Raw genomic sequence first — 72,089 nt, 5'->3', positions numbered from 1 at the left:
AGTTTCACTTGATGGAAAGGGGTAACAGTGTGAATATCACCAAGTATATTGCCCTATGTCCACGGTTACCATGATACGATTTGATATTCTTTCTCTCAACATACCGACAGTAGTTTGTCTGCCGGACTGTAACAGAGGCCATTGTCTTCCTTAAATAGTACACGGCTGTCCGCGGTACGTGCCGAGGAAGCGATTGGACACTTTTTGACCGTAAACGCCCGAGGCAGGATGGTTTTATGATGTTTGTTGACCATTTTACTTTGTCATAAGTGCGATAGTCCGTCCGTTACCGTTCGTTTAATTGGCAAAAAATTGCTCTGCCAAAAAATAGCAACTTGAATCGTGACAAGATTCGTTATCATCGTATCAACCTCTAACTGTCCACTGTTGAACATAAGCCTCCCCCTTTTTTGCCAGTAGTCGCCACGTTTGGCAAGCGGATTGGCAACAGCAGTTAGACTTTGGAAATATTTTAAGAGGGATGCTGCTGTCCATCCCTCGCTAAAATTACTATTCAGTTGAATAAAACGCGCCGATGAATGGTTTAGATGTTGACACATTATTTATGGGATGAAAGTGGATCTCCGCAAGCGCTATCGAAGTATACACGGGTGGGATATCAGAGAAGAAATAAGTAAAGACGAAGCTAGATCAGCTGGCCCATCGTGACGAATTTAACAGAAATTCATCACGATGGTTTCATGGCTACCGCGCGGAGGTCGACCTGTTAGAGTATATTGTTATCAGCTAGTCCCCGCTAGTATAAATTCCATACAAGTAGACACGTTAGATTTCAAATTGTGTCTACAAATAGATTTAACAGTTTCGGAAGGTTGTTAGAAGTGGAATATTGCAAGGAACTCGTTAGTGTCACTTTACGAGATTTTATTTAACTTGCTTAGTTCGTATGATCGTCCTTCCGTGCGTCCGTTCGTCTGTCCTTCCGGTTAATTCGTAATCCATTATTAAGCACTTCCTGGCATCAATACATAGTAATACGGTCCATCAAGTGTAGATTCGATGATGCTTAATGAAATGCAGGCGAATTATGCATTCATTACAGAAAATTCATAAAACTACTCTATTGGGGGGGGGGGGGGGGTTAGTTATGGTATCTAGCTGCCCTTATCTGGACGACCTCCTCGCTGATCTGACTGCATCTTCACCAATCATCCCTCATCGATCCCCAAGCGCCAGTGCATATCATACCTGTATACATAGCGCTGGTGAGGTTACTATTTCATTTTCATCCTATTAAAATACCAACTACTCCATTTTACATTATAGTCGTGAATAAATTTTTTTATTAAATTTCTCTCAGAGTTTGTATTATATTATCATCTATGCAGACAGCTAGTTCGCGTCAAGTGATTATCGTCGACACGTCATGACTCTTGACCTTTGGGAGATGAATATCTATTCTGAAGTATCTATTTCAGATATAGTCTTTAGGTCTCATAGATGGAGGATTTTAGTAGATTATGCACCGCATATTACTTATTTATTCTTATTTTATAAAGAATGAAACGCACCAATAAACGATCATTTTGGATTTAGAACGAGAAAGGTTTTGCTCTGTTGACAGGAATTTGTGGTAGAAGAGGACATATTACGCCGACACCAAATAAAATGGGGAAAGACAAGGCAATGATGATCATGACGATGATTGTGCTCCGTAAAAAAATTACAGCTGCAATATTCACAAAATTAATATAGAATTAACATGAGTGTATTATTTATTGCTGAAAGGACTGTCAAAGTAGAGACAAAACCTATTTTAGCTGTCGAACTGTTTTGTGTCTTTCTTTTGTGCTAAATTTTCAATTTGAAAGAAAGTGAAAAAACTGTGGTATAGTTAAACTATGTAGAAGATTTAAGTTTTTACGAATAAAGAGCATTGTTGATGTAGTTGTGTATAAAAAAAAAATTTAAATTAATTGAGAGCCTCCTTATTTTGCAAGCTGTTTAAAATCCGATTTGGCAAAAAGGCAAATATACGCCAGAACAGTGTGCCAGATTCCGCAATTTTGGATAAAAACTGTTATGTTGGTTAAATGTCGAAAAAATGTAATTTGGGTATTTAGTGATTTTGGCTTTTTAGTGTTTTGTTTATTTTTTCGTCGCTTTATGGTTATATGGTAAAACATCATGATAATGCAGAAAAGATTGTGATTGTCTAAAAAGAAAAGAAATTGTATAAAATTTGAAAAAAAGTATTGGACGTTTGGAGTGAAATAGTAAATAATAATATCGCATTTATCAACGCTCCGTCCGAAACACATGTAGAAATATATGTGCAATGCTGTGACGACAACGAATGCCACTTTGCGAGTAAAATTTTCCTTGTTTGGTTGGCACAAGTGTGCTCGTTTGCCGGTGACGTCCACTTAATTTTTATACAAATTATGCTGGGGCTATTGTTTTTAGTTTACAGTACAGTGGTTGTGTTGGCAGATTCCGATATTGTAGTTTTAGTAAAGGTTAACTGTAAGAGATATATCTATCATCAGAGGGAGACTTTGTACAAAATTCGTTTGCTTGGGCACCTCTGTCCCATTCGTGTTTCTACCGTGAAGCAGTTGTGTTTGCATGGCTGTGTTTCGGTTTAAAGGGTGAAATATGGAAGTTAATTTACAGGGTACAGAGGAATAACACCTGAGTCCTCAGGAATGGCAATGGGGGGTATCATGGGCGAAACAGTATACTCTGTTATGTCCATGGCACTGCTCATGTCTATAGGCGACGGTTACCACTTTTCATCAGGTGGGTCGTCAGCTTGTTTGTCATTCTAAGTTGCATAAAATGTCTGTGAATGGATAAATTCTATTATATTAAATATTTTAATGTGCCCAATGTAAATTATATACAATAATGATTTTACAGTACAATACAATTTAGCTATATTTATTTATATATAGAATTGTATTTGTTAAAAATAAATCGCTTGGTTAGGGATAAGAGGAAATGAATTTGCATTCATCTCCTATCAGTGGAGATGAATAAAATTACAGTATTGCCCACTGGGAAGACGTAGGTAGGAACAAGTGGAATTTGTCTTTTTTGTAATAACATACAAAAATTATAGACTGTTTGATACAATATTAATAAATTTATATTCTTTATTGCACTTGTAAATTACAATGTTAATGCATTTATAAATATTGTGAGCAAGGGTGGACTTATCTCTGACAGAGATCTCCTCCAGTCAACCCAATGCAGTTAGAAAACATGTTGTTAGCGGGCAGCTGAAGTGCTACAACTATTAATATTTAGTGTACATAAACAAATGTACAGTTAAATAAAATATTAAGATACATAATAAAATATTACATAAATACATATACTATAAATAAATATAATATCTACCTACTATAAATATTACATACAAAAATCCTTCTCTAAATTGACTCAACCTAGAATCGAACCCCGTGCCTCGCTACTCTAACGAAGCAACGCCGCACTACAATTTATCAACATCCTGTCACATTGCGGATGTCACTGTGTACACAATATCATTACATCTACCTTCCTGTTCCACACTTCGTATTTATTGCTTTCTAGTTGGTGCTCTTATCACTTTTTAGGGCAAGTGACAAATATTAGCTATAAATCTATAATGTTATTATGAAAGAATAATTCAAGATTTTGTTCCACAGATAGATCGATATTAATTTGTGATTAAAACAGTTCTTTTTATTTTATTCATTTATTTATCATTCACATGAAACATGATATATAAGGTGTTACATATAAAAAACATATGTGTACATGTTTCGCCATACATAGTCATGTGAATGTTAGGTCTTTAATACTATATTTATTTACTTTATTATGTTATGTCAATATGTTAGAGGGAGACTGTACAAAAGTCGATTGCGTGGGTACTTCTGTCCCATTCGTGTTTCAACCGTAAATTAGTTGTGTTTGCATGGCTGTGTTTCGGTTTGAGGGGTGGGATATGGCGTGAATTTACTGGGTACGGTGGAATAACACCTGAGTCCTCTGAAATGGCAACGTATGAGGGATATCATGGGCGAAACAGTATACTCTGTTATGTCCATGGTACTGCTCATGTCTATAGGCGACGGTTACCACTTTCCATCAGGTGGGCCGTTAGCTTGTTTGCCATTCTAAGTTGTATAAAAAAAAATGTCGGTGTTAATTTAATCATTTGCTCCATAATTTTCATCAACGTTTTAAAAATAGCAATACATACAATATTCGATACATCAGTCAGTGTATTGTATCATGTATCATATATGTATTTATTGTAACATTAAATTTGTTACATTATATGGGATATTGTTAATGAACCAATACTGTCTTTTAACGGATGATAATGGAATGGTAACCTCGTCTGCGCTATCGGTATACGCTGGCGGGGCACCATTGAAGGATGATTAGATGAAAAGGCAGGTAGGTCATTTAGTCCATCGTGAGGAATTCGACGATACTCAAGATGGTTTCCAGAAGGAACCGCTTGGAGGTCGACCTGATAGGATAAATTGATAACCAATACTGTATTAACGCCATAATATTGTATTGGTATAATTAATGTTAATTAAGTTAAAAAGTTAATGAAGGCACAAAAATATTAATATCTCAAATTAATTTATTTATTCGTCAAATATTTATGTACACTTTTGAAGTAACCATTTATTAAACTTTATGTTTAAAGTTTTATTGGCAAGTTCTCGAATCTGTTTTGGTGTTTTATATATATTTAATTACTTATGTACTGAACTAATAGTAGCGTAAATGTATCCTTTCAGATAAAAACTGAATTTTCCATAAAGTTATAAAGTAACAAACAAAAAAAATAATCGAATTTTAAACCTCCTTTTTTAAAGTTGGTTGAAAAAGCTATTTACGTTACAAGTGCACTTAAAATGAAACCTAGATATGATGATAAATCAGCACCACTATAATATTTACATGCAAAAAATATACATTAGCCATTTTATTTATATGTATTTGAATCGCCCCATTCCTTTTAAGTATTTTACAAAGTAGTGAAATGTATGAATGAAATAGGTGCATATGTGTGCGGTCGCTACGTTCAGAACGTGTTTTTTTTTCTTTTCGTTTTTTTTTTTCAGTGCGTATGTTAGTGTATCTTCTTAAAAAGATGTTGGAATTTAATGAAATTTTTAAAATGACAGAGCGCTTATATTTTATTGTAGCATGGCCGTATGTATATCGTACCATTTTACCATCACGTTATAGTAGGAGGCCAAAATGTATGCAATTCTATATAGTTACTATTATGTTTCTGTCAAGACATCGCTTAATTAACCACGATCTTCTATACTTTGCGGGAGTAAGGGAGCCTTAGGGCGGATTCCTTTGCCCCTGCTTCAACTCCGGGGGCGACTACTCCCGGGTTTATAGCTCTTCTCTATTGGACGAGGAGTGGTCTTCTGATACCGTTTACAGGGGGGAAAGGAATTGTTAGTAATGGAGACTGAGAATCCCATTGCTAACAATATACCCAACCAGGTCGACCTCCTCGCGGTTCTCCCTGAAAACTATCATGGTTAATTCCTGATGAATTCATCATGACGGGCTAACTGGCCTGTTTTCATTCTCGTCTATCACCCTTCACTGGTGCTTCGCCAGCGTATCCCGTTAGCGCAGGCGGGGTTACCATACCGTTTTCACCTATCAAAAAAAAAAACATACCGTTTACAATGTCTATTTCGTAGTACTTGAGTATAGGTGGCGCTTTGTGATATGTTTATAAATATTGATTAGTATAGTGATAAGTGGTTTGATCCAAGAATGAACATGCAATAAATTTGACTCTTATTATTAAAAAAAAAAAAAAAAAAAAAAAACAAAAATAAAGATGAAAATGTATTTACCAATGAAGACTTGATTCATTTCTATTCTTAGATTCTGCACGTGTTTTTTATCTAAACAAAATATTATATTTTTTTTATACAACTTAGAATGGCAAACAAGCAAACGGCCCACCCGATGTAAAGTGGTAACCGTCGCCTATAGACACGAGCAGTACCATGGACATAACAGAGTATACTGTTTCGCCCATGATACCCCCCAAGCGTTGCCATTCCTGAGGACTCAGGTGTTATTCCTCTGTACCCTGTAAATTCTCGCCATATCCCACCCTTCAAACCGAAACACAGCCATGCAAACACAACTGCTTCACGGTAGAAACATGAATGGGACAGAGGTACCCAAGCACTTTGTACAAAGTCTCCCTCTGGTATATATATTATGTATGTATGTGGTATGTATATATATTAGGTATAACATAATATAGTTCCCGGTATGATGCGCCGATATTCACAGTTATCTAGGCACTCCAGTGCCTCGGAGCGAGTGCCAAGAAACTCCGATATATTGTAGTGAAGACGTAAATTTGATAGGCGCCAAGAAAAAGCTTTTATAATCTGTTTTTTTTTTTATTCTATATTTGTCACAATTAGTAAACAAATTTAGTCATCGGTATGTCTTTGTTTAAATTTAGTTATTTAAAAATAAAGTGGACAGTAAGGTAAATAATAATATGTAAATGATAGTATCTAACTCATTTGCATCCTTTAAGAGTATTTTCTTTTCACGTTTTGCAATATGAGTATTAGTAGTAACATTTTTGGTATGTCTTGTTATCGTTTAAAATAACTAAAAATAAATAATAACAAATAAATTAAGAAGGTTTTCGTATTTTATGATATACAATAACTTAAGATTGTCTCCCACAGAAAAACTGACTACAATTGTGACAAAAAGTTATTTTCATTTAAAAAAAGAATTTTCCAAAACGGTTTATAACTGACGGAGTTATGAGGTATAACAAACATACAAAAAAAAACCAACCAAATTGAGAACCTATGTTTTGAAGTCGGTAGAAAATATAAAATTTGCCATGACATCGTGTCACGAACCATCACCTATGTAAGATATAATCGAAACTCGCTCATTTATTTTTCAAGTTGTTTTTAAAAATGTTATAATATTTATGATTGCTGCATATTCAAATATTTCAACCTGTTGTAAATAGCAGGATGCAGTAATAAAACATATATGTATTTGTGATATAATAAGTTTAGTGAAAAAATACAAGACATGTCTTATAAAAATCTGACTTAAAAAATAATACATTGTTCTGAAAAACCTCAACGTCAACAGCCAGTATTAAAACTCCAATACAACCTGAAATTTATTTATTTATTTATTAGTCGTTAGTATATGTACATGGCGGACTTAATGCTAAAAGCATTACTCTCCCAGTCAACTATAGGGAAGTGTCAGAATACTCGAATGCGGTATTAGTAATTATTGATTTGTTATTTATATACGTACTAAAATTACGTATATAAATAACAAATATACTTTCACTGAAATTCTTATTATTCGACGTTAAAGTTGACTTTATTTAAAAAGAAAGCAACCTATCATATAGATATTACTAATTAACTTATTCAATACCTTAACTAAATAAAAAAATTTGTCTTTCTTTCTTTCTAATCAAACTGTTTGTTTGCAGGTCCGTGCGTTGCGTAGCGAACGGACGCAGCGCGTGGCGGCCGACGACACGGTACTACTCGGCTGGTATTGGTGAGGCGGCAACATGAACGAATTGGACAGCCTGCGCCAGGAGGCGGAGACCCTTAAGAATGCTATCCGGGTACGTGTGAACTTGTCCATTTTCGTCCACCTGAATAGAGGACAGATTCGATACAGGGCCGGATTATCCATTAGGTATACTAGGAAACTGCCTGTGGACCTCCATCGGATAGGGGAGGCGCGCTCCTACGAAAATAGTTTTTCGAGATAAATCGTAAATTTTTTTATTTATTTTTTTATATTGTCATATTTTAATACATATTATTTCCGAATCGATACAAACATCGTAGCCTTCAAGAAAAGAGCATGTTCCTTTATAAAAGGCCGGCAGCACACCTGCGATCCCTCTCGGTGTTGTGAGTGCTAATGGGCGGCGGTAGTCACTTACCATCATGGGAGCCGCATGCTCGTTTGCCTCCTGTGTTATATAAAAGAAAAAAAAAAAACATTTCCTAATGCATTTAAAATTAGTATATAATGTTATAGCAGCATTTTTGCACATGAGATGTTCATTGCCTAGTGACCGCAAATATGGTTAATCCGACCCTGCTTCGACGTAACGTTATTTTTCAACTTTATGTATGAATCGTTTAAAAATTGTTGTCACACTTGCTCCATATTTCGGAGAGTAGATACGTAAAGCCATTGCCCAGTAGGCCACGTCCTTCCTCTATGACTGAGATGGTCTCAAAACTTGTCACCAGAGGGCGGCATAAATAATTAGTATGTAGTAGAAACACAGTCATGCATACACAATTGCTTCACGGTAGAAACACAATGGGACAGAGGTGCCCAAACAAATGACTTTTGTACAAAGTCTCTCTCTGATACAATATCATCCGATTGTATGCCAACTGGTACCAGCTTAATCCAAAAAATGGCTTTTAGTGAACACTGCCCTCATTACTGAATAAACACCGGTTTCGCATTGTAATTAAAGTTAATTTTTTGTTGTACATAGGATGCTAGGAAGGCGGCGTGCGACACGTCGCTCGCGCAGGCGACGGCCAACCTGGAGCCCATCGGCCGTATACAGATGCGCACGCGCCGCACCCTGCGAGGACACCTCGCCAAGATCTACGCGATGCACTGGGGCAGCGACTCCAGGTGATACTCGTGTTGTAATATAGCTTGTTGTTTCAATTGATCGCAATGAGAAATGTAAATAAACGAATAATCGACCCGACCATACAGACCGACACAGTTTGCTGATGACCAATTTTAACACAAATAAAAAATCGTCTGATTGATTCAGATTGTTTTAGGTATTGTATATTTCTCTATTAAAGTAAAAAAATTAATGAATAAACTTTAGTTTTTTTGGTAATTTCAACAAATCTTGCTTACCTTTTCCATTAAGTTCTTCTTCTGTTCCGTTGAACAAGAATATAATATTTCCTCTTTCTCCATGTAGTAACTGAGCAAAAATACGATGCATTACTTTTCCTTTAATCATTAGAATTTCATAAGACGCACCTAATTAAAATGAGGGTAATACTGCTGTACCAAAAATGAAAGAACTCCAAATTAAACCGTCCAGCTAGTTATATTTTAACAGGCTAATATCCACTCATGAGGAGAAATCTCGTGGCCAGATATTATTGACTTGAATATGTTTTTGTGATTCTTCCCAGTAGGCTCACACTCGTGTATTGTCCTACCATTCATTTAGGAATTACCCGTAGAAGAACTACTTGCTTAATGTCCACTTAAGTAACTTTAAAATTTTAAATTTCGAACTTGTCACTTTGCTGAGAAGGCCTTATTTTTTTTTTATTGGATGAAATTGAAATGGTAACCCCGCCTGCGCTAACGGGATACGCTGGCGGGACACCAGTGAAGGATGATCGATGAGGATAAAAACAGACCAGTTAGCCCATCATGATGAATTCATCTGGAATTAATCATGACAGTTTCCAGGGAGAACCGCGAGGAGGTCGACCTGATTGGGTATATTGCTAGCAATGGGATTCTCAATCTCCATTACTAACAATCCCTTTCTCCCCGAGAAGCCCTTATAAAATGAATGAAAATGAATGATGAAAATAAAATAGTGACCTCGCCTGCTCTATCGGCATACATTGACAGGACACCAACGAAGGATGATACATGCGAACAAAAGTAGGTCAGTCGGCCCGTCGTGACGAATTCAACAATAATTTATCACGATGGTTTCCAGGGGGAACCGCATGGATGTCGATCTTATATTTTTGTTATATCATCCGTTACTTGTCCACTGCTGAACATAGGCTTTCCCCATAAGGGGCGTTGTGACAGTATAAAAAATAGTTGTGAATTCTCTTAGTCGCCTCTTACGACATTCATAGGAAAAGAAGAGGTAGCCCGTTCTATTCCGGGACCACACAGTGCTCGGTTTTCGACCTGAGTACTAACGATTCCTTTCCTCTATGCTGAGGAATCAAGACCAGTCTTGATTTTTTTTTCTCTTTTTTAATAGCAATTTACAGATTAGGTTTATGTTTAACAGTGGACAATGCACATATATTAGTAACGTTGTTTCCATCAGTCTAAGAAATAGTAAGCATATTTCCTGCCCACTGAGTTACTCAAATAAACATTCGTATCTGAGGAAATCGTTTCCTAGAAAACACCTTATGCGACGCGAACTTTACGATTTCTATTGTACCAGTGTATTTTATCAAGAAATGAGGAAATGTTTATATAAACGGAAATGGTGTTTGCTGATCTTAAATTGATCTGTCAATTGATACAGGACACTGAAGAGTCCTGCGCTGCCTGAGTTTAACACGCATATATATATATATATTAAAATATAGCTTTTTGTATATATTATTGTATATCGTGTAAAACAGCCCTATAAATGCTATTCTGTAAAGCCAAGCTCGAATTTCACTAGCGAGTCCACGAGTGATTTACATTTTGTACTCTGTAAACCAGCAAGAGCAATGACAGGCACTATTTCGTTAAAGCGACGATGTAGTGAACTAGGTTAAGTGTGCTACCATCCTTAGGATTTCCTCGTTTTGCTTGTTATCCCCAAAGTGTACAGGGTATGAATGTAAAAAGTATTGCAAAGTGGAGTGTGAAATTTTACAGAATAGCGTAGCTGTTCCGTGTGGCAAAAGATGCGTACGTGACTAGCCGCTCGATTTTATACAGAGACCGTTGAGACTCCACACATTGCGACCTCTTTCTGGAGAAAGAAAGGTTTGGAAGCCAAACGACCATTGCTAAGTCGACCCTTTGACCAATACATTGTTCGTGTTTAATTAGAATTATATACTATTCCATTGAATAGACGAGGGACGAATAGAGCAGTTCGGTTCTAATTTTGTATATCCATTGATATGCGGGCGGAAAATCGATACCGAGGCCATCCCGGACCATCGCACCGCGCCGTAACTCAAACCTCCACTATGTACTAAAATACGATGGACCATTCTATCGTATAGCCATTATCGTCTCGCTACCGCACTGGGGTCGGCCAGATGTTAATCTACTATCACACATGGGCTTGGTATACGATTGTATTGCAAGTTTCTCTCCCTGTAGCTCAGCTGTTCCTCGTATCCGTAAAAAACTCTCTTCATTTTATGTTATGTCCCAAAATGGCGTTTTACGCCTTAAAATCTGAGAATTTTTTTGACGACAGGATGCTAATATGAACCGGATTGTCTTAGATTCCCTTACCCATGCTTATAAACTCCCGGAATAAGTCCGGTCTGATCTCTGGGGGATAGTAAGAAGCAATGAAACATTGTATCACAATTCCATAACGTACAGAGACACCATCGCGACATATGCAATAAAATACTTGTATATGTGTGACCTTTGTCAGGTTATTACTTTTGTAGCTGCAACCTATGTCATTGAAGCTCCAACCTAAAGCCCATGATGTATTGAAGGGTTCCATAGCATATTTGTATATAATGCCATGGATTTGAAGTATATTTCTACAGTGGTACAGTACAAATTCGGATCACTGCAGTCTGACACGCGAACCAAGACTCATCGCAACGTAAACATTCATATTATGACTAGGTTCTATTTATAGGATCATTCGCTATCTTCACACCGTATGTATAAATCGATATATTGAAATTATATTGTGATACTATCAATATTAAATGAATATGAACATTTTTTATTTTAAGAGATATGACTAGAAATGTTTGATGCTGTTTGCCGTATAGGTTCCGTCCGGCCTCAGATTTATACTCGTATAGATAGAGCAGTGGTTATCAATCTTTTTCATTGCGCGACCCCCTTAGTGTGTATAAATATATTGCGACCCCCTACCCTCTGTGGTTCCTACTTGTATTTTATTATATTACAAACTAGCGGCCCATGGACATTTTTACATATTATAATAAAAAGTGGCCATTAAGGCTGCACATGCGACGGAAGCTTAAAAATGGGGTAACTTCTCCCATTTTCCTAACATTTCCCTTCACTGCTCTGCTCCTATTGATCGTAGCGTGATGAAAAGTATACTATAACCTGCCCAAGAGTATGAAGAATAATTGTACCAAGTTTCGTTAAAATCCGTCGAGTATATACTTAGGCACGCAATGATTCCTTTGACATATCTATATTTTATTTTTTAATAAATAAAATGAGTTTTTACGCATTAAAAAGGTGCAGAATTTATAAGACAATAAATAGAGAAGGAAACACTCCTAACTATTTATCACGCAAAATTGTATGAAAAAGTTGACTCTCTTTCCTCGAAGCATTTGTATGGAGACACTCTATCGATATAATCTAAGGTACCGGCATAGATTAAATCGCCCCTTTCTTTCCCGTGGGTGTCGTAAGAGTGGAGTTATGGTGGAGGGATTGGCAGCAGCGTTGTTCTTAAAATATCACCATAAGCCAAACTGCAGTTGGCAATACACCTGCCAAGCGTGGCAACTACTACAACCCCCCCCCCCCCTTCTTATGAGGGGGGAGGCTATGGTCAACAGTTATAAATGAATGATTGAAATAATAATTAATAGAGCTTTTATATAAATGTATTATATTACTCATATTGAACGGGATTTTCCTGTATACGGATGAAATAATGAAACATCTGTTTCCTTCTCCTGATTTGTTTATGACGTGTGCTTTGCAGTTGTTCTCACACTGGACATAGTTTTCATGTATTATTTATTTATTTATTCATAGGAAAACCAGGGCTACATTAGAGCAAATAGATACAGTTTTAGCATAACAAAATAAGCCACTAATAAGTTTTCACAAGTAGCAACAATATAGATACAAGGCGCTGTACACAAAGCAACGAAAATAGGAGTTAACAAAAAAAAAAAAGTGAATAAACAAGAGGAATAAAAATAATAATAATAAGTAAAATACAAATTAAAGATTAAATGTAAATATTTGACCAATGTATGGCCTTTTTATCCATACAATAGTAATGCAAACTGACTACGAATAAAAAAATTGCTTACTCACTTGGTTTCTCAGTGATATTATATTTTTTGCTGATACTATATTATATTGACCGACTGATATTATATTATGTGGAAATAATAAGATTATGGTTTTATCCATTTATTGGCAGTGTTTTTCTTTTTATTTATTTATGAATGGTGTAACCATCCGCTTATAAAAATGGTGTAAAATAATGCCGTTGGGGGTTGAAATAATGAACATATGTTGGCAAATTGCTCACTTCACTTACAGTATCCCAAAACGTGTAGTGAGCTATAGGTTTATTTTACAAACTTGATAATTTTAAACAATATTTAATTAATTTATCATTAAATATAGCAATATCTATACTGATCAGTACAGGTGCGTACCGGCAGTCGCGGTAGTAATCGGCATGCACGTAATGTTATAAAGAGGAAAGATTTGTATTTTTGTGTGTATGTTTGTAATGAATAAACTCAAAAACTACTTTGCCGATTTCAAAAATTCTTTCACCGTTAGAAAGCTACATTCACCCCGAATAACATAGGCTATATTTATTGCTAGAAAAGATTAGGGATTCTTACTAAAACTTTAGTAACGTAACTCAAGGTGTAAAAAATGCTATAAAATATCTTTGATCTTGCAGCGTTGGATCAATATTTACTGTATTTATTATTATTTTTTACTTGGTGCAATAAACTAGTACTTTGCCAGCTTAAACCAATAGCACAGACGGGTTACCATTTAATTTTCACCCCATTAAAAATGTATTTATAGGTGGTTAAAAGACTTGAAACTGACGGCTAAATACATTCTCTCGCCAGGAACCTGGTGTCCGCCAGCCAGGACGGCAAGCTGATCGTGTGGGACAGTCACACGACGAACAAGGTGCACGCGATACCGCTGCGCTCGTCTTGGGTCATGACCTGCGCGTACGCACCGTCCGGCTCGTACGTCGCGTGCGGCGGCCTCGACAACATTTGCTCTATTTATAGGTGAGTTGACTGTCTGTTGCTTACTTACTACGATTAAAGACGAATATGTGTGTGTGTGTGTGTGTGTATGTATATTACACACACACGAGTGTATATACGAGAAGTAGATATATCCAAGTAGATTTTTGAAGTCACACTCTGGTAATTAAATAGGATGCTTTTGAGGGGCTGTCGAAGAGATTTTTAAGGAAATACACTATTTATATGTGATTGATATAGCATCTTTTTATTTATTTACTTTTTTTTACAATCAACATATATATATATATATATATATATATATATATATATATATATATACATATATAAATTATTAGAAAAAGCTTGTTTTTAAAAATTTTATTCAATCAGGATGATGAGATTTATTTAAATAAGTAATCCAATTGTTAAGTCAATATTCCACATTGCGTACCTGATGACCAAGAAATTTATAATTAAATTATTTTAATTAATATTTTAATAAAATTAATATTTGTATAATGATAGATAGATAAATAAAAACAACAAAAAATAAAAAAAAAGTAAGGTAAAAATTGTAATTATAGTAATGAATGTACGCTATGGCCTATAATACTTGAAATAAAAAATATACATACATACATACATACATATCTGTCACGCCTGTCTCCCATTAGGGTAGGCAGAAACAATGGAACGCCAAATGCGTATATGCGTATTTATTTTCCAAATAAAAATATTTATTATGATTATTATTAATCTATCCTTGCACACGTTTCAGTCTGAAGACGCGCGAGGGCAACGTGCGCGTGTCGCGCGAGCTGCCCGGCCACGCGGGCTACCTGTCCTGCTGCCGGTTCCTCGACGACAACCAGATACTCACCAGCTCCGGCGACATGACATGGTCAGTCGGCTTTACTCATTGCTACGACTGCACAAATATTTATATCCTTATTAATATTATAAATGGGAAAGTTTGTTTGATACCTTATAGTGCTTTAACAGCTTAAACAATCACTTGAATTTGTTATACACATGTTGAGATACGGGATGGAAAAGGATATAGGCTTTTTTTACCTCACTAGGATCTAAAAGCTCTGCTCGCAGAGCTTTTAGCCATGCGCAGATATGTCTGCTATTTATTACATGTGTACGTTTTTCAAAGGAGTAAGTTCCTTTTTTTTTTTAATGGTTGATAATGAAATGGTAATCCTGCGCTATCCCGATAGCGCAGGCGGGGCACTAGTGAGGGATGATAGGCGAGGCTGAAAAGACAGGTCAGTTAGCCCATTGTGATGAATTCAGCTGGAATTCAACACGGTAGTTTCCAGGGGGAACCACGTAGAGGTCGACCTGACGGGGTATACAGCTAGCAATGAGGCTGGCAGTCCGCATTACTAACAATCTTTTTTTTTTTTTTAAAACACTAACAATCTCTTCCCTCCCAGACTCTAGTCTGCCCTTTCTCAAATTAGAGTCTAGTTTATAAATATTTGTTGTGTCCCCCCCGGCAGCGCCCTGTGGGATATCGAGACGGGCCAGCAGTGCGGCCAGTTCACGGGGCACACGGGCGACGTGATGTCGCTGTCGCTGGCGCCCGACCAGCGGACCTTCGTGTCGGGCGCGTGCGACGCCTCCGCCAAGCTGTGGGACATCCGCGACTGCCAGTGCAAGCAGACCTTCCCCGGACACGAGAGCGACATCAACGCGGTCACGGTCAGTAGCGACACACCTGGCAAGGCTGAAACTTTCAGCGTCATCGAGTTAGCTAGCAATTTTAACCGACTTCAAAAATAAGGAGGTTCTCAATTCGGTTGTTATTTTTTATGTTTGTTACCCCATAACTTAGTTGTAAAACGATTTTCGAAAATTCTCTTTTTATCTCAAAGGATATACTTACAGGTTGGTTCCGTAGAAATTTTAGCAAAATCGAATGAGTAGTTTAGGTTTTAAATAAAAATAAATCGTTTTGTCACAATTAAAGTTTTATTTTTATAGCTACTTGTAAATTCTTTGAAGGGGAATAATAAAGAGTTTACATTAATTTATTCCTACACGCTTGCAATTCTTTTTGCTGCAAAATACGCAATTAAGAATGTTGGCTGTCAGGAAAGGAGATCATCCGTTCATTAAGGAATAATCATACCAATATTGTAAATGTCGAAGTTTATAAAAGCGTTTGGATGTTTGTTACTCAATCTTAAACGGCTGAACGGATTTTAATGAAATTTGGTAAATGAGTAGATTATATAAAAATTTCAAACATAATATAATGATTTTTTGTGTACTACTATTATATGTGTATTTACTATTTTATAAATGGTGCAATAAAGTGTAAAATAAATAAATGATTCGCGCGGCCAAACCGCCAGGAACAGTTAATAAATATAGAATTTATTGTATATAATTTATATCGGATACAATAAAAAATTATATATTATACAATGTAAGTTGTGTGTGCGCAGTTCTTCCCGTCGGGGTTACGCTTTCGCCACTGGATCGGACGACGCCACTTGTCGCCTGTTTGACATCCGGGCCGATCAAGAGCTGGCCATGTATTCGCACGACAACATCATCTGCGGCATCACGTCTGTGGCGTTCTCCAAGTCGGGCCGGCTGCTGCTCGCCGGCTACGACGACTTCAACTGCAACGTGTGGGACTCGATGAAGAGCGAACGCGCCGGTACCCTACAATGCATACATACTATCATCTTCCTGTCCTTATCCCAATTATTATTTGTGGTCGGCGTAATATGGTTTTATCCATATTACTAAAGGATTTGGGTTTTACGACCGACCGCCTGCCTGACGTCAGCCCTCTTTGGGAATGCATTTGTTGGTGGTTTCCGCCACCTACGGCTTGGGGGAAAGGATTGAAGAAAAAAGAGAAGGGAACATTGGAAATGCGTAAAGGAAATTAGTAAATGAGAAGAATAAGGGACTTATGTGGGAAAGGAAAGGATAGCCCGGGGTCGCTTACCTGTATGCCCTTTTTTAGAATGGGACATATTTCTAGAGAACACCCCTGACGTATACATTCTCATACTATATGTCTTCTTAATATATTCATATGAAGCGTGTACTGAAAGATTGAAAAACATATAGCATGTTAGTTCAACTCTATAGAGGATGGATGAAAGAATTAAGAAAGAGATAAAGCACGAATGAATGGAGATGTCAGTAGGAGCCACCCTAGACGGCTTATAATAATGCGACAGAATAAAAAAGACCCAAATGAAAAGTATCAGAAATAGGTGAGTGTGTGTGAATAGATCGGTGAATGTGGGGAAAGTGAAAAAGATCTGTTTCTTTCGGAGTATTTGGCGTTCTATTGTTTCTGCCTACCCTAATGGGAGATAGGCGTGACGGATATGCATGTATTTTATTTTATCTTTATTTGGTCACCCAGAAATTGTTACACTAAGAAAATTTAATATTAAGATTACTATCTATTTATATATATATGGACAATCATTTTAAGGGAAATGCAGCAAGATAATAAAAAAAAAACAATAATATACCTAGGTAAGTGTTATTTTTCCATCTAGAATACTACTAACGAAGTGTATTTTATTGCAGGTATCCTGGCCGGACACGACAACCGCGTCTCATGCCTGGGCGTCACCGAGAACGGCATGGCCGTCGCCACCGGCTCCTGGGACTCCTTCCTCCGCATCTGGAACTAAATATCCTCTACGCCCCCCCTCTTATCCCCCTCCACACTCCACTTGTAAGCGCGTCTCAACAAAATGGCCGCCACCGGGCCGCGTCAAAATGGCGCCTTTTATATCTGAATTTAAAATGTTTAACGCGCGAGTTTCGAATTTTAAAGTGTGTGAATGGGTCGCGCTTGTCCTAAAAAATATTACAATTTTATCGGCCGCGAACGCTCGGTTTAACTTATTGAAATATGAACTGTTACGCCACAGCCGTAAAGTGCAAATTTCAACGCAGTTAAATCGCCGAGACGCCCGTAATCTTGCAGTATTTAAGCTTAACTGATCTGATTCTGCGGTCTCTTGACTACGCAAAAGTTTTAACCACAATCCCCGCGTATTTTTGATTGCGTATCAAACGCTGGCGGGGATTCGAGACGGCACAGTAATCGCTTTACTTATTTGTACGTAGGGGATAATTTCTAAAGTGGAAAGCATTTAACGAGTTTCGAAGGATATATAGTTTATATGTGTGCGTGGCGAACGTATGTGTGTATCACGATCCATGTTCACGTTATAATTACATATTACGTATGCGTTAATGTTTAAGTAAATAGCGTAGCACCTAAGCCTTTCCCCGGAGGGCGGTCCCTGCCGTTTTATGTTTCTGTGACTTGGTAAGTTTATTATTATAACTTTTTCTGTTAAATATTAAAAGAATGTGAAAGTTGGTGACAGTTATCGGATGTTTGTTATGCAACATTGAAATTGCTGAACGGGTTTCAATAAAAATTTGCTATTTAGACAAATCATGTTTTAATCAACACATAAGGTGATTTTTATTCCATTTTTACGGGGATGAAATAGCTAGGTAAATTTTATATTCAAAAGTTACTAATGTCCTTTACTTAATTATTTATTTATACAAAACACAAAATAATTGTAAAGAATAGAAACTACATAACAATTTAAAAATAATTAATTGGATTGGTTTTTATTTATCATCATCATCATCATGTCAGCTGTGATAACTGTCCACTGCTGGACATAGGACCTCCCCCATAAACTGCCATAAGGAACGGTCCCAACCCACCTGCATCAACTAACTTCCTGCAATGTATTTGAGGTCGTCACTCCATCTAGTGGGAGGGGTTTATTATTATTATAAATAATATAGTTCAGTTCATCATATTACACAGTGGTAGCCCCCACTGCTCGCCTATACTTTTTAATGGATGGGAATGGATGGATACCCCAACTGCGCTATCGGTATACGCGAGCCGGGCATCAGTGAAAGATATAGGGACATCAGGCCCCATTACTAACAATCCCTTTCCCGCCGTGTCCAGCAGTTCATTCTCACCCATTAACAAGTATAGGCGAGCAGTGGTACTACCACTATGTAATCACGTTATGAACTGAACTATTTTATTTATTTACTATCGGCCCGTTCCGTCGCACGGGTGGACATTTTTAACATTTCCCTTCACTGCTCTGCTCCTATTGATCGTAGCGTGATGATAAGTATACTATAACCTGCCCAGGAGTATGAAGAATAATTGTACCAAGTTTCGTTAAAATCCGTCGAGTAGTTTTTGTTTCTATAACGAACATACAGACAGACAGACAAAAATTTTACCGATTGCATTTTTGGCTTCAGTATCGATCACTAATCAGCCCGTGATAGTTATTTTGGAAATATATTTTATGTACAGAATTGACCTCTACAGATTTATTATAAGTATAGGTTTATATGGTTTATATGCTTTATTTAGTGCTTAATATGTACATTAAGCACTAAATAAATGTTTCTTTTTTCTTTCTTTCTTTCACTTATATTCTTCTATAAATCCCAATTTTCTCATTCCAGATAATACGTCGCACAATAGTGAAATCGTATTAAAAAAAAATAAAAGAACCAAATACTATTATTAATATATCTGTGTAAAATTAATTGAATGAAAAATTTGTTTTTTGTCATATATATAAAAATTGTAATTCTAACGGTTGGAGCTAATTTATGGTTTAATTTTATAATTATTATATTAAGTGTAAATCTGTTTTTTTTTTCTATCTTGTCTTATTCACAAAACAATCTCGACACAAAAATTTATAATCTACATTAATAAATATGTTTTTAAACAAATAAACATCCTTATCTGAACAATTTGTTTTCATTTTTCAAATTTTATAAAAATATTATGCCAAGATTGTTTACCAAAGACAAGTAGGAAAAAGCAGAGTGTAACAATTATCCGATTAATGTTAATGTCTGTATGTATACTGTATAATAAAGATCTCTCCTACAGGTCGTAATCACCATTTCTTAGGGCTTCTATACACGTACTACAAATCGACAATGCACGAGTGCAACTCTGTCATTCTCTAACAAAATGTCGATCAGACATTTCATTTCCTTGTCGTGTGTAGATGCCGTTACAATGTTTCTCGTCTAAAGTTAAGCATTCCTCCGTCGTTTATAAAACTATGTTTTCATCCCTTAAAATGATAGAAAAAGTTTAAAAACCAAGATTGTATTAAACAAAATTGATACCAATGGATTCGACCTCGAAATACGTGGCTCACGTATGTTACGGGATGTAAGACGAACGTTTAGCATCCTATCTTCTCCGATTTAAGAAAATAACGATAATATCTAATCATAAAGATCTAATTTCATCAATAAAATTTCAATACAATCTCTATTTGGTTATAAGCTTTTTGATAGGAAGGCTATGTTCATATGTTAATTTTTAATGTAATCATAATACAATATACTTTAACATTTACAATACATATTGTTATCAGTCAAAACTTCGTATCAATATCCCTACATAACATCTTGTAACGGTATTATATATTAAACAGGTGTATTTAACATGTAATACTAAACAAGTCGTTCACAATTTATGACATTCAGTACCCTAATTATATGCAACGATGTTTGAAACGTATGCAACGATAAATCTTTGGGTATGTAACGATATAACCATTGCGTACGCAACGATTATCGTTGTTCGGTGAGAATGTAACATTGTAATTGGGTGCATAACGATTATTCGTTGTTTGTAATCATATTGTCCGTTTTGAGTGTAACGGTCAATGATAAATCATTTTCTTTGTGATGATTATTCTCTTAACATGTGCAACGATTTTCCGTTGTGTATACAACAATTATAATTGCATCTAATTCCGGTACTTACGTGTCATCTAATCCTATCTCAGGTCAAATGCATTTTATATTTCATTCCTAATTTTTTTTTTTTTTTTGTAACGTTTGGTTTTTTATACGAACGTTGAGTAACACGGTTTTAATGTTGATATAATTTGGTGTAAAATCAGCAATGGGAGCGTAGAAATTATGTCTATATTATTTCTTGAGGTATTTTTAAATATATTTTTTTATCGGGGGATACATTTAATCTCAATGTCGAGAAGTTATCGCTCGAAAATAAATTGTAAACGTGGAATTATAAAATGGAGATTAAAATTTTTAATAATTTATCGATAATCTACAGTGTTTAGTTTTTTTTTTTTTTTTTTTTATGTACTATATCTTGGAATAGCAAAAACTGTTTTGATATAATAGCATCGGTATACAAAAAACCCAAGATGTGTACAATCGAAAATTCGAAAAGGTGGTACTGAAAATAGAGCGCAGCATGACCAAATCATCGCCCGTTTCCAAGTTGTTCACTGTCAAAACATGTCGAAGCGTTCTTACGAATTTTTTAAAAATCGAACGTCCAAAACGCTGATAAGACATACTTTCTTTGATAAGTGTAATTCGTAAATATTAATCGTATTTATAAATATATATAAAAATAGCATTCGTGTGGCTTTTTGAACGGAAATGAATATCTTGGGTTTTTTATAGATCTATGTGTAACTGCACAAAACTCTAATATTGTATTTTAATTGAATATCTATCACATTGCAACAAATGCGCACGCGTTTTTGGCACTGATTAAATGCACAAATATTAATTGATCATTATTATAGCCTTTGTTTGACCAAAGTATCATTAAAGCTACATAGTCGTTAATGATACGTGGTGGTCGTGTTCATGAGGAGTACTTAGGGTCTCAAATGCACATCGTACATGAAACAGCTTGTGAGTATTGGTTCTTGGGATGGACGCATGGTGAGGGAGACCGTGGTATAATCACCATCTCACATTTAGGGTGAGTATTCACTGACACCATTCGCTTAGTACATTAATGTTACATTAATCACATCACATCAGCGAATTACGTTGATATGTAATATTTCAAGGCGGGGGTAATGGACACGCTCATGTAACGCCTCGTTATTTGAGCATGTTTCCGGTAAATACTCACCCTTAGGGACGCTCGAACATCACATCGCGTCCCTTATTAGTTCATTTTTCTAGAATAAGCTAGGCCATAGTTATTTAAGGGTATAAACGACAGGCATTCGTAACTCCCAGCATTCTGCGGTGCCAACTGCAGTGGCCGGTTTTTTTTTTTATTGTAAATTCGGTAAGTATACAGTTTGGTTTTCATGCACAAATTATTTATTTGACGGTCAAACCGTGTAGTTCTTGGTATTGTAGCCTGTATAAGACAATATTGAACTGGATTGAGGGTACAGTTTTGTAAAACAAACAAACTAGTATCAAATATAATAGTAATATTATCTGTACAGTCGATTTGGCACTAGTGTTCCCAAATGCCAAACACTACACAGTTGCATCGGGTCGGCTTTTTAATTTAATTACTTAGTCGATGGATGGTTGTCGCGCTATTGTTTTTAACTTTTTATTAAGCCTTCGTCTTAGATAGGTTATAATATATTTAGATGTTTATATTAAGGCAGGCGCGGTTCGACATAGCAACACTGGAGCTAATCTGAATATATCCAAATGCTTTCGGATTTCTCACCATTTTTAATCACAAACACTATGTTAGTATGTATTGTGCTCAAAATATGCATAATGTATGTATCTATGTAGTATGTGACAACTGTTTGAAGTATGATTTTTATTCGTGTTTATAATTTATTCCAATAATATTTACATTTTTATAATCGACACGACATATATAAGCTTCAATTAACGGAAAAGATGACTGTACGTTTTTTAAATGGCATATCAAAATTGCTCCGCAGTTTTATACACATTGATAAAAATACAATTCATAATAACGCAGTTTGATTTCCATTTTCTGTGTATTTACTATAAATCTAAAGAAATTATAGCAAATTGGTACATCATTGTATACACACGCATGCATCTACTTGTCTATATAAGGATTTCGTGTTAGGGATGCCATTTTATTTGTCCAATGCAAAATAAGATGGCTGCCTTTTTGGCGCGCTTTCAAAGCAAGAAAAGCAAAGGAAACAATCCCATACTGCCATCCATTGCACTGGACAGATAAAAGTTGTAGGTAATCGAAGTTGGCTCTGGTATGCTAGTTTTACGCATAGAATAAGACAATTTTTTAAAAATAAACATTGTTTTCTACTGTAACGGCTTCTTTTCCGATCGATGTACGAGAACATTTAATATGATATAGTATACTATTAAATATGTATAATAATTAAAATTAATGGATAGTTTGATGGCTCCTATTTGGTTTTTCTATTCAGACCAATTTTTCTCACTTTTACATCGTATTCTTGGAATGGACTGCCATATTTTAACCTTTAACTGTAACTTTAATAATATATATATCTTACTTAAAATGAAGGGTAAAATAAACGTTTTGCATCCACAGTTTTGATATCGCAAGGTTCACAGATTCTAATACGTACCATTTTACATTATAGAATAAAACGCTAACAGCGCGTACTGATAAGAGAATTACCTTGTATAATATGCCTATAGGTAACTGAACGAACCTTGGATGGATGGTAGAATTTGGTATTTTGATGGTGTTACAATGGAACGTTACATACATTAGGTTAATACCAATATCCCTGGATGTATATCAGATTCCTTTGACACCGTATTTAAAGTTTTTTATAAGTTAATTTTTATTTGCTAGTCCACGTCTTTGATATGTTAAAAATAATTATTCTTAGTGGTGTAATACTAATTATAATGTATTGTGTAAAATATTTTTTTTTTTTAGTTATTATTATATCAATAAATTAAAATTTGTTTATTTTAAAAATATGTGTTTTATTTCTGATTGAGCAGACGATGGACTTTTGAAATAACTACCTATCATTAAATAGTATCTATGGTATACATATATGTGTTACTAGTTTAGTATTATTTTGTATCTATGGTACAGGTCATGTCTGTCGTTCGTTCAGCTGTTCAAACATGTATGGCACCTAAATACCCATTATGCTACAAAGGAAACGCAAAACAAAGGCTCAAACATAGAACTTTACTATATTTTATACCAGAGGGAGACTGGCAACTGTAGTTCAGACTTTGGTGATGTTTTAAAAGCAACGCTACTGCCCATTGCTCGATCATTAAGTTCCCTTAGTCGCCTCTTACGACACTCACGTGAAAGGGAGGGATGGTTTATTCTATTTATTCCCTTATAATCTTTACTAATCTATCTATCTATCCTATTTAAGAGCTGCGCTCTTGTCGGTGAAGCTCTTGCCACTCACTACGATATGCAGCGAGTCTCTTCACCTCTTGACACGACACGACACCAACTCCTTCCTTGATCTGCCTGATGTAACTATGTCTCGGTCTCCCTCTCCCCCTCCTTCCTTCTATCTTACCTTCTATTATAATGTTCCTAAATTCGTCGTGTCGTATCAAGTGTCCTAACATTTTTCCCCTTCTGTCCTCAATAGTTCTAATAATAATATAAATACTACTAATATAAATGTAAAATTAAGTTTGTCTGTTACCTTATAGCGTATTAACGACTTAACACTATAAATTTGGTATACAATTACTATATTTGGGATGAAGAAGAATATAAGGTAGTTTTACTTAAATTACTTACCATTAAATGCTCTTATTTGCCTCTTAAGACGCACAGGAAAGAAAGGAATGTTCATAAATTATCCACAAAATAGATCTTAAAACTTTCAACGAACCGAATAACAGTAAACGAAAATACAATAAATGTTTAACGTAAAACATGATGCAAATTTTTGGCATCAGTTCATGAAATTTACACACTGACGTATGCAATCATCACTGCGGTCGCCCAGTGATCTAGGGCATTACTTAAACACTAGATATTACATAGAACGCGTGAGTTTACAAATTATATTTTCATTTTAACTTCAATTACGCGATGTGCTTAATAGAGCGAAACATTACTTCACGCCGGATCAGCAATTAATGCTCTACAAATCGCAAATCCGGCCCCACATGGAATATTGCTGTCACTTATGGGCGAGAGCACCTAGATACCAGCTTGAACTCGGTGCAACGACGAGTTATGAGAATTATCGATGATCCCAAGCTTACAAGCGGCATCGAACCCTTAAGTCTTAGGAGAGATTTTGCCTCTGCATGTTTTACCGCTTGTACGAGTATAACGGATTGTGCACAGAGGAATTGTTCAATATGATGCCCACGGCCACTTTGTACTATCTTAGGGCTCGCAATCTATAGGGAGTTCACCCTCATATCCTACAGCCTAAATGATCGCGTTCAACGCGGTTTGTAGAAGGATGGGATATGGCATATCAGAATAACAGAGTAAAGAAACATATCACCTTAGTTCTCAGGAATGGCAACGCGTGAAGGGTAGGTATCTATCATAGGCGACAAAATATACCTACTCTCTTATGTCCACGGTACTGTCAGGTGGGCCGTTAACTTGTTTGCCATTTTTTTTTTTAGTACGTTTGTTCCGTTGTGGAACAGGCTAAGGTCGGAGACCATGCTGCCTAGACTTCAATATGATATTGCCATTCTAAGTTCTATAAAAAAAGAAATATTTTTTTTAATACAATAAGGCAACGACATATATATGATACAGCCAAACGTAGTAAAATTAGACCAAATAAAAACACAATAGAACAAAGGTAGTTTTTATGGGTATAATCGTTTCCTAGGTACGAATATGGAATTACGAGTAATAAAGCATAACTAATCCTGTGCGTTTGTAGCATAAGACTCATATTGCAATGCAGCAACTTTCCTATGACAGAAAAAGGCTTAGGTCTCTGTCAGTTTTTAACAGACTTAAAAAAGAACTAGGTTCTCAATTCGATTGTATTTTTTTTTTTTTTATTTTTGTTACCTCATAACTCCGTCAATTGTAAAGCGATTTGGGAAATTATTTTTTTTTACCTGAAAGGATACTTACAGATTGATTTCATAGACTTTTTATCAAATTCGGTTCAGTTGTTTAGTTTTTAAATAAAAAAAAAAAACTAGTATTGCCACAATTAAAATTGGTTTTCTTGTTTCAATTATTTTTTCTTAGTTTCAATCGACTAGTGCAACGGTAATAACGGTAACAAATAGTACCTAAGTACATATATTTATATGCATTTTGGTGGTGGTATGGTGGTTGAAACAGTATACTCTGTTATGTCCATGGTACTGCTCATGTCTATAGGCAACGGTTACCACTTTCCATCAGGTGGGCCGTTTCAAGTTGAATAAAAAAATATGTATATAATATTTTTTAAAATTTTATAAAATGTTCTGACAAAACGAAAAAATTAAGAAATTTCAGGAAAAATGCTATTACTATTTTAATTTCGCTCGTTTGACAGTTCGTGCATTTGACGAATGTGATTGCAGCGAACAGCTGTTTTTTATTTATTTATTCCTATTCGAAATAAATATTCGTAGCTAAGATAGGGCAATGTCTGGCGGGGCACAGCTGATCTATTTAATATTATTATTTATAGTTGCTCCCTCCCTGATAATTGTATGCCTTACATACGTATGTTCTAATATTAGGTATATATTTAACATGTGTGGACTGTAGGTCCATAGTTTGCTGGTTCAAATCCGGCTCGAAGGACCACTATTTATATTTGTAAATTTGCTGGTTTTGTTTTGTATATATTATTTATTAATTATATTACTTGTAAAATAAAATTGTCGTCTGTTGACTTGATGTATTGTATATATATATTTTTTTGTTTTATTACAATTGTTTATAAATATTCTTTTTTATAAAAAACTACAATTATCAATATATAAAAAGGTTAATTTTGAACAATGTCGGGGATATATTATATATAGTAAATCACTTTATTATTACTTTTTAATTTGATTATTATACTTATATATACTTATAATTATTTTCCTTAATGTTTTATTATTCTGTTAATTTTCTTAATTATACAACACCTACTTGTACAACAATTAGTCCATTACCCTAAGGTTGTCTTGAAAAGATTGCTCTCAGCAATAAGACCGCCTCACTGTACTTATACAATTGTTGTTATATAGAGGAATTTCGGTGGAATATTTACTTTCATCACCTACTTCATCTCACACTTAGGTGCTGGTTCAGGGCTCCCGTAATTCGTGTTATCGGTGTCTATTTTTTCCTCGATTTATGTGTATGCATATAAAAACAATAATAATAACAAATAATAACCTAAACTCACCCCAAATAACCGAAGATTATTAATATTTTTAATCACTGCCGTGGAGGTCGATGGTTGTTCCCGCGTAAAAGTTGACACACCGGCGTTGTTGCACGGCACTCACACCAGAGGGCAGGCGTTTCCATATATCCCCGTAATGACTAATTTACAGGGACAATATATATTTATATGTGTGTGTGTGTGTGTGTGTGTGTGTGTGTAGAATTGTGAAAGTGTGGTGCCGCGAAGTAAAAATATTGCAGATAAATTAAACATCCCCCCGCCCGAGAAAGGCTGAATGCCTTTATCAAACAAAACCGCTTAAAATAAATAAATATTGGAAACTGTATAGACCGCACTTATACAGAACCCACTTATGAAACCGCAACAAAAATAATACTAATAAATTAAGAAAGCTAAACTAATACATAATAAATAACAAGGTTGCAACTAATTAGAGGGAAGTCTGCAAATCTTGACAACTGGACGCGTTATAGTGCCAGTTGCAGTCTTAAGTTTCACAACTCGTACTACACTGTCTTTACCAGGCAACAACTCTAAAATCCTGCCTAATCTCCACTTTAATGGTGGTAAATTTTCATCTTTAATTAGAACTAAATCATCCACCTTGGGAGGGTCTGTAGGAGACATCCATTTATTCCGAATTTGAAGAGTATGGAGGTACCGCTCACTCCACTTTCTCCAGAAACGCTGTGACAGTGCCTGAATAAGATTATACCGATTTAACCGCGAGTTAGGAATATCCTCAAAATTATATTCGGGCACTGATAACAAAGATCGACCGATTAAAAAATGTGCCGGTGTTAAGACTTCAAAATCTTGAGGATCTTGTGTCAAAGGACACAAGGGCCGGCAATTAAGAACCGCTTCTACTCTAGTAAATACCGTTACTAGCTCCTCAAAAGTTAATACCTGGTCACCGATGACCCTCCGTAATAACGTTTTGGCTGCCTTTACCGTAGCTTCAAAAAGACCTCCAAAATGTGGCGCTGCTGGCGCATTAAAACGCCAATTAATATTTTGTTTAGCAGCAGTACCACTAAGCTCCGCTTGTACTTCCCGAGAAGCTAAATATCGCTGTACTTCATCCAAATGTCGGTTTGTGCCTACATAATTGGTGCCATTATCCGACCGAATTACACTCGGGAGACCTCGTCGAGATGTAAACCTGGTCAAAGCTGCCAGAAAACTATCAGTAGATAAGTCCGTAACACATTCAAGATGAATGCATTTAGTAGCTGAACAAATGAAAACGCACAGATACGCCTTCAAAGTTTTTGCATTTCGCAAACGTGAATGCTTTATAATAAAGGGTCCGGCAAAATCCGTTTGCACAGTATGAAAAACTCCCGTAGCAATCACTCTATCGGTAGGTAACGAAGACATCAAGGGTTCCGCGGGTTTAGCCCTTGTCCGAAAACATGAAATACATTTAAAAATTCGGCTACGTATAACTTGACGTGCCGAAATAATCCAAAATTGACTTTGTAAAATAGCCTGCAATGCCGTTGAACCTATATGGCAATGCATTTTGTGATAATGATCAATTATTAAAACCGTTAATGGATGATCTTTTGGCAGAAGAAGAGGATGTTTCCTATTAAAAGACAAATCGGAATAATTCAATCTTCCTCCTACGCGTAATAGACCATCCTCACTAACGAAAGGCATAAGCCGCCGCAACCCTAAAGAACAAAGACTCTTTCGATTAATACAATCTAAATCATTAGCAAACGCTGTAGTTTGAACCAATTTTATTAACCGCAGTAAGGCAAATTGCCTTTCCTTTGCTGTCAAAACACCGGTAACTTTATGATTTGGATTTTTAGAATTATTAATAAACCGAAAACAATAAGCCACTACCGCTAGCAGTACAGTTAATGAACTAAACCGCGTAAAGATGGGATTCGCTTCCGTCTGTACCATATGAACTTTTACCATCGTCTTGCGAAGACCAGGCAAATCGCCTTCTGCCTTTTTCATTATATTCTGAGGCCAGGTATCAGCCTGACCTTTAAGCCAAGACGGACCCCACCACAATGTGTGTTCGAGCAATTCCGACGCGCGACAACCACGACTTGCAACGTCTGCAGGGTTCATTTCCGATGGTAAGTGCCGCCACTTTATATCTACACCGCTATTGACAATCTGTGACACTCTATTTCCTTCAAAGGTCTGCAAAAGATGAGGTGAGATCCGCAGCCATGAAAGTACGATAGTGCTGTCTGACCAACAAACAATATCTTCAATATCCACCTCATTCTGAATAGAGTCCACGACGTATTTGGTAAGCCGTACCAATAATGTCGCGCCACAAAGCTCTAGTTTGGGAATGGTAAGTTTGGACTTTACTGGTGAAACTCTTGACTTAGCCATCATTAAAGTTACAGTAACCTCACCACAGTTATTGACCGCTCTCAAATAAACAGCTGCGCCATAGCCGAGTTCAGACGCATCAGCAAATCCATGAATAGAGCAAATCTTAGAATCTCCTAGGGCAAACCGCTTCAGATTAAAACTTTCAATTACAGGCAAATCCTTTAAAATGCCTTGCCAATCCGCAACAATATCCGCAGGTGGTTTGTCATCCCATGACAACTTTAATAGCCAAAGCCGTTGCATCAGAATCTTACCTTGTAAAATGATTGGAGAAATCCAGCCCAATGGGTCAAAAGTTCGAGCTACCGTCGACAAGATGAAACGCTTTGTACATATTACATTATCATTCAGCTTGGTATGATAAGAAAAACTATCATTACTGGGATCCCATTGGATGCCTAATATTTTAATGAAGCTAGGCCCGTCCGCATTATCTACAAAGATACGAGGTTTTTCTAAATCTTCCTCAGATATGTCTCTCAATAACTCCGCGGTGTTAGAGGTCCATTTACTGAGATCAAATCCGCCCAATTTTAATAAACCGGTCAGATCCCGCTTAAGATTTTGTGCTTCTTCTAGCGTATCCGCACCACCCAAAATGTCATCCATGTACACGGAAGTACGAAGAAGACGCGCCGCCGCCGGAAACCGTGATTCTTCGTCCTCAGCCAACTGTCTTAAGGTCCGTATCGCGAGATAGGGACTCGACTTCATCCCGTAAGTGACGGTATTCAATTGATAAAGTTGAAGAGGCATATCTGGGGACTCTCTCCAGAAGATGAGTTGATATGGCCAATCTTTTGGGTTAATCAAAATTTGACGGAACATCATTCGGATGTCCGTTGTAAATACATATTTATGTAATCTAAATCTACAAATAATCTCCATTATGTCGCGCTGAAGCTTGGGCCCCGCATGCAAACAATCATTAAGACTAACTCCGTTACTAGTGCTACCACTAGCATCAAATACGACCCTTATATTTTCCGAACCTACTTTAAAAATTCCGTGGTGGCATATAATATAAAAACAACCGGAAACATAGTCTTCTGGTTTACCGACGCAGAGTGACATATGTCCCTTTTCCGCATAGTCTCTCATGAAATCTACATATTTTTTACGCAACGAGTCATTACGCTGAAGCCGTTTTTCCATTGCCAAGAACCGCTTCTTAGCTAATGGGACTGAATCTCCAAGCAAAGGTTTGTTGGATAAAAAAGGCAAATGTACAACATACCTACCGCCCTTATCCCGCTGATGAGTGCTTACAAAAATAGACTCGCACTCCATGTCCATAGGGTTTTTAACCGCGTGAGGAAGGTCTTCAATTTCCCAAAATCGTTTCAAAATATCATCCGTAGAAATGTTAGAATAAAATGTATGAGAAGAATGAGTAGTCCGAGGACATGGATCTGTAGCCATAAATGTGACAGGACCAGTCAACACATGCCCGAACACCGTATTCATCGCACGAGGTAAGTGGTCGTGTACCTTGATAGTACCGCCGCCTAAATAAATGTCCCCAATAAGATCCGCACCAATCAAAATATCAATTTCTCGACTTATAAAAAATTGTTCATCCGCAAGAACTAATCCTCTATAATTATCCTCTAATCGAGGTGATAAGGAGAACCCTGGCAAATTACGAGTGATTTTATTCAAAACTGTAGCCGTTGTAAAGAGAACAGGTAAATCCGCATACTTGGGTATAATAGTCAAGTTAACAACCCCTTTACAACCGCTTACAGGAATATCGCTTAGCCCCGTGACTGTTACTACGTTAGATTTAAACCGCTTTAATCCTAACTTATTAGCACAATTTTCAGAAATAAACGTACTCTGACTGCCGCCATCAAGCAGAGCACGTGCCTCTAGATAATATCCGTGTGAATCTAATACCCGAACCGTAGCAGTTGCTAGCAAAACTGTATGTTGGTAGGTCCCACAGGGTATTGCTTGCGATGACATTCCTCCAAACACGTTATTAACACTTGTACTCGTCGATTGAACCGTGGCCGCAGGGATCGTCACCTGAGGTACATGGTCCGGAGCATTCGTGTTACTCATGATGTGATTGGATGGTGATTGCTGTTGCCGCTCCCGCGCCCCCGCAGGGAGGTCAAAATGTAATAATGAATGATGCTTTGGCGAGTTGCATTTGTAACAATTTCTATTATATTGACATTGTGCAATATTGTGACTATTAAGACATCGAAAGCATAAATTATTCGATATCACGTGACGCTTTCTAATAGTAGGCGTTAAACCCAAAAATTTCTCGCACTTGACAATGAAGTGACCCGCTGTCCCGCAATATTTACAAGATGTGGTAGAATGATTTTGTATTACCGCATGGGCAGCTCGTACCGCTGCTGGAGCTGGCATTCTACGCCGCATAGAAGTGTTGGAGTCAGGAACCGCACTGGACTCCAACTTTCGTATTTCACATTCCAAAAATTTTAATAAATCCGAAAAAGTTGGTAGTTCCTTTTCCTCAATCTTGTTTTCAAAATCTTTTTTTAAGTTGTTATCCAATTTTTGAAAATTAATATAATATAAAATATATGACCACGAATCTACTGGAAAATTCATCTTTTCTAACGCCTTTGTATTTTCTAATAAAGTATTTACAAATAATTTAAGACCACTTAAATTCCTAGAATTTACTGGTGGCGCACTCAATAAATTGTGCAACAACTTATCCGCCAGTAACCGCTTGTTACTATACCGCGCTTTAAGCAAGTCAATTGCGATCGAATAATTATCACCAGTAACAGATAGGTGTTGAATTAACGTTTTGGGCTCCCCTACTAATGAACCTGACAAATAATATAATTTTTCCGTATTCGATAAAGTTAGATCTTGACCGACTAATGAATGGAAAAGGTCTATAAAGGAATTAAACTCCTCTAACTTTCCAGAAAATGTAGGGAGTGTCAACCGAGGAAGAATTGCCTTAAACTTAGCAGTGGAATCAGTATTTTGATTATCACTACCAAATTCTTGGTAATGAGTGTCTAAATCGCAATCATGTTTTGTTTCACTATAACAACTCGAGATGACGTCTCTTAATAAAGTAATACCTTTTGTTATAAGTTTCGTATACGGCTTTAAGTTTATCTAAATCAGAGTCATCCGCCTTAAGTTGCATTTCAAAATGCATAGATAACAAATTCTTGGTAATGAGTGTCTAAATCGGTATATCTAACTCGAAACTCATTCTTTTGTTCTACTGTTAGTTGGTCTGTCCAGTCACAAGATCGTATATAAGATCGATATTCTGAACTACCATATCGTACTTCATTTGTATTCTTTTAACCGCAGCCATTTTTAAGAAAATATTTATTTTAATTATAAGTTAATCGTAAAATATAAACAATAACAAACAGAAAATAACTTCAAAAAGTATAACGACTTGAATATTCAAACAATTAGATTTATCCTACAATAATTTAAAATAACAAAAATATATAGGTACTTATAGATTTCCTATCTTATAAATCTACAAGTATATACAAAATAAATAACTAAACAAATGGAAACTATGTGATTTACCAAACTAATAAACCACATAAAAGGATTATTCTCCTTTTATTGTATCCGCTTATTTAAAATAAAATATTGTAAAACTAATAAAATTAACAATGCTTATTTACCGATATAAGCCTTAAATAAATATGTTATATTACAAGACCGCAAGAAAGAAATAACACTTATTAATAATAGAACAACCTTAAAATCAACAAATACAAAAGTATCTAAAACCGCAAAAAATATATTTTATCTAAGTATTTTGTCGCTAAAGCTTAATTATACTTTTATGTCGAAAAAGTATCCAAGTAATTAGAAAAAAGCTCCCTGTTTTTAAATATAAAAGTGACAAAAATAAAAACGCAAAATCATTTGAAAGTCCAACCGCATCCAGATTTGAAACTTTTATAAGTTTCATAGAGTCTTTTAATGTTTCTGGAGATTTTGGACAAGTGATAAGATGTTGAAGCATTTTGGCAGCATTACTGAATTTGTAGACCTTATTACAAAGCTTGCAAGAAACAGACTTGTTTGATAAAGTACGGTAGTGCTCCCATATGCGTAAATCTTTAGGTCTCCCCATTGAACCTAAAAAATGAACGATGATTAGTTGGTCTGACGAAAATTCAACAATAGAGTGCCTATTTTTTTACAATGATTATTTCTTGTTATTTACAATAAATTTATTAAAAAAATAATAAAATAAATACAAAAAACCTCGCAATTGTAAAATTACATCTCCTCGGAGGATTAAACGCAGACGCTAGTATTATCGTATTGTTCTGTATTTTTCTCAGCAACTTCTTTAAATTAGGTACTTAAAAAATAAATATCTAGTACACATCTTAGGCTATCCACCATTATTATCAATGACGACTCTCAGCTAACTATGACTGAAAAATAAACGTGTGATGGAAAATTTTACTATCCGCTTGAGGATTAAACCAACATACGAACATGCAAACATACTTTATCATTTATTATTACCGCTAATAAATAAAACCGTATATTTACTTTATTATTTAAAAACAATTATTCCATCATTCAAAAACAATCAGAGGATGATAATCTAGTTGCAAGATTATAGAAAAGAAAAACAAAATACCTAACACGTGTGTACGTTAAATGAAGTTTTTTTTTTTTTTTGTCGTAAAATTGAATGTGAATATGTCAAAGTGTAATTATATGGGGCGGTCAAAATCCAAAATCATATATATAAATACCTAACACTGAAACAAGAAAGTTTACCGCAAAATACATAGAATTTCATCAATGACTTCCACAAAGAACAACATATAATTTTTTCTAAGTCCGTATCTTCCGATTTCACAGTATCTCTCTTCCGTAGATATAAGCTTGGGCTACATTGTTATGCTACGTGATTTTGTCGCTGTCTTGCTAGCAGGGTTGACAGATATACGATTTAAATCGTACTCATACTATTATTTGTCTATTTTTTAATGTACGATCGTAAAGATTATGATCGTAATTCGCACAAAAACATACGACTTTTTGGTTACCTGGCAACATTTTTATTATGAAACGAACATGCTCACATCATCAGTCACATGCAACAATTTATTGGGGTTTTCCCCTTCACATCTGGCAGTCCTGCTTGCTAGAATATAGGTAAGTCAGCCACAGTTACTGACGATCGATATTTAAAGGGTATTGTTTTTGTGCTAAATATTTCATAAAAACGTTATTTAATACTTTGTGGATTATTAATTTAGTTGATAATCACTAAGTAAAATGGATGCTAATTTGAGAGATCAAGATCTTCGTATAAAACAGTGTAAACACAAAAGGTACTTAGATCGCGTGTGTTCGAAGCATTTATTCTAATAAATTTAATTTAAAATTGTATTTGCCAAGCCGTAGCCGAAGCCGATCTCCAAATATATTTGGCGATAGTGAGACCCAGTGTCCAGATGATTTACCCAGCGTCGTCGCAACAAAGAAAAAAACGAGGATATAAAAGTAATTTACTGAAAAAGAAACAACTGTTCTAAATGCTTAATTTATGGAAAGAAACGTTCTAAATCTTAATAAAAGATCAAATGAGTATTTCGGACTGTTAGTGGCTCAAGAATTTAAATATATACGGCCATGTGTGCGAACGATGAAGAAATTTTAAAGTATCTACGGGAAGCAAAAGGCCAACATTTGAAAATTAATTACTTTCATTTTATTATATATAGATTTTTAAAATTTCCTGAAATATTATTAGTTAACGTTTTATTTAATATTGTAGAATTGATCAATAAAATTTATAAAAATAATTTATTGGTATTACTTACATATTTTCAAAAAAATACGTAAAAACCTATTTTTTTGGGTGATTATGGGAGTTTATGGGTGTTTATTGGGTTTTTACCAAAGCACCGGGTTTAAACCCGGTGCTTTGCCCATCTGTATATATTACAAGACCGCAAGAAAGAAATAACACTTATTAATAATAGAACAACCTTAAAATCAACAAATACAAAAGTATCTAAAACCGCAAAAAAAAATTAATTATACTTTTATGTCGAAAAAGTATCCAAGTAATTAGAAAAAATCCCCTTAAATATAAAAGTGACAAAAATAAAAACGCAAAAAGAAAGAACCGCATCCAGATTTGAAACACCGACCTCCAAATCGCAATCCGCCGCCCGCAAAGTTTCCCCAATATATGAATGAAAAATAGTGTGAAATACTAAACACTATCCGCTACTAAACCAGGTGCAAACTTTATCATTTATTATTACCGCTAATAAATAAGACCGTATATTTACTTTATTATTTAAAAACAATTATTCCACAAAAACAATCAGAGGATGATAATCTAGCTGCAAGATTTAGAAAAGAAAAACAAAATACCTAGTGTGTACGGTGAAATGAAGTTTTTTTTTTTTTTATGTAAATTGAATGTGAATATGAAAGTGTAATTATATGGGGGGTCAATCAAAATCATATATATAAATACCTAACACTGAAACATAAATATTACCGCAAAATATGTGTACAGTGTATAAGTTTCCGATTACTACTTTAATAATTTTTACAACGTAGATGGAAGCATATGACCTACGTGTATCCGCGATTTTAAGTGTTTTCTTTGTATAAATGATTTAAAATAGACAACGATAACGGGTTATAAATCCGTCTCGAAGCGATCAAATGTTATATAGAGGAATTTCGGTGGAATATTTACTTTCATCACCTACTTCATCTCACACTTAGGTGCTGGTTCAGGGCTCCCGTAATTCGTGTTATCGGTGTCTATTTTTTCCTCGATTTATGTGTATGCATATAAAAACAATAATAATAACAAATAATAACCTAAACTCACCCCAAATAACCGAAGATTATTAATATTTTTAATCACTGCCGTGGAGGTCGATGGTTGTTCCCGCGTAAAAGTTGACACACCGGCGTTGTTGCACGGCACTCACACCAGAGGGCAGGCGTTTCCATATATCCCCGTAATGACTAATTTACAGGGACAATATATATTTATATGTGTGTGTGTGTGTGTGTGTGTGTTGTAGAATTGTGAAAGTGTGGTGCCGCGAAGTAAAAATATTGCAGATAAATTAAACAATTGTATCATAATATTTATTAATTGCCTTGCTTATTTCCTATATTGTATAATGCAAATAAAGTATACTCATTCATTCATTCATATATAGGTTAAAAAAATTGCACAGTAAGCATGCCACAATCATCACAAGTATTGCCTCCTTTCCCCCCTACCCGGACCAGAAGCTGTGTACGCCATAGTCAAAAGCGTTACTAATATTGCATGTGTCATAACTTTTTTAGAATGGGACAATGAAGCGACTACTTGTATAAAGAAAAACCGTGAATCATCTTAAGATATCGCGGAGCAGAAGTAATATTGGTTTATATTTGAAATATAAGTAGGAAGAATAAGTAGGTAGGTAAGAACCTATAATGCTATAGCGGATGATTCAGCTTTCACTGCCTAAAATGTACTGTGACATCAGCTGACGTATGTTTTCCAGGGGAGAAAGGTATTATTACTAATGGGGTTTAACTGACCCCTTGCTAGCAATACGCCCTATCAGGTCGACCTCCACGCGGTTTCCCCTGGAAACCATCTTGGTTAATCCTAGTGGAATTCGTCACGATGGGCTAACTGACCTGCTGTCATCGTCACCAATTATCCCTCACTGGTGCCTCGCCAGCGTATGCTGGTAGCGCGGGCGGGGTTTCCATTCCATTATCACCCATAAAAAAAACGTATGTTTTTCCTTGCGTTTAATCGAAATTGGTTTAGTTTATCTCTAAAATAGACAAACGTAAGGCTTCGTAGTGTAAATATACGTATATAAATGTAAAATCTACAATAATAATATAAAATGAGAAATATATGGAGTCGGATTAAATACCTTTACTATAATTTTGTATATTATTTATTTATTTCTTATTTTTTTTTAATGGGTGAAAATGGTATGGTAACCCCGCCAGCGCTAACGGGATACGCTGGCGGAGCACCAGTGAAGGGTGATAGATGAGAATGAAAACAGGCCAGTTAGCCCATCATGATGAATTCATTAGGAATTAACCATGATAGTTTCCAGGGGGAACCGCGAGGAGGTCGACTTGGTTGGGTATATTGCAAGCAATGGGATTCTCAGTCTCCATTACTAACAATCCCTTTCCTACCAACCATCATGGTTAATTCATGTCGATTTCGGCATCATTGACTAGCTGACCTGCATTAATTCTCACCTATGTATTATCCCTCACTGGTGCCCTGCCAGCGTATACCGATAGCGCAGGCATCCCCGCCCGTCATTTTTACCCATTAAAAAAAAATATAAGATGGGCGCTACCATATATTATGTGAATTTATATTGATGTTTCTATGTATAAGCGACAGTTAATTTGTTTTACTTATTCGTAGATAGGTTCGTAGACTCTACCATGAAAATTTCTTATCGTTTAGACACTTTATTGTAGAGTTGTGACGACTCATCACTCTCGATATTTCTTTACGTGTTTCATTGTACACACGAAATTCTTTGACCGGTCTACGGATTTAGAATTCATGGTAGAGCTACAGGTAATTAAATATAAAATAATATTTATAAAAACATGTATTTCGAATGCATAACGGAATATGGTTGTATTGTAAATAAATAAACGCTTGTTGCAAACTCTACCAACGAAGGAACGGAGCGAGCGCGCTCGACAGAAATAGTTCTGCGTCGGACGAGCCAACTAGCTTGACCATGGTTTGGGAAATTGTCGGATAACTGTATAAATTAACGCTTCAGTCTTCGTACTGAATCTTTTTTTTTTTAGGTTTTACTATATTTTCTCAAGATATATATTTCCGAAACTACAGGCGAATCTTAAAAAAAAAAAAAACTATAATTTAAAAGTGTTTAAATAATGTTTATATCGATTTTGGGTAAACGAATGTACCAATCGATACGCTATTATACGGATAAGATAGAACGAGACAGCAATATTTGGTGCCTTATTTTATTTATATATTGCACCAATATTACAGGACTTGTTGAAGAATTATTCTTTCTCGTACGCGCAATAATGCGAACGTACCCTATAAATTTATTTGCTATTCGTCAATTAAGGCTGAGGTTTTGTGTACAATCTTTAAAATAAATAAATGAATTATTTATTTATAATAAAAAAAAAATTTTTTTATTATAAATAAATAAAGAAACCTACTTGTACAGATAAGTCCTGTGAGTTTTAAAGCCGCTATTTTGTTTTTTTGTAAACCAGTTTGTTGTTTGTAATTCGAAATTGTGTATAAAATGTATTTTATCTTTCAACATTTACTATTCCTGATTTACAATTGGTAAAGTAGGCATACTATTAAAGTAGCAACCAAATATTCAACCCACTTGACGACAAGTCGATATTTATGTCGTGAATAAATTAGCTACTTTTAGCGAGGAGTTTGCATTTATTAGCTTACTGCCTACTCTATTTAGCATCATTTTAGAGAGAGACCTAGTGTTGATATATATAACAGGGTTAAATGGTCCAATTACCAACAATGTGCTCTATCAGGTCGACCTCCACGCGGTACCCCTGGAAATCATCTTGGTTAATTCTAGTTGAATTTGTAAGGATGGGCTTCTATTATTTTCATATGTTGTATCTCACTGATGCCCCGCCAGTATATATCGATAGCGAAGATTGGGTTACCATTCCATTATCATTTATTAAATAAAAACACTTATTCCAACTCCCAATTATATAAGTTTTGGGGTCGGCGTAATATTTTTTATCCATATTACTAAAGGTTTTGGTTTATAGTTTTACGACCGGCCGCCTGTCTGACGTCAAACCTCTTTGGGAATGCATTTGTTGGTAGTATCCGCCACGTACGGTATAAAGGAAAGTATCAAGGAAAAAGAACGGAGACTGATAGTTTTTTTTTTTTTTAATGGATGATAATGGAATGGTAACACCACCCGCGCTATCGGTATACACCGACGGGGCACCAGTGAAGGGTGATAGGTGAGGATGAAGTAGGTCAGTTAGCCCATCGTGACGAATTCAACAAGAATTGTTCACGATGGTTTCCAGGGGGAACCACATGGAGGTCGACCTAATAAGGCATATTGCTAGCAATGGGGCTGTCAAACTCCTTTGCTAACAATCCCTTTCCCCCCGGAGACTGATAGTAAAGGATGTTAGTAGAATATATATAATTATGTATTTATTAATATGATATTAAATATGGAATTTTGCTGTGTGGTCCCGGCATAGAATAGGCCACTCCTTCTTTTCCCGTGAGTGTCGTAAGAGGCGACTAATAGAGAGCGAGGAATAGGCAGCAGCGTCCCTTATAAAACATTTCTGAATCCTAACAGCGGTTGCCAATCCGCCTGCCAAACGTGGCAACTACTGGTAAAATCCCCTCAAGGGGGAGGCTTACGTTCACCAGTGGATAGTTAAATACTGATATGAGAAATATGAAATTACGAGAAACTCACGAATCACGGTCACCGTACACCCAAAGCTTTTCTGCGTATTATGCAAGACAGTTCCAAACTTATTTTCGTTAGTACCAAATCAACTCGCGTCGAGTATTCATCTCCTACGGATAACACACTCGAACTCGGTCTTAACGCTGTCCTAATAAAGTTTACTATCGCGTGAATCATTTATCGAGTGCCGTAATAAAAGTGTGAACGGAATTAAACGTTACAAGTGATTATTTTAACATAAAAATAACCGCGGGATTGTTGCACAAGCGTTCTGTTTGTATTCACATAGATTTTTGTGTTATTTAATATAATATTATTATTTATTACTGCAATAATTTACTCAATGCGCTGAAGTTACAAGAAATACACTAGAAAATATTAAGCGCCTCAATCAATTCTAATTATTTTTATTATCTTTTAAGAAAATCAGTTTATTTACATTGTAAAGTGAATATATTTTCTGGTTCTTCGATATATTAATTACTCAAGTACATTGATGTAACAGTTCTAGATGGATCATTAGCAACGTTGTCGAGCTGTATACATTTTCATTGCTTCTCTTAAAAAAAATTCTAACACACTGCACACGCTATAACGTAGTAACGTCACAGATCCAGTGATACCATAACAATAGTTATATTTATAGCTAATAAGTATCATAAAGTCCTAATTAATTGTTTTTCACAAAAAAAGCGACTTTAATTTTGGCTAAACCTGTTATTTAGATTTTTAAACGGAACTAATGAATCGATTTTGATAAAATTTCTACAGGTTTAATCTGTAAGTATGCCCTTTTAGATAAAGAAAGAATTTTCCAAATCGGTTTACAATTGACGGAGTTAAAAGACTTTTTTTTTAAGTCGGTTGAAAACTGTAATAACAAAAGTTGATCAAATGTTGGCAGACGCGTAATTTTCTTTAAAAACAAAACAAAGCGAGCCAATTTTTAATGCTGCAAACAATTACAGAATGAAGTCGACATAATTAGCATCCTATATTAGTGATAGTCGACTTTTTTAAATAAATATGTTTTTTTTTAATGGATGATAATGTAATGGTAACCCCGTCTACGCTATCAGTATACACTGGCGGGGCACCAGATTGGTAAAGAGTAACAGGTCAGTTAGGGAGGAAAGGGATTGTTAGTAATGGAGACTGAGAATCCCATTGTTAGCAATATACCCAACCAGGTCGACCTCCTCGCGTTTCCCCCTGGAAACTATCATGGTTAATTCCTGAGGAATTCATCATGATGGGCTAACTGGCCTGTTTTCATTCTCATCTATCACCCTTCACTGGTGCTCCGCCAGCGTATCCCGTTAGCGCAGGCTGGGTTACCATACCATTTTCAACCATAAAAAAAAACAGGTCAGTTAGTCCGTCAAGACAAATTCACTAATGAATCAATCACGATGGTTTCCAGGGGAACCGCGAGGAGGTCGTCTTGATAGGATTATATTACTAGTAATAGAGTTAAAATAGAGTAATAGAGTTGCTAATCCCCATTACTAACAATCCTTCCCCAAAAAGAAAAACATATATGTTCTTCAAATCAAAGCTTTTAATTGAAAATTCGATTTTTTTTTTATATAAATTGCAATACCTTCTTTCCTGTATGTAAATAGTAACTAATTTATTCAAAAAAATCCTTCCCCCTTAAAATCCTATTATGAAAGGAAAATGGGTAGAAATACGACTAAATAAATTTAAAACCTGCCTTCCTAACTTTCCTTTCCCGTGGGTGGAAAGTTAGGAAGGCAGAGACCAGAGGGAGACTTTATACAAAAGTCGATTGCTTGGGTACCTCTGTCCCATTCGTGTTTCAGCCGTGAAGCAGTTGTGTTTGCATGGCTGTGTTTCGGTTTGAAGGGTGGGATATGGCGTGAATTTACTGGGTACAGAGGAATAACACCTGAGTCCTCAGGAATGGCGACGCATGGGGGCGGGGCATGTATCATGGGCGAAACAGTATACTCTGTTATGTCCATGGTACTGCTCATGTCTATAAGCGACGGTTACAACTTTCCATCAGGTGGGCCGTCAGCTTGTTTGCCATTCTAAGTTGTATAAAAAAAAAACAAACTTTTCTGTTTTATAAATTAGTATAATATAAAGAAATATTTGTTAAAATAAAAAGAAATTTAACTACCGGCTGACTAGTGGCTTACGAGTATTAACACATAGCCATAAACAGTATTAGAAATCTGAAATTTTGCATAATGACCTCATGTATTTACAAGTTGCGTCAGAATATGCAATTTTTGTTAGCATTTTCAATCGACTTAAAAACAAGAGGTCCTCAATTCGGTTGCAATTTTTTATATTATAATATCTATACTGGGTAATGAAGAGTCTTTTTTTTTAATGGATGATAATGGAATGGCAACCCCGCCTGCGCTAACGGTATATGCTGGCGGGGCACCAGTGAGAGGTGATAAGTGCAGATAAAAGGGCAGGACAGTTAGCCCATCGCGATGAATACACCTGGAATTCAGCACGATAGTTTCCAGGGGGGACCACGTGGTCGACCTGCTAGGGTATATTGCTAGCAATGAGACTGATAGTCCGCATTACTAACAATCCTTTCCCCCCTAATGAAAAGTCGTACACAAGTTGTGTACGACTTTTCATTAGGTTTCTATGAGGACCGTGTGGAAGTCGATTCAACTTGTTGTTGCTGATAATGAGATCGTTACTCATAGGCGTATTTAAAAGTGGGGCCAGATGGGCCATGCTCATCTCAGATTTGTCTAATTCCCATCTCAGGATGTGAGAAAATCTTTCAGATATGTTCGAAAACATATCTAAGGCGCTGGCCATCCCTCCTTCCTCTAATCCCCGGAAAATAAGCTACGCAAATCTCACTATTTCCTAGACCTGCTTGCTAGGCAAAGATCCGATATTCCATACATACCTTCATAAATAAAACGAAATAAAACATTACACTTAGATATAAAAAAAAAAATATAACTCCCCTTTGGCAGTTGAGAAAAATGGCGTAACCCAGGGCTAACTATAAAAACAAGTGACGTGTCCACACGTGTAAACAAACACTGAACAATTCGCGTGAAAGACACAAGTGGGTGTGACAGTTATACAAAAATTGTTTTTCTCTTTTTCATAGCTTCTTTATTCATTCATTAATATAATATATTTCACAACAATTTACACTAACAGTTTTACATCTGCCCTCTGAATAGATTTTACTAGGAAAAAGGGCATGTGAGTAGCGGTGGGTATCTATATATATATTTAAATTACAATATCTATATATATATATATTTTTTATGGGTGAAAATGGTATGGTAACCCCGCCTGCGCTAACGGGATACGCTGGCGGAGCACCAGTGAAGGGTGATAGATGAGAATGAAAACAGGCCAGTTAGCCCATCATGATGAATTCATCAAGAATTAATCATGATAGTTTCCGGGGGAACCGCGAGGAGGTCGACCTGGTTGGGTATATTGCTAGCAATGGGATTCACAGTCTCCATTACTAACAATCTCTTTCCCCCCAATATATATATATATATATATATATATATATATATATATATATATATATATATATATATATATATATATATATATATATATTGGCCTAATATGGATATATTAAATATCAGTTATACAATACATAACTGCATTAATAATAATATATTACATAACTACACTGGGTTGGCTGGTCAAGAGATCTCTTTCAGAGATGAACCCTCCCTTGCTAACAAGTTGTTAAACTAATCGCTGTATCTTTTGTTCAAGTGTGATAAAGATATGTATAGATAAGTATATGTATATATATATATACATATCCGACCGGTATGGGCGATACCAAAATAGGTAATGATCTTTTTTCCATCATGAATCTTCAAAGGAAGTGGACATATAGATATTGGAACGGTATCGACATTACGCATGGCTGCTTGTGAGTAATGAGATTCAACAGCTCCATTGCTAGCAATATTGCAATAGCAGTATCAGGCTGACTTCCTCGCGGTTTCCCTTGGAAACTATCTTGGTTAATTCCTGAAGAATTCGCGGTGAGCTACCTGGTCTGTATTCATTTTTACTTATGATCCTTGACTGGTGCCCCGCCAGCGTATACCGATAGCGCAGTCGAGGTTACCATTCCATTATCATCCATAAAAAAAAAACTAGATTCGACTTTGTCATAATCAAATTTTTGTTTCGCAAGACGGTCGATTCAATCAGCCTAATTATAAATATCCTAAATGCTGTTCATATTCTTTCCATCAGGTGGGCCGTAATCTTTTTCTTTTTGTAATGCAATTCTATGTATCACAAAAAAAGACTAACCGTGAAGCATACAGTATAGATTGCAAAGAATATAATAAAAAACGATTCAGAAATAGTAAAATTATCACGTAAGACTAAAAAAAAATTGTAGAAAAAATAATGTATTGAGAACATTAGGTGTGAAATTACTGGATACAGAGGAATAACACCTGAGTCCTCAGGAATGGCGACGCATAGGGGATATCATGGGCGAAACAGTATACTCTGTTATGTCCATGGTACTGCTCATGTCTATAGGCGACGGTTACCACTTTTCAATCAGGTGAACCGTCAGCTTGTTTGCCATTCTAACTTGAATAAAAAAAAAACATTTCTCTGGTGGTTGGCATATTGAAGGGGGGCAGGTCTACCCTCAGGATCAGAAACGGAGTTATTAGCTGTGGCCAAAGATATCTCTAACAGTTCATTCTATTAAGGGGCCAGATCAGACCAGAAAATATTCCCAAACGAACCAATATCTGGTTACAAATTGTTTAAATCATTTCATCATCGTGATTTGGACATATGTACACCTGAGAACCATTACCCCCCACTCTCTGACAGTCGAGTAGGAACATTAAAAGTGAAAATTTTGAGGTTAAACGAAAATTACGGTGTGCCAAACATCCAACGTTCGCGTAAACAATGTATGAAACAGACCGTTCGCACGGCAACACAAGTTCTGATAATATTATTTCTGTAACAACAGCGCTGCTAAGTGAATTTGAACCTTTTCGCGTTGTGATAAATACTCATATGAGTATTGAAGAATGAATTCTTCATACTCTTACGAAGGATAAAGGTTGGCACGTGTAATAGATTTAAATCAATTTTTATTTTACACTGAACTTAAATCATCATCACAAGTGATGGGTACTAGCAACCCCAGTATGACCCCAAAACGAGTATCCCCTATCGGATCAACCTTCACACAGTTTCTTCTGAAAATTATCATGCTTAATTCCTGATGAATAAGCTGCGACTGGTCAACTGGCCTGCTTTTATCTTTACCTATCATCTCTCCCTTTTTTTTATGTAATATAAGGTATAAAAGGTAGTCTTAGAATGGCAAACTAGCTGACGGCCCACCTGATGGAAACTGGTAACCGTCGCCTATAGACATGAGCAGTACCATGGACATAACAGAGTATACTGCTTCGCCCATGGTACCCCGCCAGCGTATACCGATAGCACAGGCACAGCTACCGTTCCATTATCATCCATTTCAAAAACAGACATCTCTAGAGCTAGGTTTTTGTATTAACCGTCAACTGTCCACCGCTGAACATAGCCTCACCCATAATAGGAGGTTTGCCAGTAGTTGCTATTCTTGATAGGCGGATTGGCAACCGCAGTTTGGCTTTTGGTGATGTTTTAAGAGGGACGCTGCTGCTCATCCCTCCACCATAAGCTCTCTTAGTCGACCCTTATTACACCCACGGGAATGGAAGGGGTGGCCTATTCTTTGCCGGGACCCACACGGCTAGATGTATGTAGGTAAATTAATATAATTATTTTACTCACGTGATTCATAAATTTATAAAAATAAAACATAATCACGGTAATTCCTATCTCTTAACAACTTATGTATGTATGTAAATAAATAAGTTACATATTTTGACAGCTAATCTAGACTATTTCCTAACATAATCTAATAGGAGGAAAAGGGATTGTTAGTAATAGAGACTGAGACCCCCATTGCTAGCAATATACCCAACCAGGTAGATCTCCTCGCGGTTCCCCCTGAAAACTATCATGGTTAATTCCTGATGAATTCATCATGATGGGCTAACTGGCCTGTTTTCATTGTCATCTGTCACCCTTCACTGGTGCTCCGTCAGCGTATCCCGTTAGCGCAGGCGGGGTTACCATACCATTTTCACCCATCAAAAAAAAACATAATGTATTTCAAATATGTAAGTTAATCCTTCTTTGCATGATTTTTTTTATTAGTGAAATAAATCAAGGCGATATAAATAATGTTCAAAATTAAAGAAAAAAATGGTTAAAAAATAAATTTGACAGCTATGTTTTTTTTTCTGCAATGGACATTAAAAAGGTATCCAGACACGATCGACTTAAAGTGAACTTGTTCTTTTATATAATTTTTGGGCATTTAATGTTATGATGGAAATTTCCACCATTTCCAAAGAAGGGTTAAAAAGTATTTACGTGGCGTAAGATTTTCGAGAATTTCAAATTACAAACACAATTGAATGGAGGGAAAGGGATTGCTAGCAATGGAGTTTGGCAGCCCCATTGCTAGCAATATGCCCTATTAGGTCAACCTCCACGCGGTTCCCCCTGGAAACCATCGTGAACAATTCTTGTTGAATTAGTCACGATGGGCTAACTGCCCTGCTTCATTTTCACCTATCATTCTTCACTGGTGCCCCGCCGGTGTATACCGATAGCGCGTGTGGGGTTACCATTCCATTACCACCCATTAAAAAAAACCACAATTGAATGTACAAATAGATGCAAAAAATATTCCCCCATTTATTATGATTGTATAAAAAAACATTGCGTCTTAAACAACACTATTGTAATGATACTGCAGAATAGGTAACCCTAGTTTTATTTTTTGGAGTGTGTACACGGAGAATTGAAACGGCGTATGTCTACCTACTCTGTAGATTAATCATAGCTCCGTTTTACCAGACCTTGATGCTATTACGTCGCATCTCTAATACCTACCATTGTAACCTTCATTTTCCTTGAAATACAATTTACATGCGTTCACAAATGTGAAAATTTAATTCGTGAAAAATAGTGTACAGTCTATGTTTTTGTTGCAACTTTATATTTTTCTCCTTCGTAGAAACATTTCGAACCGAAATATTTCTAGAATATTCCATTATGAGAATGAAAATAGACTGTTATTTTGTTATGTTATGTTACATACACACGACTGTATTAGTGACAAATTAAAAACTCCACTATTTTATTTATGTATTTAAATAACTTTATTGACCAAATTAAATCATGGCACAAAAGTCGGACTTAACGCTAGTAGCATTCTCTACCAGTCAACCTTTGGGATGAACAGTGAATCACGAACGCGGTACTTCATTATTAGGATTTTTTTAATGGGTGATAATGTAATGGTAACTTCGCCTGCACTAATGGTATACACTGGCGGGACACCAGTGAGGGATGACAGGTGAGGATGGAAAACAGGTCAGTTACCCCACCGTGATAATACGCCTGGAATTCAGCACGATAGTTTCCAGGGGGGACCACGTAGGGATCGACCTGATTGCATATATTGCTAGCAATGGGACTATTTTTTTTTATTGGATGAAAATGGAGTGGTAACCCCGCCTGCGCTAATGGGATACGCTGGCAGTGCACCAGTGAAGGGTGATCGATGAGGATGAAAACAGGCCAGTTAGCCCATCATGATAAATTCATCAGGAATTAACCATGATAGTTTCCAGGGGGAATCGCGTGGAGATCGACCTGATTGGGTATATAGCTAGCAATGGGATTCTTAGTCTCCATTACTAACAATCCCTTTTCCCGCCGCAATGGGACTGTTAGTCCACATTACTAAATCCTCCCCCCCCCCCCCCCCCTTATTATTAGGATATTTAATAGCAACAAAAACAAAAGATGAGGGTTCGGTAACTAAATTACATATTATAGAAATCATTATCGATACCAACAACCCATTGTCTCGTAGCTATTGGGATCTTGTCCCGTGAAATAGAATTCTAATTAAGCGATTGGGCGTCAATAGAACGATCAGTTATTATAAGTTGTACATTTAATTTGAGTTTTATTGTAAAATTTTCTTTTTCAATAATTTTACTCATATAACAGTGGATACAATATAAAGATACGCATTCGATTTTCTTAAGATTTCGTGGGAAATATCTCATGAAAATGTACAGATACCTACATATGTACAAGCGGGGGGAAAGGGATTGTTAGCAATGGAGTTCGACAGCCCCATTGCTAGCAATATGCCTTATTAGGTCGACCTCCACGTTCCCCCTGGAAACCATCGTGAACAATTCTTGTTGAATTCGTCACGATGGGCTAGCTGACCTACTTTATCCTCATCTATCATCCTTCACTGGTGCACCGCCGGTGTATACCGATAGCGCAGGTGGGGTTACCATTCCATTATCATCCATTAAAAAAATATATATGTGTACAAGCATATTTATCATGCTATATTTATATATATTTAAAATATTTTAATTCTAACAAGTAGTTTTGAGATTCTTAAACACATTTGCCAACTAAAATCAATTTCCTACGCACTAAGCATATACCATAGATAATATATAAAAATAGAAACCGATCGTTTCATGGACGTTAAAACCGTTGTTCTGTTATGATAATAAATTTAAACAATTTTTTAACATTATAAATTTAAAATTTAAAACATATTTAATGTAAAAGTATCAAAAAATGTAAGGTTATGTTTACAAAAGCATGATTACACGTTTATTTATGCGAGGCAAATCATACTAATTACCTTTACCTGATCATTACACATTACCTAACACTGTGACCTCACGGCCGTATTGATTTCAGACATTGAGTAAGCGAGGTAACAATTTAAAAAAGTGAAACAAGTGTCAATTGAAAAATACGAATAAGGAAATCATGATGACGATAAGCGAAAGACAATACTCCTCGAACAAGATGTCCAGCATCCACAAGATCAACGACAGAGTCGTCCACCGGGACAGCTACGACGATGTGAAGAGTTCCTCGAGCGTCAACAGTGCCTTGGTCACCAAACGGGGCTTCAAACCGTCCGATATGTTTGATCCGCAAAAGAAAGCGTTCCTCACTAACCTCAGTTATAAATTGTTCCCTGTAAGTTGGGTAAGTGTATCTATCCTATTTAGAATAATGGAAAGCTTTCGACAATAACAAACACGCAAGCGCAAGGTGTGCCACAAGGAACTGCTCTCGGCCCTCTAAATACGCTGGGCCGTTGTATGTATTATTGTCTAAGTATTTAGTATTTATACCAGTAATTAGATATTACTCACCTTTTTACTAACATAATAAACATATGGAACAAATTTTAATATAACTGAAATCGGTATTATATTATTACAATGAAGTTTACCTATAGGGTAAAAGAAGGAGTTTTAAAAAAGATACATAAAAAAAATATTTATTTATTTATTCTTTATTGTACACAAAAAATTACAACATATAATATATATAAAATAAAGATGTACAACAGGCGAGCTTAACTCTGTAAGAGTTCTCTTCCAGTAAACCCTGAGTGGAAAGGAGCATTAATTATTAGCGGGCAGTATGCGTACAATAATAGAAACATTATAGATGTTTCTATTAAAAAATAATAAATATGTTGACATATATAAGTAACTAATAATATAATATAATATAGTATATAATAATTATCAACATATTTTATTCACAAGACAAATTATTCTTTATTTGCGTATTGTAATAGATAATTTAATAGCAGGATACAATTTAAAGAAAAAAACACAAACACAACACCTGCTGCAGATTTTTACCATCGTACAACCCGCCATAAACTAAAATTTCATCCCAACCATCTGGACAAGTGGCGGTCCTCCACCGTGCGTTTTTCAAGGCACTTTCTCCCACGCACAACCACTCTTTGGAATCAACTTCCAGCAGCAGTATTTCCGAACCGATACGACAACATAACCTTCAAGAAAAGAGCATATTCCTTTTTAAAAGGCCGGCAGCACACCTGCAATGCCGTAGGTGTTGTGGGTGATCATGGGCGGCGGTAGTCACTTACCATCAGGTGAGCCGCATGCTCGTTTGCCCCCTGTGTTGTAAAAAAAAAAAAATACAGTTTATTTCTCTTTTCAGTTCTATAATTACTATTTAAATTGAAAATCGCTGAATAATTTCAAGAGCATATTAAAAGAGCATCTCCTATATTCATAAACGCGTTATGTTTGTGAATGTGTATGCATGTATTTTATACAGTTCGAGATAATATTTTATATATTATATATATATATATATATATATATATATATATATATATATATATATATATATATATATATGTATTATTATATACAGTTATATATGTATATATTTTAAATGTAAGTATATAAGTTGGTTTGGTCATTTGGAGAGGATGGATGAAAGAAGAATTACGAAAGAGATTTATCGAGCAAGAATGAATGGAGATGTCGGTAGGGGCCGCCCTAGACGGACGAATGTCGACCAAATAGGCGACATGCTGAAGAAGGGCCAAATTAAAAGTACCCGTAACCGGCATGCGTGTATGACAAGATTGATGAATGTGGAAGAAGCGAAAGAGGTTTGTTTGAATCGAAGCATTTGGCGTTCCATTGTTTCTGCCTACCCTAATGGGAGACAGGCGTGACAGATATGTATGTATGTATGTATATAAGTTAGTTGGTATTTGGATAAACATATTTATTATTATTTAATAGAAACAACCATACTGTTTCCACTTCTTATTGTACGCACACTGCCCGCTGGTAATTAATGCTCCTCTCCACTCAGGGTTTGCTGGAAGAGAACTCTTACAGAGTTAAGCTCGCCTGTTGTACATCTTTAGTTAAAATAAAATTATAACAATGTAATTTTTGTGTACAAAAAAGTATAAATAAATAAAAGGGAAAAATTACAAAGTTCTGGTGACGTTTCTAATTTAATATTAATCAGGGTAATTTATAAAACATCCATTTTCCTGAGTTGGCTGAGTTTTGCCATTTGGGACTATTTGGGATTAAAATTCAGCCTGCAACGCTTTATTGATGTATATATATATTTTGAATTTTTTCATTACCATATTAGCCTTTGACTGTCCACTGTTGAACTCCCCTTTGGGAGGTTTTATCAGTAGCTGCCACGCTTGGCAGGCAGATTGGCAACCGCGGTTAAGGTTTGGAGATATTTTAAGAGGGACTCCGCTGCCCATCTCTCGCCCTCCCCTAATCGTCTCTTATAACACCCACAAGAAAGGAAGGGGTGGCCTATTCTACGCCGGGACCACACGGTTGTTGTTTTCTTGCTTATTTTCAATTTCCAAATTGTAGATCTTTATATGGTATCATTTAGTTTTTACAGTTGTTTATCTGTTTTTTTTTTTTTTTATAAGTAACAGAGCAAGTACTTAATTCAATTGATTTTAATACTTTGGCAACTATCCAGCCAATAGATTGATGATCGTAGACTTTTTCCTTGAACTCTTGAATATAAACTACTAATAGGAGTACATTGGTCTGTATAGGTATGTTTCTGGGTTCGATTCCCGGTCAGGTCAATTTGAGAAGAGAACATTGTACTAAATAGCTTCGTGTCTGAGTGTTTTAGATTACGCCTCGAGTATAGACTGTTATTTTTAGTGTTCTAACACAATTTAATATTTATACCTTAGAATAAACTTTTCTACATTTATATTATAAATTTTATTACTCAGGTAACCGGTCAGGTTTCGCCGTACGAATTTAAAATATACGCCATTTAAAAACTGTTAAAAATATACATATATTTGAATATATTAGTCATTTATTTTTATTTATTAGTGTATGCATTCTATATTGGAAACAGATAAAAAAATTATATATATATACATATGTATATATATATATATATGTATATATATATTCTTTATTGCACTAAAACATACAGTAATAACAACAAATTAATAAGAAAGCTAGCAAAGGCGAACTTATGTTTAAAAGAGATTTCTTCCAGTCGACCTAACGCAGTGGCATAAGAAGTAGCACAATAATAATTCGTTTAAAATTATTTAATATTTACCCAGTTAAGGCATATGACTTATACCTTATGTTGTCCTCAGAAGTGGTAATACATGATATGTACCATGGATTTTAAAATATATTTCCTGTGACGTTTATAAATTTATTTACTTTTATAAATAACAACATCGCTTTTTATCAAGTGGTAATCAGTTTGTTTCAAATTTCAAGTGTTATAAAGTATCTGAAATCATTATCAGACCAAATTATAATGATAATTGACTCCCGCGCCAGATTCTCCACAAACGCCCAGACGGTCGACTTCCAAAATAGTTCCATAGCAGAACTAATGTTTACAGCGACCCGGCTGTTACTTTCCAAACCAAAGATTAACCTAATTCACTCGATGTTCCGATGCATCTAATAATAATGGGGATTTGGCAACAGCGCTTCATTTGCTGGTTTTATTTTTGACGAAAAGTCTTTCTTTTTATATAAAAAAAAATCCCTTTTAATCATTTGTCAGCTCAGTTGTGATTTGGACGTTTGATCGACAACAGTGGAGATATTTGGCTGATCTGTAACGCCTTGTTAAATTTAATCTTTACTCGAAGTTCTCAGTACAGTGTATTGACTCTTTAATACATTGGAAATTTAAATAGAACATATTGGTAAAAAAAAAAAAATTAAATAATATATATGTAAAAGAAAAATCTCTTTATTAATCAATTAAGTTAAATATTATTATATGAAAACGGTCACTGGTGATAATATTAAATATTAAAATGGAGTGTTTAAATGTAGAATCTACAGTTCAGATGGAAACAGAAGAATATGTTGACAAAAGAGAAGAATACGCGCAAATAATGGAAGAATTCGAGCAAGTAGTAAAGGAGAATAATGAGGACGAGGTACTTGATTTGATTGATAGTGATCAGAGATATTGCGGTGGATTCTATGTCGCCATTTGCGTAAACCTAACTCATTTTTAATTCCTAGTTTTCAATTTGATATTACAGCCAAATTTTTATACTTTAAAAGAATATGGTTTGAATTTGTAATAAATTTAAAACAAATTTATTATAAATTCAAACATTATAAATGTTTCATTAAACAGTAACTTTACGAAACTGTCAAATTAAAATATGAGATTAAGAAATAAGTTTAGGAAATTGGCGCCTCAGAATCGACCCCATTGCGTATGTACATACATACAATATTTCTTAACGAAGTCTCCTTAACTAAAAAGACTTCGTATTAAATGATAGTGTAAAAAATACAGACGTTTGGCTAAGTCAGAATATCTGTTAAATTTAAAATGTATTAAATAAATAGTAGAACAAATATATTGTATACAAATATATATGAAGATTATTTTTTAATTTAACAATATTTCCGAACGATTTTTAAAAATCATTTTAATATCTGATTTATACAATAATCATGCAATAATTTTTTTTATTAAACTGTATCTGAAACTTTAAATTATGATTATAAAAACATATTTTGGAATTTTATGAACTTTTTAAATTGTCTTGGGTCTAGATGTTTTGCGACGTGCCCCCAGATGTTAGCTGGTATCTCATAACACAGAGTACCCTGGCTTGAGGTTGAGATAATTTTTTGGAGTGACTATATAGCACTAATTATTAATTATAATTATTACTTCAAAATAAATAATTAAGTAGTGAAAAAAGTAGATATTGGTAAGTTTAATGCAATTTAAATTTTAGTAATTTAAAAACTTAGTTAACCTGTTGTGGAAACATTAAAAATTGTTTATGAAAATTTACAGACAAACCAATAGTATATTGAATTTTTTTCTTTTTTAATTTTTATTTAAAACGTTCAAAGTCTACAAGTGCATGAGGTTTATTTAAAAAAAAAATATAACCGCATATATTATCCTGTTAAATAATAAATAAATAATAATAAATAAATCTTTATTTTCAGGTATATACCCCCATAGTTTACAGTTACATTATTAATTATACAAACTATTATTATTTTTTTAAAAATACACGTTAATTACAAAATACTAATTTAAATTATTTAATTATAAAATCTAAAGTAATCTAAACATTTTGTAATGTTTTTTTTTTTCAGTTTTATGCATCGATTTACTATATGAGTGTATATCCTAGGAGTTATAATAGATTTATCTCCGACACGAAATAATAGATTCTGCTAAATTCAAGCCACGGTTCTAGTAGCGGTTAAAATAAATGTAGCAGACGTAATCATGTTTGCGCCAGAATTAGGTTTAATTGCGTGTGTTAAGATTAATATTAAGACCAGCTAACAAACAAGTTTAGAATTTGAACCCTAGGATTTGCGTATGCTTCCAAGATTAAGATTACGTGAAGATAAAATTTTAATATGTTATTTATTTATTTATTTATACATTATTGTACACAGTAATATAATAATATATGTATAAAAATATGACAGCGCAAGTGGATGTATTTGGGATCAATTCGTGACCCTTAATCATGAGCGGCTACTACTACGCATACTACTTTTCATAATATTATGTAGTAAGGATACGTTCTTAATATCGATTATTAGCCTAAACCCGCGATTTTCCTCGCGTGTATTTATGAAGTAAGTAATAAAATATACGCCAAATTTGAAGTTTGACCTTCGGGAACAATTATGAAAACTGCATACAATTTGGTGCAGTCGTTTCACCATGATTTTTTTACAACACAGGGGGCAAACGAGCATGCGGCTCACCTGATGGTAAGTGACTACCGCAACACCAGCGGCATTGCAGGTGTGCTGCCGGCCTTTTAAAAAGGAATATGCCCTTTTCTTGAAGGTTATAATGTCGTATCGGTTCGGAAATACTGCTGCTGGAAGTTGATTCCATTGATATAGGAATAAACATACGTATAGATAAATATATAAAAAGCGATTAGAAGCGACTCAGAAATATCTGGAGTTAGAAAGACTTTTATCATAATTTTGTATGTTACCACACTAGGTTTACAACATTGATTTGGCTTTTGCTATCATAATGTTGTAATTATTTTTTCTCAAACATGCTTGGAAATGTGAGCATTATTTTGACAATCTTCTTCGAGATAAATCAAATTACCGTACTGGCCAAGATGCATGCGGGCAGCGGCCGGCAAAAGTTGTGTGAAAATCCATATCTGTCGTGTTTTGCGGCCAGATAAATTACTATGTAAACTCATGTCTGTCCTGTAATTTAAAAATGGAGTGACCTTTTACTTCGAAACATGGCTACCAAGGAGGCAACTAATACAAGGTGTTATTTAAATTTCGAACTGTCTTGCAAATAGAAAGCTGTTTATTGAAAAAAAATCAAAGGAACATTATGGCGCGTGAAAGATTATTATTGTTCGTTATTGGTCATTGAATTTAAAAAGTAAAATTGTGTTTTTGATTTCCGCGCATTGTTTGAGAAAAGTACTATACAAGCCTTGGACTCATGGACTCACGTATGTGTGCGTTTGCACGTTCATCCATCAATGCCTCAGTTGCTGGCCGCTGCAGTAATGTACTATTAATGAATATATAAAGTAAATAAAAAATTCTATAACTTAACTAGTTGTAGTATAAAAAAATGCTTCGTCACAGTTCATTGATCTTAATAAACTCTAATATCGTGTTATCACCGCCCACACTGAAGCCCTGACAATCATATTGACTCTTGTAATACTAGCTTTTACACGATACTCCGCTCGTATTGGTAAATACTACTTATGTTTCTTATCTTGTTTTCGCATATGGGGTCAGGTAAACCTTTGCACGTCGACCCATCGAGTTCTTTTGTACTTCCCCCTGCCTTATACCATCATTTCATAAATCCTATGTGTTACCTTAACAATATCCCGCGGTTTAAGATATCTGTAGTCCCCTGGCTCTGTATAAGCCGTTCCCAGTACACTCATACGCCTGCTCGCCAACGAATCGCAGTTGCACATCAAGTGTTCCATGGATTCCGATTTCTCCGCGCACAGTCTGCACAGCGTGTCCGAAGATAGACCCATATTGTATACGAACGCAACGGAACCCATAACAATGATTATTAGAAGTTTTGCCCGTTTGTCTGTACATTTGTGACAGATTAGAAACATAAGCAAAATCAAATGCATTAATTTCGTAGTTCCATCTTCGAAAGTCACCTTTTTTCAAATTTTTTTTTATGACGTAATCTTGCAGTAGCAAAAAAATTAAAAACCTTAATTTAAGAGTGTTTAATTGTCTATTGTTACTGCATAATCTATGGTTGCTGAAAGGATCGTGAAGTGTGAAGCAAATTGCGACGACCCACTAATCAGCAGCCACATTCACGTCGTTCGTTGTAATTTAATTGCTTTTATATACCGTCACTTCTTCGTTTATATATATATATATATATATATATATATATATATATATATATATATATATATATATATATATATACGTTCAAAATATTGTAAATTTATATATTTCAGTTGCTCACATATTAAAATAATATTTTAAACAACAACGAATCCGTTATTACTGCAAATCCAGTAAAATAAACATGGAACTACCCAATCAGCAAGGGCAGGGGGAAAGGGATTGTCAGAAATGGGGATTAGTAACCCTATTATTAACAATATACTCTATTAGGTCGACCTCCTCGCTGTTCCCCTTGGAAACCATCGTGATTGATTCATTAGTGAATTCGTCACGATGGGCTAACTGATCTGCTTCTTCACCTATCATCTCTCACTGGTGTCCCGCTAGTGTACGAGTATACCGATAGCGCGAACGGGGTCACTATTCTATTATCATCCATTAAAAAAAAAATGGGCAGGGGCAAACCAACGCACACATGCCCAAATATCTATTAAACACCATTTATTTGATTAAGCCAGCATTCTTAGTTTCCAAGATTTACGGGTTTCTTTAAGTGACACGCATTCTTTGCTCTCGAGTATATGTATTAGTATTAATTTAACACTTAGGGGAAAGGGATTGTTAGTAATGGAGACTGAAAATCCCATTGCTAGCAATATATCCAACCAGGTCGACCTCCTCGCGATTCCCCCTGGAAACTATCATGGTTAATTCCTGATGAATTCATCATGATGGGCTAACTGGCCTGTTTTCATTCTCATCTATCACCCTTCACTGGTGCTCCGCCAGCGTATTCCGTTAGCGCAGGCGGGGTTACCTTTTCATACATCAAAAAAAAAATTAACACTTACTAGTCTAGTGCAAATTGAACGTTCTAGAAAAACATTCATATGTTCAACAATGCCGGGCATAGAACCTACGCTCTCTCAAGTGGTCGTGGCCTTAACTGGTATCTAGTTCAGGTCGCTGACCTTTAATAACTTTCTGTTAGATCTAGGAGTAATCAAATCTTTATATAAAAAATCCCTTGTGATTTTTAAATAATAATAATTTATTTATTTTCTCACCACAATTAAGGTTAATAAATAGGTAAATAGATTATATATGATTATATATATTTCTCCGAAACCGCTCAACGATTTTAATGAGTTTTTTATAAAATTTACTATTTACACCAACTGCAGAGATATGATACTACACAACTCTTGGCAAACAAGCTGACGGCCCACCTGATGGAAAGTGGTAACCGTCGCCTATAGACATGAGCAGTACCATGGACATAACAGAGTATACTGTTTCGCCCATGATACCCCCCATGCGTTGCCATTCCTGAGGACTCAGGTGTTATTCCTCTGTACCCTGTAAATTCACGCCATATCCCACTCTGCAAACCGAAACACAGCCATGCAAACACAACTGCTTCACAGTAGAAACACGAATGGGACAGAGGTACTCAAGCAATCGACTTTTGTACATGGGAAAGTAGAACATTTTTGTTCGTTTTTCTTAAAGTTTTTTTTAGTTTCCCAGTAAAAAAATGTATCCAGTATATGGGAGTAGGGAGCAAATCAACATTTGCGAGATGCAACTAATAATATATACATTTCGGAAATAAAAAAGTCAATTACTTTAGCCGTGAACAAATAATTTGGCTAAATTCCTCCATTCTTTTCTCGTACGTGTCATAAAAGGCAGTCTTAAACTTAATAGTCTTAATATAATAAACTGGGGGGAAAGGGATTGTTAGTAACGGAGACTGAGAATCCCATTGCTAGCAATATACCCAACCAGGTCGACCTCCTCGCAGTTCCCCCTGGAAACTATCATGGTTAATTCCTGATGAATTCATCATGGTGGGCTAACTGGCCTGTTTTCATTCTTATCTATCACCCTTCACTGGTGCTCCGCCAGCGTATCCCGTTAGCGGAGACGGGGTTACCATACCATTTTCACCTATCAAAGCAAAAAAATATATAATAAATTTAATATAAATATCATAAACAATTGCATTTTACTTATAATACGAGGAAATCTTTTATTTGACCAAAGACAATTGTAGTGAATGCCTAATACGTGGCTACTAGTGGCAAACCCCCCTTATAGGGAAGGCTAATGTTCAACAGTGGGCAGTTACTGGCTGATATGATGATGATGATGATGGTAGTGATGATGATGATGATGAATATAAAGAGTAAAGATTATATTGTTTGCTTGGAATAGGTAAATTCAAAAACTATTTAAAAATTGTTTCACTATTAGAAAGCTATATCAACGAGTAACATAACCTGTTTAATAAATTTCAAAAATTCTATCTTACCGTGCGAAGCCGGGCTGAATCGCCAGTTATATATATATATATATATATTCTTTATTGCACTAAAACATACAGTAACAACAATAAGTTAATAACAATGTTAGCAAAGGCGAACTTATCTCTAAAAGAGATTTCTTCCAGTTATTTTCTGAAGTAGTAGTTAAATATTTTATTTCACGACGGCTCGATCCGACGGGATTCGGACCCTTGTCTCATCTCGTATTCCCTCAGCGTGACAAACATAAACCACTTTGCAAACTACCCTGCAAACATAGCATATATAAAAATACTTCGTAGAATAACAATGGAATCATATAATCATTACCTCCCTTTTTGCTTCGCCGTAGTCGAGTAATTTTTTTTTTTACATTGTGTGACTATTTAGTATTTTAACTTAAAATTATTATCCTTGTGAGAGTCTGGTGTCTGAACTAGGTCGAAACCTGTCCTACAGATCTCCAGGCTCTCTCCGGAGTTTTACAATATATTACTGAATATCTAATAATGTAAATACATACATACATACATACATATCTGTCACGCCTGTCTCCCATTAGGGTAGGCAAAAATCATTATCATGGGCGAAACAGTATACTCTGTTATGTCCACGGTACTGCTTATGTCTATAGGCGACGGTTACCACTTTCCATCAGGTGGGCCGTCAGCTTGTTTGCCATTCTAAGTTGTATAAAACAAAAAGAATATGAGCCATTTATTACAATTGTCTTTGGTCAAATAAAAGATTTCCTCGTGTCATAAATAAAATTCAATATCTAAGCCTCATAGACGTATTGACTTGGCCTGGATTGCGTTGTAAAAAATCATGTTGTCGGTAGTTAATTTCTGTGCCGCGACTTGGCATCGAACTCCGGACTTCGCTGGATCACCGCCAAAAGCACTCACTGTGGAATTGGAGACAAAACGTCTAATGATTCGTACTTATAAATTGTGTACTTTAATGCAAGGGAATAAGGTACAAAAATGTTTTGTACGCCAGCAAATGTAGGAGTGTGTAATTAGGTAGTCCATATGTTATGAATTTGTAAGCTTATGACATTGTATTGTCATTATTTAAATGTAATGATTTTTGAAATGATTTACCAGAGGGAGACTTTGTACAAAAGTCGATTGCTTGGGTACCTCTGTCCCATTCGTGTTTCAACCGTGAAGCAGTTGGGTTTGCATGGCTGTGTTTCGGTTTGAACGGTGGGATATGGCATGAATTTACTGGGTACAGAGGAATAGCACCTGAGTCCTCAGGAATGGGATGTATCATGGACGAAACAGTATACTCTGTTATGTCCATGGTACTGCTCATGTCTATAGGCGACGGTTACCACTTTCCGTCAGCGTAAGTTGTATAAAAAAAAAACTATAATATCACCATAGTCAGTTCAGCTGTTCAATCTGTCTATTGCTGATTATAGGCTTCCCCCATAGACTGCCATAAGGAACGATCGTGAGTCAACCGCATCTCTATAATATATTCACGTATTATAATCCCAGATGTGGTAATATTTATTTACTTATATGATTAAATAAATACTAAATTTCAAGCCGGCTGGTAGAAACCTCTGGCGACCAGAAGGCTGGCCTATACTTTGGTCAACGCATTTCCATAGCTATTCAGCGTGGAAATGCAGCAAGTCTCCTAGGTACCCTACCAGCTGGCAGTGATCTTAAGGAAATTTTTTATCTTTAACTATTTAAATTTTATTCCATTATAATCAAACCTAATTAGTTATTTTATGTGTAATTTAAGAGATTGTTTCAATACTAAATATAAATATTAATTTAAAAAGATTGCTGTCAGCAATAAGACCGCCTCACTGTACTTATACAATTGTATCGTTATGTTTGTAAATTGTCTTGCTTATTTCCTATATTGTATAATGCAAATAAAGTATACTCATTCATTCATTCATTCATTAAATGTAAATAAACCTTTCTCATCTATTTCCACTTCGGGTGATGCTGGAAGAGAACTCGTTTAGAGTTAAGCTCGCTTCTGTACATTTACTTCTGTCATATTTTTATGTTTTATCGGTGTGTACAATAAAATATAAATAAATAAATAATTCAAAATTTACAAAATAAAATCATTACTCATGCTACTAGGTTTACCTAAAATAAAATTATCCAAAAGTTTTATTTATTTTGGGACCCATCATTGTACAGTATCTCAAAAAAATAAAAAGTATATAAGAATCATCGAACTATCAACAGTAGAAAAAAATTAATTGTACGATTCATTTATTGACACAAATAATCTTATAGGTTAGACTAGTATTATGAAATAGACCAGTGATTCTCAACCTTTTTTTTGTTGCGGCACATATTTAACGATTTCAAAATTTGGCGCCACACAAAGTAAAAGATAAAAATTATTTACTTACTACAACACACTGCATAAATAGTTTATGACAAAAATTTGAAACATTTGCAAAATTTGGCGGCACACTTTCAAAATTTGGCGGCACACAAAAGTGCCGCGGCACAGTGGTTGAGAATCACTGAAATAAAGGTTCGACATTTCTTTTATTTTTTTAATAATTGCGTAATCCACAATTGTGATTTTCATACGAAAACAACAAACAGGAAGTATCCAACCCAAGATGCCAGAGAAGCTTAGCAAAAAACATAATCTAAGAGTGCATATGCTCTTTTAAAGGGGTAGCTCCCCCCCCCCCACCCCTAGTAAATACGCCAGTAACTATTTATCAATACCTCGTTAAGGACTTCTATTTTTTAGGTAGAATTATTAGGACTTTTTCAAAAAGTTATTGCATTAAAATAAAATAAAAATATATATCAAAATGACGGTTGTTCCAAAATGTTTTTTTTTTTTTATTTTACTAATACACTAACTTGGCAGAGAATACGTAATGAGAAAGGTTGACAATAGCTCAACTCACAAATATGTACTAACGTGTACTATATTATGCAGAATGACGGCGATATGTCCCGCGACGTCTCGGCAGTGCAGCCACACGACTTCCCACCTGTAAGAATGTCCAATAATTTCCACAGAACACGGACACATTAGTATCATATATTTACTTGTAAATATTACAAATTATTTTTCATTAGGAAAACATATTTGTCGTTATTTGTACTCGTATATGTGTGCTTGGCTAGTTTTTCTTTTTGCATGGTTATAAAAATCATTTTAACATATTTTTAATTTATTATATATATATATATATATATATATATATATATATATATATATATATATATATATATATATATATATATATATATATATATATATATATATATATATATATATATATACATATATGTAGTAATTAAGTCAGTTTTTCTTGATACAAAAGAGTGATTGATTAAAATTATTGGATAGTATTAACCGAACCATATATTAAGTGCATATTGTTTATTATAATTATAACTTTAGGTTTTTTTAATCATTAAAAATTGTATGATCGCTATTCCTTTCCGATTAGTATATTATTCCCATTAAAATACACATTTTTTTGTTCAACTTAGTTTAGCAAATAAGCTGACAGCCCACCTGATGGAAAGTGGTAACCGTCGCCTATAGACATGAGCAGTACCATGTACATAACAGAGTATACTGTTTCGCTTTACCCCCCCATGCATTGCCATTCTTGAGAAATAAAGTGTTATGCCTCTGTACCCTGTAAATTCATTGCCATATCCCACCCTTCAAACCGAAACACAGCCATGCAAACACAACTGCTTCACGGTACAAACACGAAAGAGACAGAGTCGTTCGCTTGACTTTTGTATGATACCCTTCATGCGTTGCCATTCCTGTGGACTCAGGTGTTATGCCTCTGTACCCTGTAAATTCACTGCCATATCCCACCCTTCAAATAGTACCTAATATTTAGCTTCCTATCTGTCTAACGAATACTTCATATCTCTTGCTATTTATTTTTAGAATAGTAACAGTTGGTAGTAAGTTTTATATAAAACTAGCATCACTTGTAAATTGTACATAATTATTTTAATGAAATAGATGAAAAAAAAGATTTCCAATCACGAACTTGTCATATCTATCCCTTAGTGATCTATGGGTTTGTAAACATAACTACTGGTCCACAAACTATTGTGTATTACGATCCACGACTTTCTTTTTTTGCAATGGGTGATAAGGGAATGGTAACACCGCCTGCGCTATCGGTATTAGTGTTGTGAGAAATGAGCCCCAAGGCGGAAACTCGAGCTCCGAGTCGAAGCTACTGAGTCTTGAAAGCTCGAGCTCTGAGGGCTCGCAAGTCTTAAAGGCTCGAGTCTTGAAGGCTCAAGAGTCTTAAATAAGGAATTCGAGTCGAAGCTCGAGTTTTATTTATATACCTGATTCGGTATACGCTGGCGGGGCACCAGTGAGGGGTGATAGGTGAGGATAACAGCAGGTCGGGCTAACTGCCGTTGCGACTGATCGTGACGAAATCCACTAGAATTAACCACGATGGTTTCCAGGGGGAACCGCGTGGAGGTCGACCTAATAGGGCATATTGCTAGCAATAGGGCAGTCAAACTTCATTGTTAACAATCCCTTTCCCCCTACTTTTAGAGTTTACTAACTGGTATAAAAAGTAGCCTATATCTTTCTCCACCTCATATAGTAGGTACGTGTATACCAAATTTCATAGTGATTGGTTAAGACGTTAAGGCGCTATAATGTAACAAACAAACAAACAAACACACTCTTACATTTCTAATATTAATAAGGATAATAATTATCTCTTAGAATATACACAAATAAGCAGTTACAGTACAGTCAAACAATGCTTAACTGCAGTCAGGGAATTAATTTCAGTTTAAACTCAAAATTTTGAAATTTAAATTTGTATAATTTTAAAACTAGCATCGATTGCATCGTACTTCGTAAGACACAGAATAAAGTCGTCATCCGGTAAGTCATGTCAGTGGCTTATACACGAAAGCCACTGACGGCGGCCCAGAAACTCTTGACACCAAAGGACGACACCGTCCTACTAGTAGCAGTAAAAAATCCCAGTGCCTAAATTATTTAGGCTCATAATTGACTGATCCCGATGGGACATGTTCCAGGAAGACTTCGAGAACAAGCCACTGCTGCCTGGCGAGAAGGAGATCGACTTAAACAAAATATTCACACCGGCGCCTGATGCTGAGGAGCATCTCATTAAGAAGGACCGCAAATTCGGTAAGAGTTTATTTTAATCATCACCAGTGAAGTCTGAAAGATAAGGATGAAGTCATCGTCAAGATCATTGGCTATTAACCGTAATGGTTTCCAAGTAGAATCAGCCAGAGGTATAGGGTATATTTATTTATTTATTCTTTAGTACAGGATATACGTATAAGAGCCGTGTGGTCCCGGCATAGAATAAGCCACCCCTTCTTATCCAATGGGTGTCGTAAGAGCCGATTAAAGGAGAGCGAGGGATGGACAGCAGCGTCCCTCTTAAAACATCTCTAAAACCTAACTGCTGTTGTCAGCCCGCCTGCCAAGCGTGGCAACTATTGGCAAACCCCCCCAAGGGGGAGGCTTATGTTCAGCAGTGGACAGTTAAAGGCTGGTATGATGATGATATGTATAAGGCGGACTTAATCCAAAAAGGATTCTCTCTCAGTCAATCTTAGGGAAGTGTCAGAATTCACGAATACAACCACGGGAAAGGAAGGGGTGGCCTATTCTATGCTGGAACCATACGGCAATTAATCTATGTATGACATGACATTTAAAAAATGTTTCTTATTGTTAAATATTTCATTGTCACTTTTCCAGAAAAAACATTCGCGTCATCCGCGTTCTACGTGCCTGGTGTGCATCCTACAGTCAAGGAGCAGATGGACCTGGCTCGAGCCATCTCCAGGTCACTGAGCGACTCCAGCAACCACATGAGCAGGGGACAGAGCATGTACGTGAACAGGAAGAAGCGATCGGTGAAGTGGGTGCACGAGGGACGAGGTAAACAATTATTATAAATTAATTATTTAATCATGTAAATATAAGGAGAGACCTCGGCTAACCTATTATGATTAAATAGACCGTGTTCTATTTGAAAGATGAGTCAAGAGTCTCCAGAACTGGTATGCATGCATGAGACGAATTTAGAAAGTACAAGAAGTAAAAGTAAGGACAGAGGTCTTTAGCATATAGAAATATTACTCAAATTGGCTCGAGTTATGGCTCGAATATTCTCAAATTAATTGATACAGTAACTTGATAAATATTACAATTTACATAGGTACTTTAAACACTGAATTTGGTTAGAACGTTTTTGAAAATCTCAGAATCTCGAGTTACATGGTCCGAGCAATGATAAATGGAGTGATTTTTTATTTATCACGAAAATGATAAACAGCATGCAGTTCGTCTGATAACGGTTCCTGTAGCCTATGGACGCTTGCAATATTAAAAATATTACGTGTACCTTGTAAAACAAACCTTAATACATCTTTTTTTTAATTCTCGGCTCGGTATGAGGTCCCATTTCACAATTTGAGCGTTCGCGAGAAGAAACCTTTTTAAAGAACCTAAATAGACGCGTACAGTACACAACTGTGTAGTTTATCGCTAAAATACGTAAGGACGATTGGCAAGTCCACGACCATTCCATTATCATCCATTAAAAAAAAATCCTACCCGGTTACAATTTTGTTATTCAGATATGTTTTATAGTAGGGGAGGCGGTAATGCTAAATTTGCAGTTACTGAAGCGTCATGGGGACCTATTGAATTGTGCAGATTAGATTTTAAAACAAAAACAATATATAAGAAGTTTTCCATTTTAGTTAGAGCATGTGAAATTTTCAAAAATGTAAAAAAAAGCAATCACATGGAAATACTCGAGCGCGTCAGACATTCAGAGTGTACGCGTCTTTTCTTTCTGATAACCTGGTAGAAATTAATCTGACGATTAACTAGTGGGGGGTGGCCGTAAAAAAGGGTGAAAAAAAACAAAAAAAAAAAGGATATTTGAGAGTTATTCTCCTACTTATACTGGGTAGTTAAAGTTGGTAGGTATACTGTAGTGTGTGTAGAGTGTGTAGGTTGGTAGGTAAACTGGGTAGGTAGTTATATTGGGTAGTATAGCGTAGAGTGCGCACAGTAATTATTCACATTACGCGAGCGAATTGACAGTTTGGTCGCGAGCCAGTTGCAGTTTACGAGACGGGGGCAAATATAGAATTATTTATTATGAACAGGCCTCGTCGACCTCCCGCGAGAAGTTCATTGAAAGTCAACGAGGTTTTTTTTTAATAAAAACTAATAATAATTTATACCGACTATACTCAAGTATAATATATTGCCGGGGGGGAAAGGGATTGTTAGCAATGGAGTTTGACAGCCCCATTGCTAGCAGTATGCCCTATTAGGTCAACCTCCACGTGGTTCCCCCTGGAAACCATCGTGTACAATTCTTGTTGAATTCGTCACGATGGGCCTACTGACCTGCTTCATCCTCACCTATCATCCTTCCCCGCCAGCGTATCCTGATAGCGTAGGCGGGGTTACCATTCCATTAACACCCATTAAAAATATATCGGGATCGCATGATCCCGGTATACAATAGACTTCCTTTCCCGTGTGTGTCGTAAGAGGCGACTAAGGGAGCTTAATGATCGAGGGATGGGCAACAGCGTCCCTCTTATAACGTCGCCAAGGCCTAACTACTGGTAAAATCCCCTAAAACAGGGAGACTTATATTTAGCAGTGGATAATTAACTTAAAAGTAACTTACCAGAGGGAGACTTTGTACAAAAGTCGATTGCTTGGCCACCTCTGTCCTATTTGTGTTTCAACCGTGAAGCAGTTGCGTTTGCATGGCTGTGTTTCGGTTTGAAGGGCGTGCATTTACTGAGTACGGAGGAATAACACCTGAGTACTCAGGAATGGCAACGCATGGGGGGTATCATGGGCGAAACAGTATACTCTGTATAAAAAAGAACTTAAATTAACGGCTGATATAGTATGGTATGGTATACTCAATGTATTAATTTCGGGTATGCCCGAAATGAATGATGAACGAAAACTCTTTATTGTTCTCTTCAAAGAATAATACAGATTATAAATATTAACAACTTATTTTTTTTTTATTTAATACTTTATTGTACACACTATACTTATAATAAATCTGTAGAGAGGTCAATTCTGTACATGAAATATATTTGCAAAATAACTATCAGCGGGTGATTAGTGATCGATACTGATGCCAAAAATGCAATCAGTAAAATTTTTGTCTGTCTCTCTGTATTTTCGTTATAGAAACAAAAACTACTCGACGGATTTTAACGAAACTTGGTACATATATTCTTCATACTCCTGGGCAGGTTATAGTATACTTTTCATTACGCTACGATCAATAGGAGCAGAGCGGTGAAGGGAAATGTTGGAAAAACTGGAGAAGTTACTCCATTTTTAAGCTTCCGTCGCGTGTGCAGCCTTAATGGCCACTTTTTAAAATGTAAAAATGTCCACCCGTGCGACGCCGGGACGGGCCGCTAGTTATATATAAAAATGTGACAGAGGTAATCAAATGTACAAAGGCGAGCTTAACTCTAAAAGAGTTCTCTTCAAGGAACACCCAAAGTAGGAAGGAGCATCAATGTCAGCGAGTGGAGCGGTGTACAATATTGTGACAATTTTGAAAAACAAACTTAAGTTATTTGATCTGTTTGGGTCCCCATATAAATATATTGTATTTAACTTTACAGTACCTAGGTATTTTTATTTAACTTAGTTGACAATTAGAATTACTGTACTATTGAGAAAAAACTCAGGGTCTTAAGTTTTTGGAACGTACATTATAAACAACGGTTTTTAAACGTAATATGTTTCAAAAATTTCAGGTCGCAATACATCTAACTCCTGCTCAACACCCACGCCAGTAGCCAACCACGACACCGCCTACCGCCCACCATCAAGCCTCCGAAGTCAGAAAACCTATCCGAAATCAGCGCTGAAGTACACCAACAATAGCCTACCTAAGATGGAACCCTTCCCGGTATCCCCACCAACGATTACCGTACAAAATATTGAAGTGCCAGTGCCATTAGCGCCTACAAAATTAAACGATGTCTACGCCGCGCCAAAAAGCCCGCGACTGCCCCTTGTCTCTGGTCCCAATTTCAATATGGCGCCGCGCGGTTGGGGAGAAATGACAGATTATTACAGACCCGTGTCGCTAGATGGCGCTGGTAGAATGGCAACTACGTATACAGATTTTTAGTCTTTAAATATTGGAAAGAAATCTAGTTAAAACTTAATATTAATTCGTAAAAAAAAATTAAGAAAATATAACAATTTATTTTATTTGTTTAAGGTGCCTAGGAAGTACATTGTATTCGTGTTTAAGGTACTATGAATGTATTCTCACTCTATAGATATAGATATTTTTATAAAATTTAAAAGCGAACAACTGTTCATTCATTGAGTTAAAAAATAATGTTATTTAATTACTTACATAGTAATACCGTTTTTATAAGAAGATATTTAGATCAAATTAGTTATAGCGATGAATATTGAGAAACGAGAAAAACTTACTTGAAACTTCTACAATTTTATAAAAACCTATAAGTACCTAAGTTTAACAAATTCTGTCAAATTTTTGGAAAAAATTTGATTACTTTGAATTGTATGTAAAGATTTTCAATTTTACATTGCCCATTTAAAATGTAAGTAATTAATTAATGTAATAAAGTAATTGAATTATTATTTATATTGTACCCCATGATTATTTTTAAAGTTTGCGTGTACGCAATGTAAAATGTTGTTATGTTCTTACATTATTATGTCTAACAAAGTACGTAGTCTATGAAACTAGTCATTTGTTTTTTTTTTTTTTTATTTTGTTTTTATTGTAATTTAAACTTATTTTAGGCAACAGATTTATTAGGTGATACGTTTAATTACACTAAAATAACATTAAGTACTTAAGTAGGCCACAACAGAATATCAGTGTTTTGCTCTTTTGAGGGCAAAGCAATAAACTGTGTTGCGGCCATTTTGTGTTACTATGGCACACGCATGAAGGAAGGGAAAGAAAGGAGATTGTTAGTTTATATATTTTGTTTTTTTTTTTTGTTTTCTTGTTTTTTATTTTCATTCTTTTATCACTTTTATTGTGTATTATGTGTATGTTTTTTTAATGTAATTTGTGTGCTGTAAGTAATGTAAATAAATTATCTATCTATCTATCTAATTACCTACTTTTAGCTAAAAAATACTTAGGATTGCCTGTATTTTTTTTTAAAACTCTAAACGCAAATATCTTTACCTATATACACGATACGAAAACTGGAATACACGATCATACCTATTTGATTAGGAAAAAAATTAAATATAATAATAAATCACAGAGAAGCAAAATGGTAACTTTGCTTTATTTGCTGGTCTTGGCAAGAAACACTACCGTGCCTGTTCCATGCAGATCCATGCAGATTTTCCTCATCCACATTGTATTTTTATTTTTTACAACAATTTAACAACACGATGGTTTCCAGGGGGAACCGCGTAGAGGTCGACCTGGTTGGGTATATTGCTAGCAATGAGATTCTCAGTCTCCATTACTAACAATCCCTTTCCCTCCTTCCGGGATATGTTTACTGGCCGGGATAAAAAGTAACCTATATACTTCTCCACCTCATATAGTAGGTACGTGTACACCATATTTCATAGTGATTGGTTAAGACGTTAAGAAGCTATGACGTGACAGACAAACAAACTTACTTTCACATTTATATTTTTAGCAAGAATACTTAGAAAGTATTTATGTTATTTATTTAAACAATAATAAGTAAATTTAGTTATGTTTATATAATGCACAAAAATGCTTGCAGCTACCTTCAAGTATGACGATGTACGAAGCGTAGGATCTGTGACGTTCACCACTTTCCATCAGGTGGGACGTCAGCTTAATTTTTGCCTTTACAAATCGTAAAATAATTCAATAATATTTTTTTTTGCATTTTTATTTAAACCTAATATTATTTAATGTTTTTTTTTTATTTTTAAATTGTCTATAATTTTGTTAACAGGAATATTTATTTGTTTTCATATATATTTTTATTATTTGTATTATATTTTCTTTCATTTATAAATATTGGTTAAGAAATATGTATATATTTATTATATTTATGTGTAATTTATGAGAAATCTCATTTACTATTTATATTTCAACCACCATGTTTCTTCAGTCACATTTACGAGTATATACTTAAGTATTTTTTTTAATTAATTATGTTCAATTAAAATATAATATGTATACTGAAATAAATTGTATATTATTATACTTATACCCGTAGGTGTATTTAGAGGATGAGGGGAAGAGTTAGGTGGGTCGTGCCCACCTCAGAACTGTCTAGTGCCCACCCCAGAATAAGGAGTGGAGTTTTGAGCTATAGACAAAGACATATCGGCGTGAATTTACAGGGTACAGAGGAATAACACCTGAGTCCTCAGGAATGGCAACGCGTGGCGGGTATCATGGGCGAAACAGTATATTCTGGTATGTACATGGTACTGCTCATGTCTATAGGCGACGGTTACGGTGGGCCGTCAGCTTGTTTGCTATTCTAAGTTGTATAAAAAAAATATATCGGAGAATAAATATGCGTCTTTTTTAAGAAGCCAGACCCTCCTTGGAAAATAAATATGCCATAAATACCTCATAGTTCCCGTGTGGTCCCGGGACAGAATAGGCCGCCACTTCCTTTCTCGTAATTGTCGTAAGAGGCGACTAAAGGAGGGGGAAGGATGGGCAGTAGCGTCCCTCTTAAAATGTCTCCAAAGCCTAACTGTAGTTGCCAGTCCGTGGCCACTACTGGTATAACCCCCTAGGGGGGGGGCTTTTGTTCAGCAGTGGACAGGTAAAGGCTGATATAATGACGACCTTGTACTTACCTGATAAAATATTCATCATCATCATCATCAATAGACATCTCTTAGTCCGCCTTATGTTGTGCAGGCGGGCGAGGTAGGGGCCTCGGGGTATACCCCTCTACCCCGGCTTCAACTCCGGAGGCGACGACCTCCGGGTCGCTGGGTTCTTCAGCCGGCATACACTGGTGGTCTCTGTATGCCGGCGTGGTGTCTTCTTGCTTCAGGGGCCTCTTCTTCGCTCTTGTATATTTATATATACATGTATTTTTTTTTTTTAAATATTCATTCCACAAAATTTATACATATTTTCATATAGATGGCGTTGTATAGAGTTGAGTAGTGTTAATTTATCTTTTATTTGGTACTAGCTGTTATCGTAACCTCGTTTGCATATATGGTAAATACCTTCCATTATCATGTGTATAGTATTTTAAGTCTACACTTTTATTTTTTACACCCAATGGTCGCGTACAGTGCGATGTTAAAAGAATTTTCTCCCGCAAACACTCAGGCTTTGAAATGAGCTGTCTGTCGAAGTTTTTCCTAGAGATTACAATATTAGGTTCTTCAAAAAGGATATATATATATTTTTTTTTTATTGGATGAAAATGGTATGGTATGAAGTCCATCATGATGAATTCATCAGGAATTAACCATGATAGTTACCAGGGAGAATCGCGAGGAGGTCGACCTGATTGGGTATATTGCTAGCAATGGGATTCTAAGTCTCCATTACTAACAATCCCTTTCCCCCCTAAAAGGGTATATTAAGGTTCCTTCAGGGTCGGCAACGCAGACATGACCTCACCATCTCACCACACACCTCTATTGTGGCAGACGTCCATAGGCTACTGTGATCGTTAGGATATATCTTGACTGTGACCATCCAACGAGCTGTACGCTTGCTTGCCACCTTTGTGATATAAAAAATCCCATAAAAAACAGATTTTTATTATTTATGTCTATACCATCGTTTAGGGGAGAGGATTGTTAGTAATGCAGCGATGTACCCTGTCTATGTATCTTGCTAATAATAAACTCTGTCAAGTTGACCTCCACGTGGTCCCCTCTGGAAATCATCGTGTCGAATCCCAAGTGTATTCACACGATGGGCTAACATGGATAAGATAACTAACTTACCTTTTTATTCCCACCTCTCATCCTTCACTGGTGCCTATAATAATAATATAATACAGTAATAATAATATATTCTTTATTATCAGGTACTTAACCCATAGAGCAGGGGGGGAAAGGGATTGTTAGCAATGAAGTTTGACAGCCCCATTGCTAGCAATATGCCCGATTAGGTCGACCTCCACGTGGTTCCCCCTGGAAACCATCGTGAACAATTCTTGTTGAATTTGTCACGATGGGCTAACTGATCTGCTTCATCCTCACCTATCATCCTTCACTGGTGCCCCGCCGGTGTATACCGATAGCGCGGGTGGGGTTACCATTCCATTATCACCCATTAAAAAAAAAAAACCCATAGAGCAGTGATTCTCAACCACTGTGCCCT

General features: G+C 35.7%; 3 protein-coding genes across 7 annotated transcripts in view; 2 read left to right on the top strand and 1 right to left on the bottom strand.

Annotated features, from left to right (window-relative positions):
• The window catches only part of LOC113519431 (guanine nucleotide-binding protein G(I)/G(S)/G(T) subunit beta-1), a 40,983-nt gene extending 18,694 nt beyond the window's left edge, over positions 1 to 22,289 (top strand). The window contains 9 exon segments of the mRNA XM_026904537.3: positions 7,514 to 7,654; positions 8,555 to 8,700; positions 13,818 to 13,988; positions 14,728 to 14,850; positions 15,461 to 15,662; positions 16,412 to 16,423; positions 16,425 to 16,629; positions 17,526 to 18,279; positions 19,473 to 22,289. Coding sequence (XP_026760338.2) covers positions 7,598 to 7,654; positions 8,555 to 8,700; positions 13,818 to 13,988; positions 14,728 to 14,850; positions 15,461 to 15,662; positions 16,412 to 16,423; positions 16,425 to 16,629; positions 17,526 to 17,632 — 1,023 coding nt within the window. The 5' untranslated portion in view covers positions 7,514 to 7,597 and the 3' untranslated portion in view covers positions 17,633 to 18,279; positions 19,473 to 22,289.
• A 5,270-nt stretch (positions 22,290 to 27,559) lies between these two features.
• Positions 27,560 to 38,285, bottom strand: LOC128201151 (uncharacterized). The gene is made up of 3 exons (XM_052897139.1): positions 38,219 to 38,285; positions 28,789 to 32,022; positions 27,560 to 28,368 (listed from the first exon to the last, which is right to left on the bottom strand). The coding sequence occupies exons 1-3, from the start codon at positions 38,283 to 38,285 to the stop codon at positions 27,560 to 27,562; spliced, it is 4,110 nt and encodes a 1,369-aa protein (XP_052753099.1).
• A 1,824-nt stretch (positions 38,286 to 40,109) lies between these two features.
• Positions 40,110 to 69,919, top strand: LOC113513351 (uncharacterized). 5 transcript variants are annotated; one of them, XM_052897185.1, is made up of 6 exons: positions 40,110 to 40,243; positions 48,865 to 49,161; positions 61,655 to 61,711; positions 63,772 to 63,886; positions 64,472 to 64,654; positions 67,540 to 69,919. In XM_052897185.1, the coding sequence occupies exons 2-6, from the start codon at positions 48,937 to 48,939 to the stop codon at positions 67,917 to 67,919; spliced, it is 960 nt and encodes a 319-aa protein (XP_052753145.1). In that variant the 5' UTR covers positions 40,110 to 40,243; positions 48,865 to 48,936; the 3' UTR covers positions 67,920 to 69,919. The 5 variants fall into 5 exon arrangements, with proteins under 5 accessions (XP_052753145.1, XP_052753146.1, XP_052753144.1 ...); XM_052897186.1 differs by having other exon boundaries at positions 40,110 to 40,293; positions 48,865 to 49,152; positions 67,540 to 69,918; XM_052897184.1 differs by having other exon boundaries at positions 40,110 to 40,293; positions 67,540 to 69,918.
• Positions 69,920 to 72,089: the final 2,170 nt, after the last annotated feature.

Source organism: Galleria mellonella, unplaced genomic scaffold, assembly GCF_026898425.1.
Source record: "Galleria mellonella isolate WM207_F2 unplaced genomic scaffold, CSIRO_AGI_GalMel_v1 utg352, whole genome shotgun sequence".
In the NCBI taxonomy this organism is placed as follows: domain Eukaryota; kingdom Metazoa; phylum Arthropoda; class Insecta; order Lepidoptera; family Pyralidae; genus Galleria; species Galleria mellonella.
Note: the sequence above shows the minus strand (reverse complement) of the source record. Positions and strands in the feature narration are given on the sequence as shown.

What these genes read in the sequence shown, in the direction of transcription:
- LOC128201151 (XM_052897139.1), bottom strand. Translation starts at nt 38,285, where the DNA reads ATGGTCAAGCTAGTTGGCTCGTCCGACGCAGAACTATTTCTGTCGAGC. An exon ending in CGCGCTCGCTCCGTTCCTTC is followed by an intron (nt 32,023 to 38,218) that starts GTTGGTAGAGTT and finishes ACTTAAAAAAAG; the next exon opens with ATTTTGAAAACAAGATTGAG. An exon ending in GCGGCTTATGCCTTTCGTTA is followed by an intron (nt 28,369 to 28,788) that starts GTGAGGATGGTC and finishes TCATTTGTTCAG; the next exon opens with CTACTAAATGCATTCATCTT.
- LOC113513351 (XM_052897185.1), top strand. Translation starts at nt 48,937, where the DNA reads ATGATGACGATAAGCGAAAGACAATACTCCTCGAACAAGATGTCCAGC. An exon ending in TAAGAAGGACCGCAAATTCG is followed by an intron (nt 63,887 to 64,471) that starts GTAAGAGTTTAT and finishes TCACTTTTCCAG; the next exon opens with AAAAAACATTCGCGTCATCC. An exon ending in GTGGGTGCACGAGGGACGAG is followed by an intron (nt 64,655 to 67,539) that starts GTAAACAATTAT and finishes CAAAAATTTCAG; the next exon opens with GTCGCAATACATCTAACTCC.